The sequence below is a fragment of the Oreochromis niloticus genome, linkage group LG9 (genome assembly GCF_001858045.2).
Source record: "Oreochromis niloticus isolate F11D_XX linkage group LG9, O_niloticus_UMD_NMBU, whole genome shotgun sequence".
Lineage (NCBI taxonomy): Eukaryota > Metazoa > Chordata > Actinopteri > Cichliformes > Cichlidae > Oreochromis > Oreochromis niloticus.
This window is the reverse complement of record NC_031974.2, coordinates 29,400,258-29,472,346: the sequence shown is the minus strand read 5'-3', so window position 1 is coordinate 29,472,346 and position 72,089 is coordinate 29,400,258. Positions and strand designations below refer to the sequence as shown.

The 72,089-nt window shown below is 40.7% G+C and overlaps 1 long non-coding RNA gene across 1 annotated transcript; it reads right to left on the bottom strand.

The window, feature by feature from the left end:
- Positions 1-31,766: 31,766 nt before the first annotated feature.
- Positions 31,767-58,584, bottom strand: LOC112847763 (uncharacterized). The gene is made up of 4 exons (XR_003221525.1): positions 58,524-58,584; positions 58,257-58,322; positions 40,635-40,704; positions 31,767-32,096 (listed from the first exon to the last, which is right to left on the bottom strand). It is a non-coding gene; the product is annotated as an uncharacterized LOC112847763 (long non-coding RNA).
- Between the last annotated feature and the right edge of the window lie 13,505 nt (positions 58,585-72,089).

The following is a 72,089-nucleotide window of genomic DNA, read 5'->3' as shown; positions in this document are numbered from 1 at the left end:
ATAACAGCAGTCGCCTCAAGGCGCTTTATATTGAAAGGCAAAAGCCTACAGAAATTCAAAGAAAACCCGAACACGCAAACAAACCCATCTGAGCAAGCACTTGGTGAAAGTGGGAATGAAAAACTCCCTTTTAACAGGAAGAAACCTCCAGCAGAAGGGTGGAGCAGGGTCAGGGTCAGCATCTGCTGTGAAAGGTTGGGGCTGAGGGGAGGGAGACAGGACAAAAGATAGACAGAGAAAAGTCTAAAGAACAGGTGAGGGGGTGCAGGACATTTTTGAATGGGTCCAGAATCCAAAAGAGAAACCATAGAGTAGGGTGGTATGAGAAGCTAACTAATGCACGAAAACTTTTTTTTATTTTGTTTTTTGTCTTTTATTCCCAATTATTTTCTGTGTGAGCTGGTGTTACACGATATTTTAGCCTGTATTATGTTTTATTTTGATATCACTGATTGTAGATAAACTTGCTGCTTGCTGTACAAGTTCTCAAATCAGGCTGTCTTTAAGCTAGTGGTTCTTAAACATTTTCTGGATAATGCACTAAAAAAAGCTCCAACCCTTCAGACAGCAATTTATTATTTTTATTTTAATATTAACATGAACAAATAGACTGAATTTTAGTAAAAAACAAACAAACAAAAACCCATCTTCACAATAACATTAGAAGACTGTTTATTTTCACTAAAATAAAAAATCAAATCCTTATCCCATCTGATTTTTACTGTTCAGATTTTGATGTAAATCCCACTTGTCAGTACGTGCTTAAAGCCTAAGTGAGAAAAAATGCCAATAAGCCAGTGGTTTCACATTAAAAACATATTTTTGACTGAATGTATTAAATGTTGCCAATACATTTTTTACATTCTGTTGTACTTTCCCCGATCTGATCATAGTTAGCATGTGCAACTCTGTCCAATTCAAACTCTCTCAGAGGGTTTGTTTTTGTCATTGGTATGCCTGTTAAACACATCCTGGGCACTAGAGTCAACACAGTATTCACTACACTTTACATATACAATGCTGACAGCTGACCTAGGAGTGGGGATCCGATCAGAGACAGACACAGTTGTCCTCATTGTGATGATAAAAATCAGCTGGGGACGAGAGGAAAACATGGCTACAGGTGGAAACTGCTGCCTTGTGTACACCATAATTCAACTGCTGTGAATTCAAAAAGCACAGCGGAGGTTTTGTTCATAAAGGCCAGCTTATACAACTCACAGAGGAAGTAGCAAGCGTGGCAGGGGACAAAAAAAGCCATGAGGATTCATGAGGCAGATTCTTGGGGATACACAGCAACAAGTCAAGGTACCCCTTGTGAGGAAACAGAGGGAGGGGGTGGAGGGATACTAAAAACATGGCAGGAACGAACTCAACTACCTCTCTCATATCCCAAACCTGAACCATAGTGTTGTATTTTTGTATTTCTTAAATCTGATGAAAATATAAAATCAGGTCTTGAGAAAAGCGAGTGCAGGTTATTTTAAGGCCAAACAGGAATCCAACCAAAACATCCAGAGACAGGGGAGCCATCCCTTCCCATCCCAGAGTCTCCATACTTCCTGTTTTCTTTCAAACAAAGGGGCACTAAAAGCTCAAGACTGTGTGCGATTTGGGCGTGTGTCTGCGATTTGAGGAGGACGTTTGGCCCAGTAATGGACTTTATTAACACTGAGGAGGAAACGAGTCGGGACTTTTGGGAAACATGTCTAAAACCCAAAGAGTGGGTTGCTATTTGGAGATAAAGCCTCTTTGTTTGTGAGACATCACAGATGCTGCTGATTCAGCAAGGTGGAGGCAAGGTTATTTAAAGCTGTGAGGTTAGGCTGTTGCACAAGAACTGACCCCACAACGGTTTGGATAAGTATAGTGTGGAACTACAGGTCAAGTCAGTTAGCATGGTGGTGGGCTTGTTACTGTAAAACACACACGCATGCACACACATAAGCATTTTATAACGTCAAGAGACAAAGAAGGTCTACTGCTATTACAGTAAAAGCCATGGGAGGTGTGTCTATATGCACATACACATGACTATTCAGACCCTTCACTCAATACCTTCTGGAAGCACCTTTGGCAGAAACTACAGCCTCAAGTCTTTTTGAGTATGATGCTACGAGGTTGGCACAACTATTTTGGGGCAGATTCTCCCACTTTTCATAGAACCCTTCAAGCTCCATTAAATTGGGTGGAGAGTGTTGGTGCAGAACCATTTTCAGATCTCTCCAGAGATGTTCAATCAGGTTCAAGTCTAAGTCAAAGCCACTCCTGTGATATCTATCTCCACCTCCACATGAGCTCCTCCTCTCATGTTGCATCCATCCAAATGAATCCTATGCACACCTTAATACACCAAGTTACTTTTTGCACAATGCTCAGTCTTTTGCACGTTTCTATTGCACTGTTGTGTCTGCACTGTCTTGTGTCTCTTTGTTTTGTTTTGTTTTTGTTGCAATTTTTGCACATTGCACTTCATGTAGTGCTGTGCTGATTGTCTATGTAGCACCATGGTCTTGGAGGAACGTTGTCTCACTTCACTGTGTACTGTATCACTGCACATGGTTGGAATGACAATAAAGCCACTTGACTTGACTTGATAAATTGACATGGGTATAAAATGGAATTAAAAATACAGGAAAATATATTTCTTAAATTAAAAAAGTAAACCAAAACACAAAAGTAGAAGGCTGTAATGCATCAGTTGTTAATGCATTTGTTAATATGCAAGCAAATTGAGGAACTGTTGTTGTAATTTGGTGCTACATAAATAAAACTGAATAAAAATAATGGGCATCCAGATTTCGTGGCACACCACCGTCCACAGGTCAGTAAAGAGTATTTCTGGTGATTTCCAGCAATAGTTCAATATTTGAGGCCATAACTGAAATCAGCAGCTAATGTGATATTTAAGAAGGTTTTTTAAAAAAAATAAAGGGCTAGTTTGCGAGAACATTGGACCCCCAGCTCCTCGACTCTTGGGTCTGTTTGTCTCTTGACGACAGATAAAGCATAGTGTTAATTCCCTTCAGTTGCTGTGCACTGACAGCTGATAGATTCATGCTTTCATAATTGGTCGACCTGTTTGCACATAAAACAGTTGAAACGATTTACACGGGAAGAAACACCAAGAGTGCCGTTTGGTTTTGGGTGAGAAGTGCAGCATATGTGTCTGTGTCTGAAAGTGTTCAAAACTGGTAACGCAGGATTTTATGCCTGTCGAGGAAAAACACATGTGTGACTGTGTGCTGATCCATCCTCAGCTCTCAGCCACTCCACGCTGTACAGATATCGTCAATCTCATCTGACAATGTCAACTGAAAAGAGTGGAGTTGTATTACACAGCACTGTAAGTTTAGAGTTAGAGATTCAGTAAGGAACCAAAGGGGATGCTATATTTAGAAGGTCCAGAGAGCGTGTTTGGCTCAACATTACAAATGAGTCTTTAGAGAAGATTTTTCTTGAGTTCCAGAGGAGGGGGAAATTGAGCTATTTTAAGCCAGCATAAAGAGAGTTATTTGCCAGTTTATCAGCAAAAAACAGGAACTGAGGCATTAATCACAAAACAATGACTTCCTTTTTGGCTTATATGGGAAAAATGGTGGCTGTTGTGTTCAGATATGTAAGAGAACAAAAACTGACCAGTTTCTTTTGAAGATTTTATCTTTATTTATTAAAAAATAACAAACCAGTTATAAGTGTTTTAAACTGGTTTGTTACTTATGAGTCATGATATGCTTTGTGAATATATAGTAAGTTGATGTGACAAAACTATTGGCCACTGACCACCTACTGTTTTTGTGATTTATCAGTTAACAGCGATGTGATCTGTCCGTCCCTACTGAAAAGATGTGATTTTAATGAATCGGCATAAATTTGTTGAAATTCAGTGTAAACCATTACATGATATGGTGACAAAATAAAGCATTAATCAAATTGTCTGGAAAGTAGTGCAACAGTCTCATCAAATATATATGTGCTAAACATTCAAACATTTTTAATTTGTTTTTTAAAGCTATTTTCAAGATCCTTGGGTACGTTGAGAAAAGGGTTCTTGTTTTTGTTCAATATTGAAGATTTCTGCTGATAACTGCCACTGTAAAAAAAAGACAAAAGAAAAAAAGTGAGTAGATAGGCTGTTTTGGTCATTTTTGATTAATGTTTTATTTTTCTTTGTTTAGATTTTTGCTCTTGTTGCAGAAGTAATTACATTTTGTATTTCTTTCTAAGAAATTAAGAGACATTTTGTAGGACAATGTAACAGAAAATACGTGCTCATTAAAATGCAATTAATCTATTAAAACATGTAAATGTTTATTTTAGCATAAATATCATTATATTGTTTAAAGACTTCTTTAAAACTCTGTCGACCCCCAGTATGCAGAGATATTTTGCAGGGCCCCTCTGTTCCCTTAAACTCGGGGTCCTGATGACCTTTGACCCACGTACTTGTCCCTCCACCACCTCCCCAGCTCCACCACCTTCAGTCTGCTTTGAGACTTGGGGCGTCAGTGATCATCCTGCTGAGCGTGTCTGTGCAGCCCCTCCATAGGGAGTTCCCACTTTCAATATGGGCTCGTACAGCTGACACTCCATCTCCCTCTTTATCCACTTATCGCACACATACACCTCCCTGTGAAACACTTGCTCCTGAGTGATAGAGTCAGCTGGGTTTGTTTCATAGGGGAAAAATACCTTCCCAGGCTAACAAGCAGGGGGTCTCCCCCCAGCTCTCTCCCTGCCCTTCCCAATCTTTTAATAAGACTTTTCTCTAGCTGTCAAAGGTGTCAGAATGAAATGGGAGAGGGCCCCCTAACGTGAGGTCAGGGTGCCAAACAAAAGAAAATGCCTGAACATTTGGACTTTTAAACTCATTTGGATGTGAAATCTTCCTATGATTTTTAATGTTTAATAGAAACAGACTAAAAGTGTTTTTATATTAAAGCTTTGCTGTCCATCTTTACACACACACACACACCATTCCCTCAGGCCTAAACCCACCAGGGGTTGTTGAATGGGCACTGTTTTATTAGTAGCAAGAGATCCATCATATATGGGGAGCAGTGACCTTTGCAAATACCTGCCTGTGATTAAATAGCAAAAAGAGTCTTCCAGGTTGGGAGGACCTGGAAAAAGGATAAGAGAACCTCTGAGTGTACATTTGAAGCATGATGGGACTTGCTGAGATGGTGCTGTGATGTGGTTAATGGGAGTCATTTCTTTTGCTGGCATTAAAAGTGATATGTGCTAATTCCCCCCAGACTCAGAGCCAGTTTAATTAAGAATACTGTTGCGGGAGGAAATCACACTGAGGTGGAAAATAGGATTATAATACTAAAGAAGGCAAAAAAATTTTGCAGTGTAGGAAAAGTTAAGGATTAGAGCAAAAAAACCAGAGTGAGCGTTTTGGGGACATAACTTTCCCACACAAGTATGCACACACACCCAAAATGCTCTCACACATTTCTGTTCTCAGCCTGTCGCAGGAGTTATTATTAAACATTTTTCACAACCGCGCCATTTCCACACAAAGGCTGGTTTGTCCCACTCCTGTTTGCTCAGTTTATTAAAATAGCCGCTCCACTAAAAGTGATCAAACCCCTTCGTTCGACCTCTAAATCTAAGTAGTTGCTCTGAAAATATTTAATATGCACCATCGATGCAAAACCAACAAGCAGTCTCTCTCGGTCTCCTCCGCTGCCTGCGCGTTAAAATAACACACACACAAACGTCGTGGAATGTGACCGTATCTCCCCCAATAAATCCCAGCTTTTGATTTTCTTTCGGCGGTGCTTCTAGTGGAAAAATGCCTTCTCTGCTTGGAATGTGTCTCAGGGCTCGCCTTGCTCATATGTGACCGATATTGCTTTAAAAAAAGAAGGAAAAATGAATGCAGACATTGTTTAGCCAAAGGAAAGAGAGAGAGGAAGAAAAGGGCCAATAATGTTGGTGTTGTGTTGGCCCAGGCTTTACTTTTGCCATGTGAGGCTTTATCTTCCTCCCTCATCAAGCAAAGTCTGCTTTGGGTTATTATTACTGACCTGTGATCAACAGGTCAGCTGAGAAAAAGCTTTTAACCCTTCTGTAATTCCCAGATTGTGTACATTGCACTGTAACTGTGCACATGTAGCACTTTATCCTGCTTTTAAGTTCCTATCATAAGTGTTTTTCACACCGAAACCTTTCTTCTAAACGCTCTCCGCTAGTGTAAACACTTCTACTGCAGGAGGCTTTACACTACAGAGTGATTAATCCTATGGTTTCCATATGAGAAAAATAAAAGCCCACCCATCAGGCTCTGTGTGGAGAAACAAGCGAAAACTTCCTCGTTCGGTTTGACTCAAACACAAACCCGACATTCATAACATCCACAAAATAAATGACCCGCTCCCTCTGAACTCAGGGGGAGCCGTGTACAGTGTAACATAATCTGCATTCAAAGTGTCGGACGCACAGGCCTCTGCTCTGTCTCCCAGCGGTGCCTCCCCGCCAACCCCCCATCACTCCAACTTGCCTCCGAACCCTGCTTAACTCCCAAAACTGACACACACTCGGTGCAGCACTGTCATCCCCTTGTCCTGCCTTCACCCCCAATCCCTAAACACACCCTTCCCCTCACAACCCCGCCTGTCCTTTCATCCAAAGAAGGTTCCCATTGTGTATGTAGTTTGTTGTAAAAAACGGGGGTGTAGCTGTGCCCGGTTGGCGGGTGCTGAGTTTCCGCCTCGGAAGAGAAGACATCGCTGTCTCGTTGTGATTTCAGACGCTTTGGTTCAGTGCTCAAAGGATGCCCTGTTGGTTATCTCTGAAAAAATTCGAGTGGAGCAGAGAGATTGTTGATGTTTTGTTTTTTTAATAAGCAAAAAGATTGTTTCCATACTTTAATTCCAGGTACATACCGGTTCCTTCACAGCCTGTGTGTTCTTTTTCCTGAGGCGTCAAGATCATCTTGTCAGAGCTGCTGGAAGGGCTTACTGATGCACAAATTGTCCTTTGGCAACAGAGTGTAATGCGCCAGGATGTGACATTTGTGAAATGAGTCTGTCACTTCCAACTCCTCATTTATCGACATGCACGGCGACAGTTAAAAAAGTCTGTATTTGAACACAAACCATTATATTTTCCTGAACCTAGTGAAATAGCTTTTGATGTCTAAACCAGGAAGTAAAAATAGAAACAAATAAGAAAAAAAAAAGAAAAGCCATCTAAAATGTTGTAGACCACATTCTTTTTGCTGTCAACTTCACCCACTCCAAACTCCTGATGCAGGCTCTGAGGCTCTCTGAAACAGGTTCATTGGCTTTAGACAGCCAATAATGCTGTAGCTGGTGTGTCAGGGCACAGACACCAAAGCAAACCATTTGTGTAACAGAGAGATGGCATGTAACAAAACAGCATTATATTACACTGTGACATGATAACACACGGAGACAGTTTGAGCCTCCTTTCCTTTCTCTTGGTTCATGGCATGATGGATTTTAGGAGCATGAATTTGAGATTCTGCTCCGTTTTGACAGGATTCAGCTCATCATGTCTTCAGTTTGAAATCATGTTGCTGATCTCTCATATAAAACAGCTCAGAGGTGTTCTGGATTTGGACCTTGTGTTTGGGGAGGGACTTAAATCTGCCAAACAAATTGCGTTGGGACATGACACATTATTATGCTAGAAAGTTACCGGAAGATGGTAAGTGGGTGCACATTAAGAAATAAGCAAAGGTGGCAACTGCTTTTTCACACTACTGTAAATCATTTCCTTTCACCTCAGTGTAGACATCCATCTCAGAGCTCAGGAGGCTTGAATGGAATGTAGTGACCACTATTTAAATGCAAATGCAAACTCAAAGGTTAGACATCTGACCAAGTCAATGCAACACTTTAACTTTCTTGAAACAATTCTAAGATTTAAAAAAAAACTAAATTAGAGCAGTTTTACACACTGGGGTGAACTCTTACAGGATTTACTTTTATTTTTTCCTCTTTCTGTTTGCCTCTGGAAAATCCTCTTCAGCAGGACACACAAAGTCTGTCTTCAGTGTAAAAGGGAAGGAAGCGCGGGAGACTGGTATACTGAGACCGTCCACGTCAGTGTACGTCAGAGATTAAAAATGGAAAGTCATTATTATATAGCCACTAAGATGCTGGTATAATATTTACAGTGTGTGAACACACTGATGCCCAGAGACTTAATATAGGAAACACTGCGTGTAGTATTATGGTCCACAAGAGGATGGATCAGGTCCCGTCAGGGTCTAAACTGTGCTACATGCTGTCATGTGATCTTATTAAGGTTTTGACTTGCAAGGTTTCACGATCCCAACACCATCCCTGCTTCAAGTGGTCCTCTGTGTTATAGTTTCTATTCATGGCATGGTAAGTATAGTGCTATCCTTGTTTCATGCCATCCAATCTGGGACCCCATCTTTTCTTCTTTCCTCACTCTGCATTTTCTACCTGGTGGTCTGAGCTTGGAGAAGACCACTGCAAGAGACAGACTGGATCCCCTCTTTGAAGTTGACTGCCTCTGAAAGGAGGCCTGAATTGGCCTGAGTGACAGAGCCTGAATGCCTGGCAGACATCAAATAGACTGGTCACCCAGTTCCGACAGCAAGCCCTTCCTTGCCCTGCCTCCTTCTCTTCTTCTGTACTTCTTAACCACCCATCCACATCAAACATGAACTTTTTCTCAGCCTGTAATTAAAACCAGAAAAGGTGCAACAGAGGCGAGTTGTTTGGGCTACAGACGTGCTGCTGGGGTCAAAGGTGATATAGGTTTGAAACTCCTTTTTGGGAAGACATTTGCCCCAGATCAACACTGCACAAGCTCTATTCAGGATGAAGAAAATGTTATGGAGGACATGATGAGTTAAATTTACTCTGTGAAAAGAATACTGGATAAAGGATGAGCAAACTCCAGCATCTTCCTCCACTGTTTAACATCTTAACAAGATAGAATAGATCAGATTAAAACATACCATTTAGCTGCCGTTGTTTAATATCCAGCGTCATATTTATGAATTTGTTATGTTTCATATGTTTGTTGTGGCTGTCCTAAGAGGACCACATCTCTCTGAAACAAATAAGTTGTTCATGAGTTCAGAAACACGGGTCTACATCTTGAAAAGAAAACAGATATTAAAATATACTGATAACAAAAAGTCATCTGAATGAAAAGTCTTGAGCAGTATGTAATATGGTTAGCAGCCAATGTAGTTTAGTTTGCACTTGTGTTTAGAAGTGCTTGTATGAGTTACAGCGCTTTGAGTACTCCGGGAGAGTAGAAAAGCACTATATAAGAATCAGTCCATTTACCATTTACCATGTCTATGATATTTATAAGTTATACTAAAAAATACAATTAAAAATGAAGGTGGGGTGTTGGCAAAACAGCTGGTTAAATGCCTTACAACCAAGTGATTCCTCAGAGATGCTAATCTGCTTCTGAGCCCACATCTGGTCAACTGACATGTTTTCTTAGACCGGACATGGTCAGAGTTTCCATCTTCTCTCCATCATAGTCAGTTGTTTCCTCACTAACGTACTAAAGGAGTAACTTTTTCACACTCCATCTCCCCCACATCACATATGTTGGACAAAATGGTTTAGAACCCAACTCAAGTCATTGTTAATGGGTACAGCTACAGTTTCCTGTGAATATGTAACAAGTGGAGTTTTCAGCAACAATAGCCAAATATGGCCACAAGATGGCAGTAATGTAATGGACGGATGCAAACAGAGGAGGAGCTTTATGAGAACGCTTCCTTATAAGAATGGAGACAGATCACTTAACTTTGATATGTTTTTATTTATTTCTGTTTTTAAATTAGACCAGGCAAGCACTGCTTGCCTTGCTTGTCCCAATGGACTGGGTTTTATTTGACCTTTGTAGCTGACAGTATAACACAAAAAATCTGAAATGATGAGTCATACAAAAGCCTCAAGAAAACAGTGATGTATGCATGGGAAGTTGTAGGGTACAATCAGGTAAACAACACTCATGTTAATGACTTGGGAAAACTAACACTGGAGAAAAAAAAACACACTTATCCTCAGACTGAACCTTTGATGAAATTTTATGAGGAGTTTCTTAAGGGACTTCATGTTGCGCCATGGATCCTCATGTCCGTTAAGTACTAGTGAGTAAACACAACCAAACTGCCCTTGGGTCTTTGTTTGTTCAACTCGTTAAAACATGACATTTATTAGCTCGGTGTTCCTTTTCATTGGGGCTTTTAGCGCCATTAGTCTCTTAAGTTGCCCCTTTATATGTCTGTGAATGTTTATCTAACTATGTAGAAGAGGATGGTGGGAAGGGAAGATAGAGGGGACATATGCCAAAACTAGTCACTCAGCACTCTCATCAGCGACAGGCCATCCAGCCTTAAAATGTCCAAGTATGCCTTCTGGCTGTGACACATACCCCTCCATACCACTCATCAGCTCCAATCTCTGCAAACATTGACTGGTTACATTCAGTAGTCTTCTAATTACTAATTTGCCTAATGGATGTGAACTCAAGTGTTTGTAGCTATCTGAGTTGGGAGGGACAAAGAGGGTAGAGGGGTTTAGGTCAGACAGGAGACCGGCCTCGGGGGAATTTCTGCCTCGTCTGAACACTTTACAGGATTATTTGAGCTAACTTTCATCTTCATTGCCGGGTCTATAGCAGCTTGCCGAATGCTCTGACCTGCTGACCTCCACCTCTGCTCCACTCTCTCTTTGGAATGAAATTCCATCGTGAGAAGTGTCTCTCCTAACTGCAGTCTCATAAGTATTATTTTGGCTAAGCTCACCTTTAGGCTGCCCCACAGCCAAATGATGGGGTGTCATTACCAAAGTAAGAAGCTGCAAGGTCAAGTTAGCACAATGGTCTAATTCAGTGAGGTTAAGAGGAGCCTCTGCTGAGCTAAAGCGGTAGGTGTCTCTCTGTGGGCTATTATGATTGATGTTTGCAGCCTACCTGACTCAGTAATTTTAAGTTCATTCTTCTGACCTTCTTCAGTTGGTGTTAAATTGGTGCAAAGCTTCTAACTAATGTAGGCAAGATGCTAAGACACTGAAAATATAAAAAGAATGATGTCTGACATCAGTTAGAATTCAGTCTGAAAACACCCCAAAAAACCCGCCCAAGAAATAGAATCCAGGAAGAGCAGTCTGAGAAACAGATTAATGCATTTAAAGGCTTATTAGATGCCAAAACACAGCACAATAGACTCCTCACAAAGATGAAAAAGTTATCACAATAAAAAGTATTTACCAGCAGTGTACCTCTGCATGTACAGTAATATTGATAGTGTTGCAAAAGTAGGGCCAGGTTCAATTAAAAAAAACAAAAAACATTTGTTAGCCTTACCTGACAGCCATCACCGCATCGTCGCTCTACTCAAATCTAAGATAGCTGCAAAATTTTCTATTGAAGGCTCTGTTTTCATAAACTGATCACCCAGAAAAGACAGTCTCTATAAGCGATGACTTGTGATAACTGTCAGTATGACGGAGGTCCCACAATTCCCAAAGATACACAACCAGACAGAACTGAGAGACGAAGCAGAGTTCATTTCTTCTGCTAGAATGTGGAAATGTTGTTTTCCTGGCTTTCAAGGGATTTTAATGGAATTAGGCAGTATGTTTGATAGTTAAAGAATTAATCTTAAGCTTGTAGGCTAAACCAAACAGCCTCTATTACTATTTTTTTCCTTTTTTAATATTAAGTGAAATAGCATAATGAGAGTGAGAGGCTCTCTCGCCAGCACGCAATGGGAGCTGGAGTCAGGCTTGGCCCTGTTGCTGGGATACCAGGGTCACCCCCTGTGGGTGACAGTGTTCATTGGTTGCTCGGTGGTTTGGAGAGAAAAAAAAATGGGGGAGGCAAAGCACGAGTACTGATCAAAGTTTAGCCAGGGTCCTGCTGTTCTCCAAATAAATCCCCCCCACTGCTGGGCTCTCAGTGCCAGCCTTGTTTCAATAAGTCTCCCTTATTGTACACGTAGCCAGGGGTCTTTGAGCCGAGCCACTCACTGTGAGCTTCCCACAGGATTACATATCTAAATATATACTGTGAGAAGAGGCGCTGCTGCAGAAGTGTTTGTGTGTCTGTGTTTGAACGTGTGTGAGAAGTATTTAGTGATTCAGTTAAATTAACCAGAGCTAAAGAGGATCAGAGCATTGAAGGGCCCACCTTGCACTGGCTACTCCTGCATTACTGGGACTTTACCAGTGATCCTATTACCTACTGAGGCTATATTCAGCTGTAATATTTTTAAAAAAATACTGAATTTATATTTTAAGATACCCCCACCCCCACAAAAAAAGGAATATTCCCAGGGTTGTGCTTTTATTTGCTATCTCACCAAGAGGGAGATGAGACGAGGCTGATATCAGTTTCATCGGTGCATTCTGCAGACAGAAGGGTGCAGGAAGTATTTATCAAAAAACACACCTCCAGCAGCTCTGAAACGGTCTTGTTTGCATTTTATCTCGTGCTTTATCATGAGAGGCCATCTTCCTATTTATGAAAAAGCTGTGGGACTTTCATAGTTTTGACCAAACTGAAATTCATGATGCAATTGTGGATATACTAGTCCACTAAATGTCAAACTGCTCAGGTGTTGTCACATGGTCAGACCTTGATTTTTCCTCATGCTTATCACTTAAGCTAGCAGAATGAAAAATTAAAAAGTATGACAGTTTAGATTTTTTAAAAATGATTTTAGTATTATTGTTATAGTATTAATCTTTAGTTTTCCAAAAATTATGACAGCTATTTTAGGGAGGAGCGAGTATTCCACAGAATGACCTTTGTGATTTTTTTTTGTCTGTTCTTTTGTTGTGCTGTCAGTCTCCCATATCTTTGTTTTTTTCATATCTTGATGTCGTTGGCTCATGTCTGAGTCACATCAGCATCATTATCACAAGCCAGAAGTAGTTTTATTTACCTAATGTGCACTAAAAATCTGCTCTGCTCCATCTGCCTGCTGTCTCAGAAAATTAATTACCATACAACGCCTTGTCAGTGACGCCATACCCGCTAAGGTGTGTACTTGTACATGCCATTGTGGATTGTACCCTCTGGAGATTATTTTGCACTTTAGTGATATGTAAAAAATTCAACTTCTTAAAATTTCTCTTTTAAAAGTTGGCATTGATACTGCCCATTAATTTATTACTGTTTCATGCATTTGTAAGCAGTCTGGCGTTTGATAGTGTTTTTCAGATCTTACTCACCACTTTATCCATCTCATATCAGCATCTCCATCTATCAAGGAATCCCCTGTTAACGGATGATGCGTGTCTTTGGGCTGTGGGAGAAAACCAGAGAATGTGCTGCAGGGAGAGCAAGTGAGAACCTTCTTTCTTTAAGTCATCAGTGCAAACCTCTGTACCCATGTGCCACAGACACACAAGACTTATAGGAAATTAAACTTGTCGGTTTAACTTTGACATCTGGTGGTAAAATCTCCCGGCATAAGTTCAAGCTGAGGATCAGAATGGGAAGGAAAGGTGATTTTAGTGACTTTGATTGTGGCACAGTTGTTGGTTTTTTCATTGTTTTCCTAAACTGCTGATCTGCTGGGATTTTCCCCACACAACCATCTCTGGATTTTATAAAGAAAAAGAGAAAATATGCAGTGAGCATTCTCTAAAATGCCTTGTTAATACCAGAGGGCAGAGGACAATAGCCAGACTGCTTTGAGCTGACAGTAAAGCAACAGTAACAATTAACCACCTGTTACAACCAAGGTATGCAGAAGAGCATCTCTGAACACGCAACACATCCAACCACGAAGCAGATGGGCTACATCAGCAGCAGACAGTGTTGGTCAAGTTACTTGAAAAAAGTGATTAGTTACTAATTACTGATTACTTCTCCAAGAAAGTAATCTTGTTATTTTACTGGCTACTGTTTTTCAAAAGTAATTAGTTATTTGATTACTTAGTTACGTTTTAAAAACATGATACACAATCTGAATACATAATAAAGCAATAGCCCTTTCAGCCCAGTTCTATTTTTTTTCTCCATAATCCATCGAATCAAATAAAAAAGTCTCTTTTTAAAACTTGTTTTATTAGTTTTAATCTTTTAACTTTATGCACATTACATCAAGCAAAAAAAAAAAAAAAATATATGCAACTGTGATTGACTTGAAAAAATTTGTTTAACATTTAAACCTATTTTCTGCATACTCCAGCATATAAAATAAATTTTTGTGTGTGTTTACACTCACTTTTTCAAATAGATGCAAGTAAAACACAGCAGAAAACAAATAAAATCAAAGATTCAGCAGCACTAAGTCCTGTTGGTCTCACATCTATTTTCACCGGTTTAGCAGGCGTGGGGCCGGTGGAGATTTGCCCAATGCTGCAGCCGTCATGTCATTTGGGGGGGAGCCAGGGGTTTCTCTGTGAATTTCACATTCCCGTGACAGCGTGCTAGGTGTTTGCTCAGATTTGAAGTTTAATTTTTCGCTGTAGAAAGAAGTTTTCTTCCCATGCAGAGTGTACAGCGGACGCTAAAGTTTTTGTCACTTTTTACGGAATCAAACCTAAAGTAATGTAAGTACGTCCACGCTTTAAACGCTGCATGGTTGTACTCTCTCCCACACTCAATATTATACATTGTTGATCTGCACACGTCTGTTGCTGACACAGACGTCGCACGCTCGTATGTCATTGTCATGAGACACTCCCAAACAAAATCCCAGTTTAGTAACGCAGTAATGCAGCGTGCTTACGGGAAAGTAACAGTAATCTAATTACTTTTTTTGGCAATCATAATCCCTTACTTTACTCGTTACTTGAAAAAGTAATCACATTATTGCGTTACTGCCCATCTCTGGCAGCAGACTACATGGGGTGCCATTTCTGTCAGCTAAGAACAGTAAACTAAAGTTACAATTGACATATAGGCTCCCCAAAACTGGAAGATCAAAAAAATGTTGTGGTAAAGTTGGTGTGGTATGAATATCAAAAAATATCTATCGTTAGGAAAAGCTGCAAAACTGATGAAAATACAGTTAAAAGTTCAAAATTTTTGTCCTCCTTCACACTTTTCGAAGCTCCAATGGAAGTTCCATTAGTACCTGCTCAGGTTGCCTCGGCATGGCTCTGCACGCTTTTCAGGGTTTTTCTCTATTTCTGATATTGTTACATCAAAGAGCCAAACTAGCTCATGAACATATGCTATTCAGAGATGTTACTTATGTTTTCCCTCAAATGAATTGAAAAAATATTGCTAGCTTAAATGCACAGATACAGCTTTTTTAAAACAAGCAAACCTTAAACACATAGCAGTGCATTTCTTTCAGCATTCTCAAGTGTCTTGGAAATCCTGCAGGTCAACACTGAAAAGTCAGTCACCCCTGTTAGTGAGTGAGTCAGTGTACTTGGATGGGTGCAAAGTCGACTGGGGGAAGGGTTGGACTTCTTGGATTTCTAAACCTCCGGCAACACTGTAGATATGGGTCCAAGCTAATAGGCGGCTGTGGTTCCCACTGTCAAGCCTGATGGAAGCCAAACCCTGCAATGAGTAATTTCACAAATATAGCGGCAGGTGGGACTTGTTGGACATGCCTACTCTCTACTTTACAAATGGTGGGTAATGTTCCTGACCTCCTCACCCCATTGGGGGGCCCCCGGCAGCTGGGGCACCTCAACCAGAGCAACCCACACTGTTGACTCCCTTGCGGGTGTAAACGCATGTATGTGCATGAATGTGCATGAATGTGCGTTTGTGGCTGTCTTTGTATATAAATTGCCATGCGGCCACCTGAGTTTTCCTTTATCCTGTTACATTTTTCATCTGCGCCACACACGGTTTCCACAAAGTCTCCAGTGAGGCAGCTTAAGTCCCCTGTGTGAACTCCATTCCCTATCCACTTCTATACACAAACCCACCTTATCCAGACTGTGCAGCTCCCGTTTCTGCAAAGTCTTCACAGTGACCTCTGTCATTCTTGTGGCTCTGCAGTAGAGGAGATAAATCATACTACCACTTGATATAAACATGTCAGCATGCAGGCTTGGGGTGGGGTGAGAAGATCCAGGGCTACTACAGAGATTTGTCAGGATAATGGACTTTGTAAGATAGACAGACACAAATTAAACCATAAGCCCTTTTTCACGCATGAACCGCAGTTCATCTCTTCAGTTGCCAATTTTTAAGCTCCAGTCCATGTGTTTGAAGGCTTTGTGTTGTCTAAATGTACCAACTGAGCCAATATTCCAGTACATACAATAATTTTCAGATAACCCTAACCCACGCTGAGTTATTCCAGTAGCGTAAATACTTCTGAAGTCGGCTATTTCCTGCCGTGTGCACCATGTGGTAAAGGACAACTGAAGGAAATAATACTGACATGATTCTCCCCGCCAGGAAGACAACATAGTTCTCCAAGCTGGTGGTCTAAAGTTCCCATAATAGTCCCATAAAGGTGATGTAGGCCGGGAGACTCTGGATGGCGTTGTCCTTGACAATCAGGAAGCAAGATATGAGTCTAAGTGCTTCTGCTGCTATAGTAACGTCATGTCTTAGAGGCCGAGAGGCAGGAGGTCAGGCGTCATGGTGATACGGTGGGGTATACCGTCATGTCTGCAGCTGCTGTGTGGTAAGAAGGATGAAGAAAGATGAAAAGAAAGAGTGGTACTGGAACAAAAGAGCCACACATAAAAAAAACAGAGCAAACCAAACGAGACAGCAAGCTGCGAGAAGTGCTGAGTGGTTGAGTGCTGTGTCTTCTCAACACTCTATGAACCAAGCTAGATGTGTTTAATAAAATGGTACAGTAAATGGCTAATGCATGCCTCATGTTGAAAGGAACAAAAGGACAGAGAGTCTCCATATCCTCAGGCCACAAGGGTCAGCTCATTAAAGCAACTGTCCACCGCTGAAGACAACATGGGAGCTCTTTGATGAAGCCGTGGCTCCTCGTCAGACATGGAGATGCAGATATAAACGCTCAGTCTGCCTGCTAAAAGCCTCTCTTGTCTGGGTCAGGGGGCAAAGCCACAGTGGAGGTGGAGGACTGCAGGGGCCCCCTGTGAGAGGAGAAAAAGCTTCAGAGTTAAACTAAGCTGATAGGAGACCCTGTTCATCTTGCCACCCCTCAAGGATGATCCAAAGCTGGATGCACAGCGTGGTGCTCCATTCAAGATGTTCATACTGGTGCTAGAAAAGTGAAAAAAAAAAAACTAATAGGAAACTCAGCAAATGCCAGTATTTACTTCTTTGGCTGACAGATGTGACAGCTGTGGTGGTAAAGATGTTGAAAAGCTCAGAAAAAAAGTGATGTGTGTACATATGTTTGGGCTTCCTGCTTTTCTTCCCAACCAAAATGTGGACAGACGGGGGCTTTTCCTCTTCTCACAGAGCAGTTAGGGGTCTAGAGGGACTTCTCTGGGAGAAAAGTATGTAAAGCCAACTTTTTGGTTTGGCTGAGTAAGCCTGGCTGCCCTTTCTTTTTCTTTCTTTTTTTTTGTTTTCCACTGGGGATAGTTTTAATGACTTTGCAAAATACAACAGACATCCTGAAATTAAATTAAACACTAGAAATGGAGGCAAACCTCACTCTGCCATGGAGTGAGATGATAATGGTTATTTTAAGTTATCGAACGTATGGGCAATTTCTGCATCTCCTCACCCACCACTCAAGCTCACATGCTGACATGTTTATACAAAGCAGCAATGTTTCTTAGTCTGTTCTCAGCCACTCACAACCAAACAGTAGAAAAATGTAATGGGGCAACAGTGGATGGCTTCTTTGTTCATCTACCCAGATAAATGCCTTTTGGTTAAATCTGATCAAACCATACTGAAACCAGCCCGATGAGTCAGCTCAGGTCCAGCTGAAAGTTTATAATAGGACTTCTTTTGTTTGTTAGCTGTAAAGCTTCAGTCATTGTTGAGTGGCTGTTGTTTTGTCTAGGTGACTTGTCAACTGACATTACTGCTATTATATCATTTGAAGATGACACTCCCCTTAGCCAAACGACACAAGAGAAGATTAGCTTTCGTTCGGAGTTGTGTTTCGGACAAGTGTCACTCTAATATTTCCTTTTTTTGTAGCTCTGATTTAGACTCCACCAACAGAGAACTGCATTCACTGGTCTGCACTGCACAGGTCTATTTTTACTCTAAACATATCAGTTAGTGTGCAAACAGACATCTTATCTAGTTTAGAATTTCTATTCTTAATGATTATTACACTTAAATAAAATAAGTGGACTATTTTTGCACAGAATTTACTCTACATGCACAGCATATTATATGTTTCTTGTTGTCTTCTTTCCTGTGTTTAATGACTTTGTGTTCTCAGGTTATTGACTTTGCATAGTCAAATGCTCCTCGGCTCTCGCACTGTTTGTTTGTCCGTAAGCCAGTCTCTACCCTCTAAGCTGTGTCTCGGGAACATATAAACAGGCCCCTGTAGTCAGCATCACTGATGTCACTGTCGTCACGCTCTAGCTTTGTTTCTTCCAGCTCGGGAAGTGGACACAGGTCAAGGGAGGTCGGTTCACTCTGGTCATTCGGGACATGAAAGACTCAGCCGTCCTTGACCTTAGAAAGGTGAGGCAGCCAAAGGCTGAAGTCATGGTTTGGGGAAGAACATTTTCACAAACACATGGAGTTTAGTTTTGATTTCTAATGAAACAACAAAAGAATGTGATGACAAAACTCAGCCAGTTCTGATAGAAATCTGTTCAGCAAAACATGTTTAATTCATGCTCTGCTGCCTTCAACTAAAAGCACTTGTAACATGTCTGTCATCATTCGACAGTGCATAGGCTGGCCAAATAAACCTGCTCACCCTAAAATCATAAGGATGCAAACTTTTCTTACTGGTGAAAAGATAATTACAACCAGACTGAAGGTTTCCTACAGGCGCACGGAAGATCTGTCTCAGTCAAACCTGTGGTTCACCTCATTATCCTGATGGTGGCAGTCACGAGTGTATCACTTTTTCCTGGGAGAAAGGAATGCCTTTTTTTCAGCCTCTGTATCAGTTCTGAAATAAAATGCCAGCAGCTTTAAGGTTTGATTTGACAGGCCAGACATCTCTCCAGCAGACTGCTGCAGTTCATATCAGATCTTTTCTGGACAGCCTGACAGCTTCCATCAAAATCCCTTCTTGCTCTGTGCTCATTTATCCGCCTTGTAATTACTTCATTTTTACACATTCCTGTCCTAACCGTCAATCACACACGCACCAAGACTGATAAATGCTCCTTTATCTTTGGAGATTCTGGGAATGTAAACACAAAATGAAAAACAAGTTGCAGCACATTTCACCCAATCAGCATCAGGTCTGCAAAAAAAACGCTTCCTGCCTTGGCGGAGAGGAGGGGGTGCAGGGTCTAATCGATCAAAGGCAGGCTAATCTTCTGTGTCCAGTCTCTGGCAGTGTGAAACACCGAACACTCAGGGGCTTTATCAGGGAAGAGATGCCCTCTGACCCCATGCTGACTGCAGGTCCTGAGACAGGAAAAGGTCAGTGGGGTCACAACAGAGACTCATTCACACCTCACAGAACTGCACCACAGGAGGGGGAGGTGGGTTCCTGCTGGGGGTCGGTGAGCCTCCGGTGGCTAAACAGCCACTGTATGAAAAGCCTGAGTCCAAGCAACGATATCATAGATGATATCACGTGTGTCAGGAGTCTAGACACTCAAGTATGTGGCTTGGAGAACTTGATCTTCATTAATGTGTTATCTAGCAGCGCTAATGTTTATAGTGAGCACAACTTTTAAAAAATGAATGTCAACTAATTCCTGGAGGGAGACTGATGAAACTATCAGAATGTACAAAAAAGTGGAAAAACTTGAGAGATGAATATATGATATGAAAAAAGAGTGAGTAGGGACCCAGGAGAGAAAAAAAAATCAAGCATTTTATTTCATTTAGTCACAGCTGGCACCATTTGTGAAAGACTGGGACACACCACAAATTAATTAACACATATCACATGTCAGGCACTCACACATGTCATGTCGTAGGCTCTAGAAAGATTCACTGCAGAAGTCCAAATCAGCTGTGAGGCAACCATGACATTTTCCTCACACCTACAGGAGCTGGAATTAGGAATTATATGTCCTTTGTAAACAGGCCTGCATATCTGTTACATAATATTTCAAGACAGGTAATCTAAATATGCGTGAGTTTCCTGTTTTGTTCAAAGGACCAGAATGAGAAAGAAGGTCCTATAGAGCAGAGATGTCAAGCTCATTTTAGTGAATGGACAACATGAAGATGAAATTGACCTTAACTGGGCTTAACTGTTTCATTACTCAGACATGTTGTTGTAGTAAATACGAGTTGTGATTAAAAATTTTAAACTTTCTTTTAATTCAAAGAAAATCTTTCCTGTTTAATAAAAAGGGAAATTATCCATTAATTAATTGTGTGAAAAACCACAGAAAATTCTATTTTTTTATGTCTCACACTTATTTTGGTGCTGAATGACTGGCCAAGGGTGATGTCTTGGCAACATCTGTAAGAAGGCTGTAAAACTGATGGTGATTCAAACCTCTGGTTGGACCCTGGTGACGCGATCTGTGAACTGAAGAGCTTTAGTCACAGAGGCCTCTGGAGGTGAGCCTGTGTAGAACTGAAAGCTTTGTATACCTACCAAACACCCTGATCACCTCCTTTGATGCTGGTGCAGATCATAAATGCGTTGCTTTTGAATAAACCTCTGAACGCAAAAGAGCCTTTTGTTATTTGAACAATCCCACCAAACAAACAAAGACTAGCTACTGGTTTCTGCTTAATATTGTACACGTCCCACGCCTTTCAAAAACAACTGAAGTTTGCAGTAATCCCTGGGTAATTATAGCACTGACTTCAAACGCCACGAACACAGAGAGCTTTACAGTTCAGCTCTTTCAGAGCTGTGTGCTCTCTCTCATGACAACAAGGTGAGTGAGGCACATTGACCTGTCCACGCACCACAAAACATCCACTCATAAAGGCACGCATTATCAAGGCAGCCTTCTGCGTGACTTTGAAAGGAGAGGGTAAAGGTATCGGTTGAAAAATACGATCAAACTTTGTCATCCAGCCAAAGCCTGCGCTTCTTTGTGTGCTACAGTATCAAAGCAACATGGTGTAGGATCATCAGAGAGCATCGGCTTTGATCTGTTGACGGCTCAGTGTCTGCGGAGCTCGGCGGCTGACCTTTCATCTGGCCCAGAACCTGGGATTCGCTCTGGCTTCAGTAATAAGATGATTAACAATAATAACCCCCCGAGAGAATAGGAGGGAGGGTGGGGCTTTGGGAGGGAATGAGGGTGAGTGAAGAGTATTCTGAGCCTTGGCTTCTCCTCTGCTCCACTTACTCTCCCCATCATCCCACTTAAAATTCTCTCTCTGCGTTTCATCCGAATGTGACAGTTTGTGTGACACGATGGGCAGACATCTTTCCTCCCTAACGCGAGAGGACCTCACGGGATGGTACGTGTCCTCCGCAGGTCAGGAGTGCACACTACGCCACTACCTCACCGCAGTGCATTATCATATCTTGTATGTATACACAAGACGTCACTAAGCAAAGAAGAGTGATAGTGCTGACAGTCAGGAAAAAGAAAACATGCTGTTGTTTGATGCAGTGAAGGTTGTTTTGTTCTAAGATTCTAAGATAGAATCAAAGATCTTTCCTTCACAAATATTTCCCTGAGAACAAATAAATAAAACAAAATGTAACACTAAAACAAAAAAATATTTGAAATAATTAAAATTAAAATATAAGCTGGAAACGAAGAGAAGCTAAAATGACTAGAGGGAAAAATCAGGACGATTTCCCCTCTGCTCACAGTATGATTGTGTTCTCGTCTAGACGATGGTGTTGATTCCCTGCTGTGCATGAATGTCAGGTTGTCACAGCACCATATTTGAAGTGCTGAAGACTCTTCAAAGTGATTTCATGGATTCAACCTATTGCTCTTCCTCAAACAAAGTGAGATTCTCATTTGCAAAAGGTTCCTAAACTGCGACAACACTGGGCAAGTTTCTGTAATTTGTTTTGCTTATCTCTCCTAGATGGTTGCTAGGGTGACCTAATAATTTGATGCTCTGTGTTGTCTTTCAGAAAGACTACAACTACACTGTCAAAAAAATGGGGGGGGGGGGGGGGGGGGGGGTTGACAAAGCAACACAACTAAAGTGCTTTCTGAGTTTTCTCAGCTTGTGACTCTTGTGATTGATTTGGAACATTTACATGTTTAGACAAGAGTTCTGGCAACTTGAATTTTTTGCTCACAGTTTATCTGAGAGCTTAGCAATAAAATCCTAGTTTTCGTGTATTCCTGCCCTACACAAAAAGGCAGGGGTGGTACGCTGGCTTGTTCATTCAGCATTTCTTAGATCCAACATGAATCCAAACCAAAGATATTACTGTTGTCCTCACAAGAATCTTGTAATTAGATGAAAAAGAAAATCTGCCAAAACTAAACTTCAGCAAAGTCAAAATTCAAAAAGCTACTGAATCAAGTTACCATGACATTTTTGAATTTTCTTCACTTTTTCTTTTTATAGTGTATTTCATTATCAATTCATTTGGAGATGAGCTGGTTGAATATCTTGATGCATGCTCCATCATCCAGGTATTCTGTTCATCTGGACGTAGCGTTTCCAGTGGGAGAAACCTTTCATCACTCATCCAAGTGACTTCTTCAGTCAGGGCTGACTGCAGGTTTCCCAACCTTATAAACAGTATGTTTGCTTGATGACTGAAACTAGCACCACTGAAGGAACAATGGGCTGGGAGGTCAGTTTCATCAAGGAACTGAATCAACTTTTTGGGATCTGGTTGAATAATTGTGTGAAAACGTAATCCTGATTTCTGAGACTTTGTGGTGATTAACCACCGTAACCAGTATGCACGTTACTACAAACCAAGCATAGAAAAACATTAAAGTCTAACATTAAATATGAGGTCATCAGATGTTTGGCATCTTTACTTTTAAATGATTTGACCAAATAAATATTACAATTAAATACCGAATAGAGTTGTAGACACTAAAGGAAGCATTCTGAAAAAAGCCAAACAAAACAAAGATCCTCATGTGAAAGTCCCCTGCTCAGAGAGACACATGGACATAGAGAAAATGCATTTCTGGATATGTAACTGCTTTTTTTTCATGACACAAAAAGATAGAAAGTTTAAAAAAAAATAATTAAAAAACACTTTATTTGGAAAAAACCATGTGACTGCAGTCTGGTAAAACATGGACTGATAAAGTTTAGATATTCATAGAAAAACATCTACAAATAGATCTTAGAAGTACACATGTGAGGGACATCCTGTTTATTTTCACTGTCTGCCCGACAGTGTGAGGCCACTATTTGGATCTCGATCAACTCAAAACAGAAGTCACGATGGGGGGTAGTGTTTGCTTTTTTTGGGGGGTGCTGTACAAATACTTTAGGACATCATTAAAAGCAGAAGTAAAGATGTGCGAAGCAATTCTTTGATGTCAGGGATTTTGTTCATTAATAACAAGTCAGCTGAAGCCGCCACAGCTCGGGGGGGGGGCAAAACTGGGCGACCTACTCTTTCCTTCCACTGTGTCACCTCGGCATTCAGACACACAGCGGCACATAGCTTGCCGCGGCTGGCTTATTACAGTGTGCGAGCCCGTGCTTGTGTTACATACTTATTTACTGCTGGGCTGCGAGGAATGAAAAGAGGCCTTCATTTTGGACCTAACCTCACTTGACCACACGCCACAAGAAATGTCAGTAAATATATATCCATAAGAGCTCCTTTAGTGCGCTGGTCCCCGGGGACTTAATGAAATAGATGCTGGAGGCCCCCCTCCACAATCAGCAGACTGAGGCCCTGGGCTCAAATTATAATCAGCCTCAGTTTACACTTTGTTTGTTGTGGGGCAATTAGGCCGTCCGAGCTCAGACAATGCGGTTATACTTTCCTGCAGCAAATGGCCTGCATCCTGTGCCTGAGCACTGCCAAGAAAACCCTCAAATAACAACGGAGAGAGAGGCAGAGAGATGTGGCTTCTGTGGGTCTTGCCTAAGAACAGGCCTCAACCTGGCAGCATGTTTGTCAGCAGAGAGAATCAGATATGGCCTCATTTCCCTGGAAACCACCTCCTCAAGCCACCTTCACACACAGTGTCTGACTTTTTTTTTTTTAAACTTTCCCTCTGTTTTTCGTTTTTGTTTTTTACTTTGTCCTTCTTCTCTTTCACTAGAGGTATTACTTGACTTATGCAAAAGGTTAAGCTGAACCTCCCCATTTCCGATTTGGAGACTACAAGTAAAGGGAAAAGAGAGCTCGGCGAAAGAAGCTGATTGATGTTAAATTGAAAGTTGGTTGCAGCATGAGCATCCATGTGCTTTCTGTGCTCACTCACGGTGTCACCCTGGACTGGAATTTATGGGATGTTTTCTCCCTTTGCTCTTCTAATCTTGTGAGTCTCATACGGCACTGATTTACTATCTATGCGATACAGCAACTTGGCAGACGCTCAGGTCGCCTGATTGTATCTGGCACGACACACACCAGCACAGTATTTGTCAAAACATTTGGCTTTTACACATTCTTTTTTGGTTCCTTTGTGTCTTCCTCCCTCTATGATTCCTTCCTCTTTCCCTGCAGCCTCTCGTCCTCCCATCCTTTTCTCTTTTTTGCATCCCCCCCCACCCCAAGAATCAAAGGCCTCTAAAGACCAACACAAACACACGGTGAGAGACAGAAACAATGTTAGCAATGAGATGAGATGACAGACTGATGTCTGTGAACAAAGATGAAAATAAAAAGTGGAACAAATGTCTCTAATCTGACCGTGCAACACAAAAGAATGTTAAAAGAAAAAAAAACAAAGAAGGAAAAAAACACCAAACAAACCAGCATATCGTGGGAAAAAACGGACAATGTACAGATATGCGTCTATCTCCAGAGGTGCTTTTCATGCGACAGCACAGCCCCACAAACACAAAAGAATCCGTTTAAGTACTCTGAATTCTTACAGGATTAGGCTGTCCCGGTATTTCAGTTGTGCTGGCTGCTTGGCAGGCTATATAAGCTTGCTGATTAGGTAATGTGAACACAGTGGGAGACCTTGTTGGACATGAATTGTTTGTGAGTCACTGTAGGAAGCACAGAGGTTACAGCACTGACTTCTGACACATCCTAAATCCTGAACTGGAGTCCTGTTTCTGATCTGCACCTTGACTTTGATACAAGTGACTTATGATTCTGTTTTTGTTCACACGAAAACCTTCAGAACCCCAAATGTTAGAAATGCTATTCAAAAAAAAGTTGCAGCAATGTTGATATTTTTTTTCAGTCGTTGAAGTGTAAAGCTGTTTTTTGCGCATGAAGAATCGAGTCAAGATATTTTTCCAGTTGTCATTTATGACACATACCACACAGCAGCTTCAGACAAGTTCATACCACTGATAATAGTCAATGTTGTTTTGGCAAGTGAGCTGCCTGGACAGAGGGCACGAGAGGCTACACACAAATGAACCCCACCGGCCAGCAATTCATCAGGGAATTACCTGTGCTATTTGCACACTCACACAAACTAACAGCACATGGCTTTGTAGAAGGAGCTGCCAAGTTAAAGATCAACTGATGTCGTTGAGATTCAGTTGCATTCTCACATATAACTGTCAGTTAACGTCTGTAAAGGCTCAGGGCTTCAGAGAATGTATGACAGAATGTAAGGCAGACTAACGGAAAAACACACACACTGGATTCATGAGTTTAGACCCGGAGCTACACTTTGGACTTGATTAGATTTTGGGAGCTTTTCGATGTTGAACTTGTTGGTCTTGAATTGTGACCTGACGGACTTGATTTCCTCTGATTAGGATCTCCCCACATGGACTTATGCAACTGACTAAAAAACAATGACGCTGCTTAAAAATTTCCAGCCTCCACCCCATGTAAGGTGCCATCTTGGGTGTTCCCTGGTCTCTGATGCCTGCGGTGGCTGGGTGGGGACCTGCTGTGGGACACTTTCCACAGGGTCTTTGCTTCTCCCCTCTTTACTGGTGTTACGGAGCCACATGGAGACAATTTAACACCACAGTTTCTCATTTCTGTACATACTATATACAAACACAGTCAAGCAGCTCAAGGTCACCTTGTATATACCACTTTAATTGTTAACCTTAGTTTTTATGATGACCTTTGATAAATTCTTCTGTATGCTTGTTTTCATGAAATAAATTAATGAAAACAATCAAAACAAAATCTGTTGCAGCATAATAAACAGTGAAACTGGATATAACACTGCTGGGCCATTGGTCCCAAGTAAGAAGGTGGTGGGTTTATTAAAGTGGGAAAAACGAGCTTTGCCAGCTTTGTTTGCTTGAGAAAGGAACAGTGTGTTTTTGCTGTGAGCTCAGAGAAAAGCAGCTCTAATAAAGCTCTCATCACAAACGGCCATTTATTTAATTACATGAAAAATCCATTTCACAGCTGTCGAATTGTCCATTCATAAAAATAATTGTGTGCATTGCTGGCCTTAGTCATTTTATTCATGAAGATAAATAGCCCTGTCTGGAAACAGTTCCATAGCAGTATGTGTGTGTCTGTGTGTGTGTGTGTGTGTTCTGCATCTATAGAGGGAGTTCCTCATGTCCTCAAACACATAATAATCATTCTTACTAAAGGTCAAACTTACACGATGGGTTCAGATAAGGATGGTTTTTCCCTCCAGTCCTCCTCTCACTCTTCATTGCCAACACCAAAAAGGTTTATTTATCACTGTTTACATCATTGTTCTGTTCTCCAATCATACACAGCACAGCAATTTTCAGCAAATGTTTCATTTTTGCCATTCATGTAACAATAACAAGCTAACACTAGCAATCAACACTTCCCAATATCTTCACAAGTCTGTTTTTTTCCCAACATTTGGCAAACCTGTCTTTCTCCCCTCCAGTCCCACAGTCTCCTTACAGAGGCATGGGCCAGAACTTCCCATTATCCGAGTCCCTTCTTATTACCCAACCCATTATTTCCTCTGCAAAGACAAAGTGAGACAGGAAATGAAATAAATGTAGTGCAGCGGTTGAAAATGCATGGCTTCTGATTGAGGCCACCGCTGCTCGTTGTTTATGGCGCCCGTCCACTAGTCTTTTCCATCACTCGGATGCTGTGTCAGCCTAGAGTGAACACAGTCACACAGTGTGTTCACAGCAGTTGAGAGTGCATTTATAGTTGTTTCATTCTGCAGGAGCTGAGATGGCGTTAGTGCACCCAAGAGAAAAAAAAACTCAATTTATTCTACTCTGAATAAACCTCCACTGGTTTGGATCTAGTGAAGAAGCTAATTTTACTGTTTCCTTTAATAAATGTTAAGAACGACAACATGTACGGATGTAGATGGGGAAAAAAACTGAATTAACAAATTGATGACAAACAAAAAAATATCTTCAGTATTTTCAGTTTACTTGCTAAGTTTACCACAGCCTTTGCTGATGCGTGTATCAAGGGAATATTTGGTGGTCTGGAAGAACATCGAGATATCAGACTTGTCACGACTACATCCAGCACCATTACTAACTGCCAAGTCAGTTGGGCGGCCAAGTAGATCAAACAGATTATCTTTGGTCTCTGAAAAAATGAAGAAAAACATGAACCTGCATGCAATCTTTATTTCATAATATTTTACAGTGTGAGCTTTTACATAGCGAGATTACTGGCTGTGCGCCTTACATGACCATATTAGATAGCTCCACTCTCATGGACATCATACAGATCCAAGAATAGGAGAAATAGTTGGAAACAGGGCATTAATAGCAGTCTGAAGCCCAAGCTTTTGGCTAACGAGGACTATTTGTAAATTTGACCCAATTTGGTATGAACCATAGAATATATATGTTGGAGAGTAAAAAGAAATGCATAGTCAGAACATTTGATCCAATTTTATTAGTATGCAAAATTAGGCAGTGCTATGAAACTCTGATAAGAAAATGCCCTTACATAACAGCTAATTTCTTTAATCAAATATCTACATGTAAACAAGTAAAATTTAAGCAAGGACTGTTTTCTTTCCGTATCCCTCCCAAATGGTTTGTATGTAAAAAGTATGTAATCAGTTTCATTTGTTTGTTTGTCTGTTTGTTAGCAGTCTAGTGTCCACAGTTTTTAAGATATTACGTTCAAATTTTCTGTGATGGTAGATGCCAATAACAGCTTGGTTTAATTATGGTATACTTTATAATACCATTAACTTTTTATGGCTCACCGTGAATCTTCACAGCACTTTGGCTTGTATTTGGCCTTGACCTTCAATGTTAGCGCTGATGATTTTCAAGAAACTATATCAGGTAATATATCATACAAAGGGTGTGGAGTACAACACCCCATGACATCACAGTGACACCATAAAGTTTTGCAGAAAAACACATTGCTTAAATAAATCTTAAAATCTCGAGTTTTCACAGGATAGAGAAGATGAACAAATTTCAGCCAATTCTGCTCCAATCATATGGTTAAAAGCAATGAAATACTGCATTTATTATGTAATGCTAAAGGTCAGACATCAGCATGTTGTAATAAAAACATAAAACATCAGATTTTTGGTATAGCCCTTGCCCTTTGGGGGGAGTTGCGCTCTTGAGTGCTCTTGTTTTTGGTTATTGAAACTTTCTTCTTTCTTCTTTTTGTTTGCAGTCTGAGTTTATTAGACCAACTGTAAATAGCCAGTGTGGCGAGTAAACGAGTAATAGCATTTTCCAAAATTTGTCTGGTGATTTTGTAAGCAACTAACAAAGGATCACTTCAGTTCAATTCAATTCATTTTCATTTCTATAGCATAAAATCACAACAACGGTTCAATGTGCTTTAAAAATTGATATACTGTTGTAAACTATGACCATTGGAAAGAAGATATTTACTCGGATATCGATGAAATTAATCATTTATTCCAACAGTACTATTTATTTTCAGTGTACCATCATGAAGTTATCCTCTAACAACAAACCAGTTTGTAAGAATCAAACTAGGAAGTTGTATTTATATATAAAACCTAAATGCAAAGCACCAAAGAACAGAAATCATTCCTATGTTTTATGCAGAGGAATCACTTGCTTATTTTTACAGCAAACTGTGGCCAACTTGGCGATGTTTTCTCAGGATGCCAGTAGTGTTGCGTTGCCCGTAATCAAATATTCGTTAGCATATGGCATAAAATGAATACTCTTGAGGTCTGAATATCCTGAACCCTATGCTGTGCTAAAATTACCTTCTGACACACATCAAAATCTACTTGCGTTTCCCCCCAGCCAAAAAGTTCTTTGTTTTTGTCCTAAATGAAGAATGGCTTTTTTCATGTGAGGCATCAATATGGTTCCCATCACTGGACACTTGGCAACTCAAAAGCCTTTGCTTACAGAAACCACTCTGGCTGTAAACTTTGTCCTATATTAAGAAAAACAGTTCAACGAATTGTATTTCTGCCAACATTTGAGGGAAAAGATTACACGTGTTTTCTGAAGCCTTCCTTCTTAAGCTTCACATTGATTTAAAGTAACTCACCATCTAGTCTTGATGCAGCCTGTATTCTTTGTTGTTTACATAGACAATGAATTAAAAAGCATGTCCTGGGCACATGTACCATTAGGGTTAATTCAATTCAATTGAATCCAGTTCAGTTTAATTTTAAAGTTGTTGTGATTTGGCAACATTTCACTTTCACCTTAGGTGCTCAGTCACCCTAAGGCACTTTATATTGTAAGGTAAAGACCCTACAATAAAACCCTAAGCAACCACTTGGCGACAGTGGGAAGGAGAAGCTTCCGGCAGAACCAGACTAAGGGAGGGCTGTCTGCCACTACGGTTTGGGGTTGAGAGGAGGAAACAGGACAAAAGTCATACTTTGGAGGACAGCCAGAGATTAATGATAATTAATGATTAAATGGAGAGTGGTGTATAAACACATAAAGAGGTGAAAGTAGCTGGTCATCCATGTGTCATTTGTCTTCAGGGATAGATAAAGTAAGATATCATCTGTACAGCAGTTAAAATGCATGCCATACCTTCTAATAATACTGTGTAAGAGAAACATTTATAATGTAAATATATTTGGTCCAAGTACAGAACCGTGTGGACCTCAATAATTAACCTTTGTGTGGGAACAAGACTCCCCATTTAGATGAATCACATCTATCCATTAGATAGATGTGATTAGCAAGGGTACTGACAGGGACTAGAAAGAGAGAGCATATTTCTCCTGTTTTGGCTTCCCTTCATTGACTTCCTGTTAAATCCAGAATTGAATTCAAATTTCCTGTTCCTCACATACAAGGTCTTAAATAATCAGGCTCCATCTTATCTTAATGACCTTGTAGTACCATATCACCCTATTAGAGCACTTCGCTCTCACACTGCAGGCTTACTTGTTGTTCCTAGAGTATTTAAAAGTAGAACGGGAGGCAGAGCCTTCAGTTTTCAGGCCCCTCTTCTGTGGAACCAGCTTCCAGTTTGGATTCGGGAGACAGACACTATCTCTACTTTCAAGATTAGGCTTAAAACTTTCCTTTTTGCTAAAGCATATAGTTAGGGCTGGACCAGGTGACCCTGAATCCTCCCTTAGTTATGCTGCAATAGACGTAGGCTGCCGGGGATTCCCATGATGCATTGAGTTTTTCCCTTCCAGTCACCTTTCTCACTCACTATGTGTTAATAGACCTCTCTGCATCGAATCATATCTGTTATTAATCTCTGTCTCTCTTCCACAGCATGTCTTTCATCCTGTTTTCCTTCTCTCAGCCCAACCGGTCGCAGCAGATGGCCCCGCCCCTCCCTGAGCCTGGTTCTGCCAGAGGTTTCTTCCTGTTAAAAGGGAGTTTTTCCTTCCCACTGTCGCCAAAGTGCTTGCTCATAGGGGGTCATATGATTGTTGGGTTTTTCTCTATATTTATTATTGTGCTATCTACTGTACAATATAAAGCGCCTTGAGGCGACTTTTGTTGTGATTTGGCGCTATATAAATAAAATTGAATTGAATTGAATTGAATAGATATGATTCAAACCACTGCAGTACACGAGCACAGATATCTAATATCAAAGGATGATCATTCGTAACTTGGACAGTTACATAATATGAGGTGTCCAGAAAAAATTAACATTGTAGATCCACAACATTAAAACCAGCTATTATGCAAGTTGCCTGTTGTGCCACCAAACGGCTCTGACCTGTTGAGGCCTGGAGTCCTCTGAAGGTGTCTTTCAGCCACTAAGACATTAACAGGAGATTCTATAGGTCCTTTAGCTATGGGTCAGGGCCTCGAACCAGTCCTGAACAATGTTTTCTGTGAGCCAGTTTCTTTATTTTTGCTGAAAGTGGTAACAATGTTTAGGTGGGTGAATGTGTCAAAATCAAATTCACATGAATGTCAGACGGGCTTTTGAAGAGAACATTGCCCGGAGCATCAAGTTGGCCTACACCAACTTGACTTTTCCCCATAGTGTATCCTGTTAGCAACTTTAAGAACTGCCTGTTCACTCGTTGCTTAATATATACTACCTCATGACAGGTACCAATTTAAAGAGAAGATCAGTCTCATTCTCTTTGCCTGTCAGTGGTTTTAATGTTGTGGCTGATTGGTGTGACTTAAATATTTGCCTTCCATTAGTGGGGTAAAATGAACACAACTGGCTCTGATTTCAACTTTAGAATTAGAGCACATTTAATCCAAAAGTAAATTGTTCATGCTGCTTTTCTTGGATTGGCCAGCACAACTTAAATAAGTGCTTCTGATTACCGGTAATGAGGTTGGGATACAGTTTCCAAAAGGCTTCACACATCACGGGCTAATGCAGCAGATGGATGATTATACAAGAGAAATGGTTGGATAAACAAGTGAACCTTGTAAACCAAGAACCATTTTCTCCAGGTCCCTCACTTCCTTTAACCTCCATCGCTAATGAAAATATCCCCAACCATCACCACCCTCTCTGCTCACTGGAAACTCAGTGACAGCATTAAGCTCTACATTCCTGCCTCGTGAAGTTCTTGGCTCCTGTTTGCTGTTTGGTAGAATGCTTCAAATGAGTCAGTGGGCACAGCCGCTGGAGTCTTGTTTAAGCCTCAAGCCTGCGACAGCCAAATGTTGTTCTTTGAAACCTGTTAAGATAAAAGGGGGATTTTCAGCATTACTGTACAAGCTTGGGTTGATGTCCGTTACTTTCTCTGCCTTGACACCACCTTCCTCCACTGTGCAAACAATAACAGCCTGAGCTTCTCCCCATAACTCTGTTTACCTATGCGTCAAATTGACTTTCAAGCTCCACTGGTGGCCTCTTTTCGTTGACCAATTTGCAAGGAAGTGCACCTTTTTTACCTTCCACCGAGATCCAGTGTATCCTTGACAATATATCCAGTTGCCAGGGAAATGTGATATCCAAACAAACGGAGCAGGGGGGCTGTTGACTCAGGATATTGCTAATGTTTTACATTATCCAACACAAGACCCAGTTTGTCCTGGCTGAGGAATACGCAGCCTATCAGCAGGAGAGCGATCCACAGCCTGACAACTGCATGAGCTTTTAATAGTGCACAGCATCACCTACACATCCTGGAACCACAAAGCAATGAAATGAAATATTGTGGTAGCTGGATGATTTATTTAGGAATTAGGTACATGGTTCATCAAAAGGCACTCTGTTTTTCATGATAATGTCCACTATCAGCCTTCCGCCTCTCCTCCGGTCTCCTCTGTCTCTCCCCTACCATTGTGTTGATGAATACTGTGCTGTAACAATGAAGAAGGGGCAGAACATCAGGGGCCAGATGCATGAAACTGTCTGGATTCATGACTAAAAGTGTGTGTACAGACCAAAGGGAAAAAGTATATACTGTGCACTTTATTTTTATATAGCTGAAGCTGCACGTCTTTATAGACTTATAGCAAGTTTTCATAAAATGCAATTAAGACATTTTATAAATGCTGTAGAAGGCTCTCTTCCACAGCATGTCTTTTGTCCTGCCTTCCTTCTCTCTCCCTGACCGGTCACGGCAGATGGCCCCGCCCCTCCCTGAGCCTGGTTCTGCCGGCGGTTTCTTCCTGTTAAAAGGGAGTTTTTCCTTCCCACTGTCACCAAAGTGCTTGCTCAAAGGGGGTCATATGATACTTGGGTTTTTTTCTGTATGTACTATTGTAGGGTCTCCCTTACAATATAAAGCGCCTTGAAGCAACTGTTTTTGTGATTTGGCGCTGTATAAATAAAATTGAATCAATTGAATTGAATCAAGAAAAAAGACCAAAAATTGCTTCACCAAAGAAAAAAAGAAATGTGGGTTTGTTGGTCTCAGTTCTCAAATAAAAAGTAAAAGCAAAACTAGTGAAAGTAAACAGTAACAGTTATTCAGCTGTCAAGCCTCCAATACAAAAACCCAAATGAGAGGCAAAAGAGGAGAGGGTACACAAAGATTAAAAAAAATATTCATGAGTTATCAGCTCTTCAGGCTCAAACATGCCTCGGGTGCCAGTCTTTGCATCACTGCATTGGTCCCAAAATAGCACACACACAGCTGGCAGGTTTACACACCTTATTGTTTCAGAATGGCTGGTGCCATTAACCTGCCACAGTGATGTACTAGCAAGGACTTTTGGACTATGTTAGCGTCAAACATTCAAGCTTGTCTGAATGTGCTGCATATGTGTTATGAAAATGATTCCAAAATTACTTCCTCCTGTGTCATGTGGCAACACAATGCATTACACAAAGCAGCTACATAAACTCCACTCCCACCATGACGACACTTGATGCTATGCCAGATTAACAAAAAGTCAGAGCTCCAATCCATTAGCTCTGAGTAGTTGACTTCATGAACTTCCTTACAAATAAAATTTTAAGTACTGGAGAAAAAGTAAAATCACCAATGACAGCTTTAATAAATGCAAACATTTATCTGCACAGCTTTTCTCCAGTAGCTCTAATGTCTAATGAACTAATGTCAGCAATTATTTTTTTCAAACCATCAGTGTGTATATTAGACACACTCCCTATAAGACTGTTCAAAAAGGGTTATCATTAATTACTGCTTCAATATGAAAAATTATCCATTTATCTTTATTTAGTACGCTACGCAGCTCTGTCTTTTCAAGTGATTTTACTTAAACTGTTACTTAAAACTCCTATACTTGATTCAGGTGTTTCTGCCAATTGTAGGTCAATTTCCAATTTTCTTTATTTCAAAAAATCTTTAACGAGAGGAAGAGTGGAGTGGGTATGGCATAAATTCCACGACTCCCACACAGATCACAGGAGTCCATGTTGGGGTTGGTATTTCTGGACTTTGATTTGAACAGTTTTCCCTGTTTGATAAGGTTTAGGAACAAAACACCTTGGCTGGCTATAGAAAAGGATCATTGGATTATATGTTTTAAAATGCACCATTTTACAGCATTAGAAGGCAAACCTCTAATGCATACCTAGCAATAGAGTTCTCAGTAAAGAAGGTCTATCCAACACAAGAGCCTGACAGAGAAAGGGCACCTAAGTCATTATAGTGTCTAAAGGGGTCTTCACCAAATATCTCTATGTGGTGAGCTTTGGGAGCGATGTCATACTTGCCTTTTCCACCAGCTCTCTCCTATGATGGATTCTGTGGTGTCAGATTGACAGCCATGAATCTGCCTTGAGACCAAATATCTGCAAAAAAAAAAGTTATCTCTCCGGTGTACTTTCTGTTTAGTGCTAATTAACTGAGTAATATTGGACAGAGCTTGGGTTAAAATGAGTCCGTCCCAAGATGTTAAATGGATTTTTTTAAAACTATGTGTCCACCGTGTCTTGTTTGTTCAACCTTGAAAAATTATGCATGCTGTCTTTCTTTCCATTTCTTTCCATCAGAGAGAAACAAAGAGAAACAGAGGCGAGTGTGCGCTGGGACACATTCAATAACACAGGAAGGTTTTGGTTCAATGAACGGTCTTGTTAGCCACAAGCTCTGGACTCTTTATGCCGAGCAGTCTCAAAGACGCTATCAGAGAACTGTGTTTGCTTTGGCTCAAATGCAGGCAGCAAGCACACACTGTAGAAAGCACTGCAGCAAGTTGCACACAGATGGCGGGTCGTGTCTTTCAGTGGCACAATCGCTCAGCTAAATCTCCGAGCTCCTGTTCTCCCACCCACCTGGCAGAACATCCAATTAAAGGATGCGCAGATGTCAGCCAGCTCAGCATTTCTGTTTGGATGAACATCTATCGGTATACTAGGAGATGTCCGGTATTTTAAAGGCAAATTTGCCCCTTTAAGTGTTTGTGAGGGAAAATAGGATGTGCTTTTATAAACCTCATTTACGAGATCGGGAAATAGGCAATGGAAAGTCAAACATAAAACAGAAGCCCTTTAATACGACGTCTTTACACATTCACACAGTTAAATACACACACACGAGTGAGACATCACTTCACCGCATACAGCAAACACACATGGGATGAAATGCATGCAACAGCGAAGACACACATAGAAATAATTCATATGAAATGAACTCGGTCCCTTCTTCACAAATACACACAAACTAACAAATGCCAATAAAAAATAGTGAAGCAGACACAAATCTGCGAGTCTTCGGCCGGGTCGAATGACTGACACAAAGGGCTATAATTCCACACATTTTGGAGAGGCTTTCCAAGCCATACTGACGTCTCTGAGACTGGAGCGAGACGGGTAATGGCCAGTGTTTACCACCACAAACTTCCTCATCACTATAGGACTGATTCTATAAGTAGCACAAAGCAACTGAGCAGAGGAGGCAGTTTCAATTCCCTCCAATTCCACAGGGACAAAAGGGGAGAACTGGGAGAACAAGCTGAAGGCAGACGGAAACAGAAAGAGAGATAGTGAGTGGGTACTATGTTAGAACAACTCCACTGAAGTTGAGCCACCCCCCCTTGCTCCCATTTTTCTTCCCTACCCACCTCCCTCCCCCCCAGTGGATACTGGTGCCAAACTGCCGGGTCGCGGTGGCGAGGGCCCATGTGGTGTATGTCTGCGTGCCTTTGTGTGTGTGTGTGTGTAACTGTGTGGGGGTGTAACTGTGTGTTGGGAATGGGGATGTAGAGCCAGGGCATACCTTAGGCCCATTAGTTCAGCCCTCGTTGGCCTCAGCAGCAGAGCACAGCATTAATTGGACACAGTAGCTACAAGATCACAGCAGCACCAACCAATTTGTAAAATGAGTAAATTGCCTGTCTTGTCATTCCTGGGCTCGCCTTTGCTGTGGATGCTGTGTTTATAAGGGTAAAGGCAGTGGATAATATCTAACATATGAGCCACAATAGCCCATCATAATGGTGGTAAAACACACACACACACAAAAACATGCATAAACACTTACCTAAGCATAGTATACTCAGATTTTTGCGAGTCTTTGTTTTATATTGAATTAAGTGTGTATCACACGTGGAAGTTGTAGCTGCTGGCTTCAGCTCCACTAGCACGCAAACTAGGCTTTGTGGGTTTCTGATTTTGAACCTGACCCAGGAACAGACAATCTCACTAAATTACAGTATACCAAATGTTTTTTGTAATTTTTTAATATAACACCACCATCAAGGTAAAAATTTAATGGGTTCAATAATTTGGTTTATGGCATAACTAAGTGCCAATTATTGTAGTTTCCCCTAATGGCCACTCAGTGCTGGCTCCAAAACAGAGTTAATCCCAAATATGAAGCTAAACAGCATAACAAAAATGTTTTACAGTCTGGTGGAAATAATATTTTTGCTCACTATGGTTTCTTTTACTCATCATAACAAGTGTACTGAGGATGATTTTTTTAAGAGCTTTATTTTGTAGACTTAAGCTTAAAGTTAGGGGCTTAGCTGCACTGATTGGTGTCCTGACACAAGCAGCTGGAGCTGACTGCTGTCTGTAACAACTCCAGTTCTAATTCAAGTCACTGAAATGGACCTCTGCACAAGGTTTGTCCCATTGGTACCTTTGGGAATTATTCAGTGGAATTAGCTGATACAAACACAGCAAAGTCTTGTCGCTTGGCACAAAGTGACAAAGAAATTTTGCTCTCATTTTTCACTGACATGGAAAACACACAGCTTTAACAACACTTTGTGTTAGCATGCTGTCTGCGCAGATGTTTGCTGAAAGTCAGAGTTGTGTTAGCAGTATTATGTAGTTGTTCCTCTCTTGCAAACAGTTTGCATTTCACCATCATCATTTTGTCCTTTTGTGCAATATAAATAAAAGTAATGTCCATATCCCCCCTCCTCAAAACCTGTAGATCACTCCACCCTTTTTTCGTTTCCTTTTTTTTTTTTTACACTGGGTTTCAAATAACTTAAACAGCTTTTTGATGACATAATTATAACTGTAATGCATTTCTCTGTTTCAGTCTGGAACTTTAAGAATCTCATGACACTTCTTAGACAAATAAATGTTATGCTGTTCAGTCAACACTGTCTGTTAACATTAAAGACGTGGGACTGGTAATGTTTTCTGCCTAGCTCCCAGAGTATCATTTTCATTTTATTATTAACAATCACTGCTAAACTCTCCTTTAATAGTAACTTAACAGACAGCTAAAGTGGCTATTGAATAATCGCTAATAGTTAAACATCAGTGTACTGATATTAAATAGCTAAAATTAATGTGTGGGGGTTAACAGAAGTTTAATACGTCGCTGTTGTTCAAACGGAAGGATACTGTGTTGTTGTTTCTACACTTTACATGTTCAGCTGAAAATTTAAGATGCTTCCAAATATGGTCTCTTTAACTCAAAAACACAAATACTGATGTGACAACATCGCTGACATGAAATAGTTCAAAACCAATGTCAGTCTATGCCAGTCTTGTATATGTAGTGTACAGATTGCAGATAACAGACCACAGACAGAATAAAATATGTACTTAATTCTGGCTCTGAAAGGCAACTCTAATGTGCAAATGTCTTAGACTTGCAATCTTTTCAATGGCATACCTGTGGTCGCAAGAGACTTAGAGTCCTATAGAAGTCTATAAGGAATCCGAACTTGGAGTTGACCTCAGTAAACACTTTGGGTCATACTGAAACGCATTTTGTAACTTGTAACTATTCTAAGTTTTGGAAAAGAGGATTATCCTGTGTATGGTTTTACAGTCAGCTTCTCCACTCGTTTGTCACATCCACTTTACCAACGTCAAGATGGTGATAGGAAAGGAAAACACTGCTCTCCAGGCTTTAAAACTGGACTTCACAAACAATTGGGTGACATAATGGTAGTTACCTTCATCTTTAACATTGCATGTAACAAACAGACACACACAGAATTATGAAGTGTTTTAAAAACATCTATTTTTACCTTTTGCATATGGGAATATGTTAGTTTTTTGTGCGGGGAGTCATAGATATCATAGAATTAGCAATGAGCAATTCTGTAATAGCAATTAAGACAGTGACTAAAGCATTAAAAATGCAGCACTACTCAAAGTAACATAATTTAACCCCAAACTAATGTTGACTTGTGGAAACCCAGTAAATCCCAAGAGATTGCTTGATCTTAAGAGCATACATATATACATATAAGCACGCTGGTGATGTAACCCATTTTCCTGCCAACAATTTTATGCCTTCCCCTGATGGGCATTTGGAGACAATAATGCATGAAGAAATATCACCATGCATCAGCAAAAGCAAGGAACAAGAGCACTTAAGGTTTCTGTAGGTTCAGAAAAGCTAAATTGGGTTTAAGAAATTTATGAATGCATTTTAAGCCCCACAGATGTGTTCTGACAGCAAAAATGTGTGACAGACATGGAAAAAAAATCAGGCGGACACATTTCACCTATTTTGTGTGTTGGAATAGTGCTCCTTCATCTGTTTGTGGTGCTCGAGAACATGTCACAGATGCAATGGCTCACAAAGGAGTGAAATTGGTGGACATCTCTCATGATAATCAAGTGGTAGACTTGTAAAATAGACAGATGCAGAAAGAACTTTCAACTAGTAGGAACAGTAATCAGTTTCATCTTTTTCTGTGTCTTGTTCCTGATGTTTGATGTGTGGGTGCTGTCTTTGTTCTTGACAATACTGTGTTTTTGATATCGACGTGTGAATTTCTCTGAGCTATGTATAATATAGATGATAGGATATTGCTAAGATGGTTAGCTAACTTTTGGTCGTGTTGGCCTAATCAAAGATTTCTGTCGGTGATGTGTCAGTAAGGTTTGTGTAACTTTTAAGTGGGCAGCATGAATCAGTCTCTCCCTTTTCACTCCCCAGGAGGGTATGTGCGTGCTGTGACAGTAAGTCCTGCTGGCACCGCTGATTCAGACTTTTCCATGTGTTTTTTTCTGCTCTCCTCTTTGTGGAGCTGAATAGGAAACAAGGTTTGAAAAAGGCCACGTAAAATAGGCCACGCTTTTACAAGACTGATGTTTGGCTACTGCATTTTGCACTTCCACTTTAATGTTGCCAGTGATCTAATGATCAATGATCTTATAACTCAAACTTTTTCATACCTAAATTTCATAATTTGAATATTTTCTTGCATAAGTTGTTATAGACTTTAAGTCCATCTATCTGTTTTCTTCATCTGCAAGCTACTTTTTAAAATGTGCTGCTCCTGAGTCTCATCGAGTTGAACTGAGTTGAATCAATTTGCAATTTCAGAACACATTTAATGATATTTTTTTCCTGGTCCACCATTATCAGTTAAACAAAATATCGGTCCTATCGCTCTAGTATCATTTCGATACTTTGGTTTTGATAGTATCAGTATTTGGATTGGTAAGCCCACCTCTAACAGGAACCCACCATTACTGGATCTGTTCCAGTTAGTTCTGACAGAGTGCAGTTTGTATTTGTGGTTATGAGTTTCATGTTCCATGTAATAGTGTGATCACTGCAGATTACATTTAACAGCACCATCTCAGGTAACGCATCTTTAGAAAAGTGACATGCTAACTCCATAAATCAATCAAATTTTAAGGTTGGTTTTGACATGTGACTTCATTCTTCCATTATCTCACAAATACTACATTCTTTTCCATCTCTAAAGTAGTTGCAACACTGGTTGGTGAAATTTGATGTTTCCTGTGGTCAAAAACCTGCAAAGTGTTGAAAGTGTACCCATGTGGGGATTGTCTATGTTTATATAAACTATGTATAGTTTCAAAATGTCTGACTGCAATGCTGAAAGCATCTACTTTTCTCTCTAAACAGTGGCTGAAAATCGAAGTGTTATCCACATGAAGCTGAAATTTCCACTGTAAAAAGGCCTCTCTTTGTTTTCCATGGTTCCTGCGGTGAGCACCGAGGCCTGGGCCCATGAAGATGAATGAGTCAGTGCATTGATCGCAACTGGCATAAAAACACTGTAGCTCTCTGGAGTTCTTATATCCGTCCATGCTTCCTCCCTGTCCATCCCACACACGCTCATGGGGCATGTGGACAAGCACTGGAGCCTCCCACAAATCCTCTTGTCTCTATACTCTCTACTCTCTGCAGTGGTAGTCTGTAGTGTGTGTGTGTATATGTCTGTGGCCAGGAAGCTTTCTTGGAGCTCTGCCGGGACATTTGTGATTCATCAGTGAGTTTGGTTGTTGCCTTTGTTCTTAACGCACTAGTGGAGTGGGTCCAGTAAAACGCTGATGACGCACTTCTCTGCTCCAAGCATTCAACCCAAACAGAGCTACTAACCACCACCACAGTCCTCACCTCCTTCCCCCAAAACCCTCCTCTGGACCTCTGCTTCCTCACGTCCTCCTCACATGCCACACCCTCCCACCTGCACAAACAAACAAAGCTTTAATCCCACATTTCCACTAACAAGAAAAAAACATCCTGAATGACACACCAGCAAAAGGAGGCATGATTTTAACTCCCATTTCTCAAAACTAATCAGCTGGATTAACAAATCTCACTTCATCCCTCAGCAGAACCTCTTCCATTCCTCTCCTCTGTCATCACCATCTCTGGTTTTGTATGATTCCTCCTCATTACCACTTCAGTTAGTAAATAAAGCCTGGAGTAGCTGGAGCCAGAAGGGACCAAGGAGTGTTTTTTTCCAGCCGATGGTTGTTTGGTCAGCATCACATCAACACTGGTGTGCATGTGCGGCATACTCCACCATGTCTGGTTGCAGCGGACCGCGTGTCAGCCGACAGAAGTTTAGCACGTGGGCCTTGCGGCACTTCAGTCATCATAGTGTAACGTCCAGCTCAAAGTGAAAGTATAGCTGATTATCATGTGACTGTGTGAGTCCCAGAAATATCAAGTCAACAGAAAACAAAACAACGAATGAAAAGCCACTCCTGCTGTCAGGAAAGAATGTAATTGTAGGTCCAACCTGTTGCATTGTATTGTCAGCTCAGGGTTTCTTCTCACCTCTGGATAAAATAAAAGAATCTCACAGACAGGATCTCTGGCACACAGACTTAACATGTTTCTGTGAGCTACTGTATTTGTTACAAGTTTGACTCTGTGTAAATCTATTAAAAAAAAAAAACTGACAGGTTACTTTAAACAATGGTTGGGATCATTTTACCCGGCAACAGCTGCTCTTTTATTTTTTAAAATATTTTACACAGATGGAATGAAATATAGTCTGTCTTCACAGGAGATGTTCTACTGACAAAAAAGGACACATATACTGTACATTTAATGTGCATAAGCTGACTTTAAATACTAGAGAGAGCATAAAACCAGTGGGAAAGTCCAGTTCACTAACTCCGTTTAGCAAAGAGGCCGAGCACACAGCTGTCTGTGTTGGCACACCTGTCAACCAAAGCACCCCTAACATTTAGCCTTACTAGTATCCAAATGGATGAGTTTTTAAGGTTGAATCAATAATTCATGAATACATTAAGCTCTAACCACTCAACCCCACCATCAGGTTTTCTTAGTAGTCATTTGTGCTAATGTAAACAAAAATTCCCCAGTCCAAAAAGACTCTCATCCATAATAAATATAAGCTGATGTCACATCACATTGCTATGTTGCCCAGGAACACTCGCTATGTGATCTGACCAGTTCAAATATAAAGTGAGATATCACTGAAAGGAGCGAGCAACAAGCATTAAAAGTACAAAGGTGAGTTTTTACAGCTTTTTACTGTAACAAATACGCTTAATTTCATCGAAAGAAGGTAATTTAACAATTAATAAAATTATATGTTTGTATGTAAATTAATGTTAAATTATTTAAATTATCTTCCTATTATAACTGTTATGAATGTTTTAATATGAAAACTTTCTAACTTTAACTGGGTTTCCCCGGTCATAAGTACAATTCTACCATTTCTATAGAAAAAAAATAATCAACTATTTGCTCATTCAATTTGATAGTGGTTGATTCAAAGTTCAGGGGTTTATGATGCTTTTTAATTGTGTGCAGAGATAATATTCATCATAGTTTTCATTTTTCAATTGGAAGTAATGTCTTTGGTTAGATGCACACATCTGATCTGCCCCGCAAACAGGAAAGCTTATTTTGGCAGGAAACAGCTCCCATGCTCCCTGGTTCTCATGAAACCTCTGAAGCACACGAGGCAATGACATTATGTCAATGAAAAGAAGAACAGACATGTGGACACATTTTACAACTCACCAGTAAAAACACAACAAACACAGTGACTTATACTTCAGTCAGCTGAATCAACTTTAGATTTAGCCTGCTCTAATCTTATTTAGTCAACTAAAACTAAATCAAAAAGCTGTCAAAATTCAAATTAACACTGGCAAAGACTATGTCCTTCATATACATACATATATGAGTCTATACAGGGAGTGCAGAATTATTAGGCAAATGAGTATTTTGTCCACATCATCCTCTTCATGCATGTTGTCTTACTCCAAGCTGTATAGGCTCGAAAGCCTACTACCAATTAAGCATATTAGGTGATGTGAATCTCTGTAATGAGAAGGGGTGTGGTCTAATGACATCAACACCCTATATCAGGTGTGCATAATTATTAGGCAACTTCCTTTCCTTTGGCAAAATGGGTCAAAAGAAGGACTTGACAGGCTCAGAAAAGTCAAAAATAGTGAGATATCTTGCAGAGGGATGCAGCAGCCTTAAAATTGCAAAGCTTCTGAAGCGTGATCATCGAACAATCAAGCGTTTCATTCAAAATAGTCAACAGGGTCGCAAGAAGCGTGTGGAAAAACCAAGGCGCAAAATAACTGCCCATGAACTGAGAAAAGTCAAGCGTGCAGCTGCCAAGATGCCACTTGCCACCAGTTTGGCCATATTTCAGAGCTGCAACATCACTGTAGTGCCCAAAAGCACAAGGTGTGCAATACTCAGAGACATGGCCGAGGTAAGAAAGGCTGAAAGACGACCACCACTGAACAAGACACACAAGCTGAAACGTCAAGACTGGGCCAAGAAATATCTCAAGACTGATTTTTCTAAGGTTTTATGGACTGATGAAATGAGAGTGAGTCTTGATGGGCCAGATGGATGGGCCCGTGGCTGGATTGGTAAAGGGCAGAGAGCTCCAGTCCGACTCAGACGCCAGCAAGGTGGAGGTGGAGTACTGGTTTGGGCTGGTATCATCAAAGATGAGCTTGTGGGGCCTTTTCGGGTTGAGGATGGAGTCAAGCTCAACTCCCAGTCCTACTGCCAGTTTCTGGAAGACACCTTTTTCAAGCAGTGGTACAGGAAGAAGTCTGCATCCTTCAAGAAAAACATGATTTTCATGCAGGACAATGCTCCATCACACGCGTCCAAGTACTCCACAGCGTGGCTGGCAAGAAAGGGTATAAAAGAAGAAAAACTAATGACATGGCCTCCTTGTTCACCTGATCTGAACCCCATTGAGAACCTGTGGTCCATCATCAAATGTGAGATTTACAAGGAGGGAAAACAGTACACCTCTCTGAACAGTGTCTGGGAGGCTGTGGTTGCTGCTGCACGCAATGTTGATGGTGAACAGATCAAAACACTGACAGAATCCATGGATGGCAGGCTTTTGAGTGTCCTTGCAAAGAAAGGTGGCTATATTGGTCGCTGATTTGTTTTTGTTTTGTTTTTGAATGTCAGAAATGTATATTTGTGAATGTGGAGATGTTATATTGGTTTCACTGGTAAAAATAAATAATTGAAATGGGTATATATTTGTTTTTTGTTAAGTTGCCTAATAATTATGCACAGTAATAGTCACCTGCACACACAGATATCCCCCTAAAATAGCTAAAACTAAAAACAAACTAAAAACTGCTTCCAAAAACATTCAGCTTTGATATTAATGTGTTTTTTGGGTTCATTGAGAACATGGTTGTTGTTCAATAATAAAATTATTCCTCAAAAATACAACTTGCCTAATAATTCTGCACTCCCTGTATATGGCAGGGACACAAAAGAGGCATAACAGTAATATGATATTTGTTGACTTGGACTCACAATGTTTCCAGAAACTACAAAAATCTAAATTGGTGCACCCCAGGACTTGTGTTTTTGAGCAATATTTGCCCATAAATACATGTCATCTGATACACCAGAAAGGCTCATTTGTGGTGGCTTTTTCTGTCATGGGAAATTAGGTTTTCAATTGACAAAACATTTCCTTTTCCTTAATGGCTTATTCAGACACAAAGAATTTACTTGACAGCAGCTCTTAATGGACTTTCTCTCTCTCTCTTTCGCTCTGTCTCTTCCTGCCACCACACGTAGGTTTAGAAAAGGAAACGTGAAGGCTTTGTGGATCAGGTGACTCACTTCAGACTGTTTTGGGTCAAGCAATATGACGTGAAAATTGATTTTTCCTTGTTTTTCTTGCAGAAGATGTCCTACAGAGAGCACTACCACGGGTGTGTGGAAGAATGGGTGACCTTTCATGATTATAAAACACGGGTCCAATAAAAAGAGAGAGTTACAGTCCATGAACTGCCGGTCTCATGTTTGGAAGTAGATCAACGTGGAACCATATCTGGAGTCTAAGTGAGCCTGACATGAGCCATTTGCATTTACTGTGGGAAAACATTTCTTGCTGGAAGGTTACCAGAGAAAGACGCTGCTTCAGAAGACCTGATGGAACTTCTCAGTAATTTATGAAGCTACTTGTTGACTAGCCTCCTCTGGTGCATTTGCTACACATGAGCCAGAAAATGTGAAAAATTCCAGATTTTGCGTTTATTATGGCTGATAGTAAATTTTAATTCGAAACCACGAATTGCCTTAGTGTTGTGTTACCACAACAAGTATTAGCTGGGCATGCTAACATAACAAACAGAGTTTAATGTGTTCCTTACACATTTGCATTTGTAAAACAAAAACCATGCTGAAGGACTGAATAAAGCAGCACAGACAAAGACTAAAAACTTCACTATAGTTTAGCGTTGCTCTCTTCTTGTGGTTTTAAATAGAATTTATAGAACCAATTCTCTTTTTTCCCTTGTAGCAACCCACAGAATTGAAATGAAAGGGAAGTAGAGTTTCGGTTAAAATCAATCATATACTCTAACGCCCTTTAAGAGTCTACTGCACGGTTAAATCCAGCACAGTTTCACACCAAACGCAACAGACTGATTTGCCCTGTCAGTTCATCCTGGGACTGGACCTGAGGGCCATACGCAGGGATCGGGCCTGTACTGAAGATCAAAGTTTGAAAGACTATATCTGGGGACGATTGCTAAGCTATGATTGGATGATCACCATTGAGGAAATGAGTGTAGTGAACAGCACAAAAGTCCAGCAAAAGGATTTAAGGTTTCGTGTAAACACTGGGGACCTTTCTGTGTGAACCTCTGAGAAGTTAAAGTTCAAACAGCCACAGGTAAGTAAATTACATGCCATCTAGCTCCGTGAGAAGCCTCAGGCTGCACCGCACTCATCCCCAACCCAGGCAAAGACACACCTTTGTCTCATAACTGAATGCGAGACAATAGACTGAGTTATTATCTCAATTTTCCCCCTCCCCTGCACTCCCAGACACACACACTTCTCACTGCAGACATCACAGAAGTCCCTCGGTCATAATTGTCCTCTGCCAATAGCGCTGGGAATTTTCTCCCCCTCTGTCTCACAAAGACATCCCGTCACTCAGATTTGCCACTTATCAAATCAAATATGGCACATGAAATAGGCGCCTTTGTCAGCCGACTCGGTGTGTGGGAGAGGAGGCAAGGGAAATAGAAGGTTATTCATATCGCTGTAGGGTGAGGAGGTGTGGGGAAACACGGCCTTTCTACAGCTACAGTAGACTAACTCAGCATAATAACAGGGTAAATTTACTGCACTTATACATTTGGTTCCTCTGTAGAAGAAAGTAAAGAGTGTTGCTGGTTGTCCACAAATACACAGCAACATTATTAACCAACCACGTGAGCTTTTACTCTGTTTAAAAAAACAAAGGTGATTGTCATAAATTAGAAAAAATAATTTCAAATTCAAATGAAAAAGTAATAAAAAAATATATATGTAAATACAATAAAATAAAGTATTTCCATTTGCTGACTAAAACTACAGGGCATTTAGTTTCAGCCAATTATCAAAAAATACAAATAGGAGAAGGTGAAAGGTTGACTGTTGACCTCTGTGAACTGAGCGATGTGGAAAAGCTCAGCTAGAGGGAAAAAGAAGCCCTCAACAAACTGTAAATCTAGTTTAAGAGGCCCCCTCTCTCTCGGTTACTATGACTCTGTCTCTTTCTTTCTCTTACATGCAGGCCCCTGACCTGGCAGCCTTGGAAAATGTCAAGCCGTGGACTGGCAGAGGATGAAGGGCTGTGGGCGCAGAAGTGGTGGGAGGAGGCTCGGGGTGGAGGGTGGCGGTAGAGGGGTCTTGAGGCAGAGGCGGAAGAACAGCGTTTCGGAGGTTTTCAGACACCGTATTTGTCTAACATTTCTACCCATTTTGAACAAGTTCAGTCACAGTTCATGAAACAGAGCACCTCCATTTACCCACCTTCTTTTTGACAAGTCCGTGCTTTATGCTTGGGTGTATACACAAAGCCTTGTTGCCAGGCAGAGAGTGTGTGAGTGAATACACAAAATACACTAACAACTTTAAATGCTGAAACTCAGATAAATCCTCTAAAACTCCATCCTTTCATAACTCTTACATTAACTAGACAATTACCATAAAGTAATGTTACACATTAGTGGACTACCTTTTTGGACCCAAATGTGTCAGTCTGATGATTTTTTTTAAATCAGATGTGACCATATTTGGATTTTTATAGCCAGATAATTATCACCTAGTGCAAGCTAGCTTTGTTAGCAAGTTGTTTTTCAATAATTTACACTCCTATTAAAGGGGATGCTAAGCTGGCAAGCAAACAAGTCAAATAAAATAAGGACTGATACCTCCTTTTAACTACCAAAAATTGGTGGTTGCCCGGTGATAGCATTCAATTTTTCTTTCTATTCGGTCAACCAGAGGCTGAGTGTGCCACATAATCAAACTCTGGGTGACCACATTCATTCACAAGGTGACTACACAGGTCACCGAGTGGGAGGTTGCACTCTGACTGACTGCAAACACACTCAGGCAAATTGGTGAAGGTTTGCATATAGTTGCTTTGATCACCGTCTTGACGCATCAAAGTCATTTTGACTACTGACAATAAGGAGTTGCCGCCCTGGTCCCCATCTTCAAAGCATGGTCGCAATAATTTTGGTTGTGCTACCGTCTCCAACCACTGATCACAAGTTTTACATCTAAACTCTGCAACCTTGAGTGGTCAGTTGAAGAACTGTAGTGTTTGACGCTACATTGAGCTATGGCTTAACATCTTTGATGCTTCAGGTTTTGTCAGGTTTTCTCTGTAAAATCAACTGTACTGCAAGAAAATATTACTCTGGTCCCTAACTGTAGAGCTTAATAACACATTTAACATCTCAAGAAACAGATATATCCCTGAGGAATCGGAGGAAACCAAAATAGAGTTTAAATGACTCCTAGAGATGCAAAATGTATTCTGGATGTGTAAATAGCTGTAATATGTAAAACATGTTAGCGTTATTTACAGGTTTATTTTTCCTCACAGTGACCAAAACATCAAAAACAGAATCATTTTCTTGGGTTTCCGTATCCTGTTAACTGTACATAAATATCATGGGAGTGCAAAAAGATATCCCAGCCTTAAAAAGGGTCTCTCTTATTGATTGACAAAAACTGCTGATTTATGCATTTAATTAAAGACTACTGATGACCACTGATACCGAGGTCAGTGCAGTGTGTGCCAATGTGAGGCCACAGCTCATGATCCATCAAAGGCGATTCCGTCATTGGTGGAGAAGATGAGAGAAGTAGAGAGACCTATAGACAAAGAGAAGAATGAGAGGTGGGTACTCCCTGGGTTTATGACCAGGGCGGGCAAAGGGGCACAGAGGTGGGCGGGTGGAGAGACATGGATCAGAGGCACTGACGCCTCCAGACAACAATGCACTGTTTCCCCAGTAATCCTGTGATTCATCAGGCTCAATGGAAGACACTTGATAGCAGATGATAATGAAACTTCAACCCCAGACAGCCTGACTGCCAGGGGCTTTTCCTCACCAGGCAAACAGCTACTTAACGCATGCTATCTGACTGGACTTTTCACCTTTTATTCACATATTCACCCTAACACAGTGCGGCTCTGCCCAGTGATGAGCTCATTTGGTCCTTAGGGGAGTCATTTTATAAGATCTACTGGAAAAACCTTGTCTTCGAAGTGAAGGTGTTTTTGACTCAGTGTGTCTTTTTTTTCAGTTTTTCAAAGTGAGCCTCAAAAGGGTCCTTTGAGGGATTTTTGATCTCATTTTGCTTGGTCAAAGCACCAGAAAACAGAACTTTTAGTCAGTTGTGTGAAGTAGAGACGACACCTGTTTGAATGCACGTACCTAAAGAAGAAAACTAGACAGATCAGGCATTACTGAAAGAGAAATTTGAAATGCTGTGAAGGGTTTGGTTTTCAAATTTGGCACTGTCACCTGGGCAAGTTCAGGGCTGCTACTTTTCATATGAAATACAAACTAACCTTTCAAACGTGGGAAAATGTAATATTACATTTCTAATCATGCTTTAAGTCAATATTGTGAGTGTGCAGGCACCCATGCTAAGAACTGACAGGGCCCGAGCCACAAAGGCCAACATCAACAACAGACACAGAAACCAAATAATATGTGAAAGATACATATATATATATAGACTAATTTGCATTTTCTCTATAAAACGTAACATTTACGCTGTTGGCTTATTAGTTTTTTTCCATCAACACAGGGAGCGAGTCACTTGTTACATGTTGCTTTGAAGATGGTTGTTTGTGAAGATTCCAGGCTCCCATTGCTTAGGTAATCTTCTAATGTATTTAATACCCTGTCATTTGTCAATCACATGTATCCTGTGCTCTTATTGGTAGTTACTTTAAATGCTTGCCATCTCATGATCTGCCCACTTTGCATTGTGAGCAGTTTTTTTGCCCATACGCTCTTGAAGTTGGTGAATGTCATTGAGTTCCTAAGGTGACTGGATGCCACGTTGCTGGAAAACATTTCCTGTGTGGACACAGCTACACTTTTAGAGGCACTTTTCTAATAATGTGACTCTTTTGAATGAGCCCTCACAGGTTCTCAAACTCGTGGTAACAGAATTTAGTGCCATTCCCATCCAAGCTTCTGACATGAATTAATGTAGGTGCTTTTGCAGACATTTACATGCTCACAGTGTTGTTAGCTTCAAATTTAGTACCGGCTGTAATATTTAGTGAAACCCTGTGATTTCCAACACATATATAGCAAACTGATTTATGCCTTTTTTCCCCCCGCTGTAACTTTTATGCTCGGCCTTGCATAAGCTCATAAAGCTGCTTTTACACAGAATAAATGTCAGCCAAATTATGAAAACAACAGCAGTCATAGGTAGTTAATACAATGAGAAGGCCTACTGCTGTATAGTCATCAGTTCTTTAACATCTGCAGAGGGAAAAGGGAGGAGCGCAGCGAGGGGTCGGCTCACTTTTGCTATGTGTGTGGCGGCGCTAGTGCTGAGGGAAGCATCCAAGTCTCGCTGCTTTCTGCATGAGAGGGATGTGAGGGTTTTGCCAGAGCTTTTCCACGGTGAGAGAGCATTCCAGTACAATATGTAAGTAATATGTTGTAGGCGGTGACGGGATGGAGTGGGGGGAGTAAGAAGGGAAATATAAATCCTCTGTTTTGCCTCCTTCAGGGAAAGCCCATTGTTTTCCTCTGGTGCCTGGCTCATGGTGAAACTGACACACAAGCACACTCATATTCAAAAATCCACGTGCAATCACACACACACACACACACTCACATATATATACACACACACATATACCCACATATATATAGATATATCTATATATCTATATCTATATCTATGTATATATATATATATATACACATAGATATCTATATATCTATATCTATATCTATGTATATATATATATATATACACATACTCTAGAGTGTCATCACACTCCTTATGCTGATCACAATGCTGTAAGTCCTGCAGGGGCCCTCCTTTTCCATCCAGTATGCCTTCCACCACTCCCTGTTCAGCACACTTTCACGGCGTGCTGGTGAAGTTTGTCAAATTTGCTTGACACCTCCGCATCAGCCTTCCACACCCTGGCCCAGTTTCTGTGTTGCCTGTTGCCTAACCGGCAATTATGTTTACTTCTTCACTTTTTTTTTTGAGCCATGAATGGAAAGTAAGGAGTTGGCAGAATGAACAATGATAGATATAGTTTTTTCTAAATAGCTCATAAATCAACAGGAGACTCCATTTTGAAAGAGTTATAGAATTTAAGTGTTTCCACTTTGCAAAAACAGAAAATAAGAGCGTCTTTTTCCATCTTTTGTGCAGTTGACTTGCTCTACTTTTTGTTATTGTTCCTTACAAATGTTTCTGAAATAGTGACTTTACTGCTCTCATTGTGCTTCATAAATCCAGCCAGTTATTACCAAATGCTTTGTATTTTTTCCTTAGTCAACATATTCTTTGGTTAAACAACTGACACACCCAGGGATATTAAGGATTTGTTTTCATTTGTGAAGGGACACACACACACACACACACACACACACACACACACACACACACACATGCTGTTTATGCATTTATTGTATCAATGAATTTTCTAATAAGTGGTCTTAGTGGTCTATATATATATCTATCTATATGTATGTATAGATAGATAGATAGATAGATAGAGAGAGAGAGAGAGAGAGAGAGAGAGAGAGAGAGAGGGAGACGGCCGTAGTGACAAACGTAGCGATGCCGAATGACGGCAACATCAGGAAGAAGGAACGTGAGAAGCTAGAGAAGCTCTAGAAGATGTGTAGGGTGAAGGTAACAGTCGTCCCAGTGGTAATCAGAGCACTTGGTGCAGTGACTCCAAAGCTAGGCGAGTGCCTCCAGCAGATCCCAAGAACAACATCTGAGATCTCTGTTCAGGTAGAGGACCCAAGCTTGAAGAATAGACCGCCCGCAGGGGTGAGAGGGGGAATTTTTTTCTTATACACCCTACACATTTTTTGTCTTATATATATATATATATATATATATATAAAATTGTAAACACACAGGATTACAGTATGTTTTGGGAGCTTGTTTAACTCTCTGGGATGAGCAACACAATATGCCGTATGGCTGAGAGCGGCCCGCCCAGGTTCAAGTCTCACTTTTGGGGAAGACATACGGACCCTTTTTGCATGTCTGTCTTCAATGTCCCTATCTAATAAAGCCAGAAAAAGGCCAAAAAAAAGAATTCCAATATATTTAACGTAAACTTCTAAAGCATTGCTTCAATTAAAGCATATATTATATTAACTATTATAACCAATTGTTGTAGCCATTCAGGGTTCAGCCATTCAGTAACCATCTCATCTCTTGGACTAAGACTATAAGTGTAACAGATTACATGACTCAGTTTTAAAAGAGTAGATTGTGACTTACTGTTGGGTCCTGGCCTGTCCTCTGTCTGTGTCAGGACTAATTGATTAAATAACTGATGAAGTTCTTTGTGTCCAAAGTACATAAATGAGCACGACTCTCTCACACGGGAGATGCACGTCATGTTTGTCAAATGATTCAACTGCTTTCATTCATGAGTCCCAAGCCTCTTCACAGACAGGTCTGTGTACATAAACTGCATTCCTTATCATTATGAATCATGCCAAAAGCTTGAAAGTTGGCATTATAGCTGTTTTTACAACCTGTTAAGAGGGTCATTGAAATTTTGGGATTAGGCTGGGGACTTCTCATTTTACCAATGGTTTGTACAGGGAGTGCAGAATTATTAGGCAAATGAGTATTTTGTCCACATCATCCTCTTCATGCATGTTGTCTTACTCCAAGCTGTATAGGCTCGAAAGCCTACTACCAATTAAGCATATTAGGTGATGTGCATCTCTGTAATGAGAAGGGGTGTGGTCTAATGACATCAACACCTTATATCAGGTGTGCATAATTATTAGGCAACTTCCTTTCCTTTGGCAAAATGGGTCAAAAGAAGGACTTGACAGGCTCAGAAAAGTCAAAAATAGTGAGATATCTTGCAGAGGGATGCAGCAGTCTTAAAATTGCAAAGCTTCTGAAGTGTGATCATCGAACAATCAAGCGTTTCATTCAAAATAGTCAACAGGGTCGCAAGAAGCGTGTGGAAAAACCAAGGCGCAAAATAACTGCCCATGAACTGAGAAAAGTCAAGCGTGCAACTGCCAAGATGCCACTTGCCACCAGTTTGGCCATATTTCAGAGCTGCAACATCACTGGAGTGCCCAAAAGCACAAGGTGTGCAATACTCAGAGACATGGCCGAGGTAAGAAAGGCTGAAAGACGACCACCACTGAACAAGACACACAAGCTGAAACGTCAAGACTGGGCCAAGAAATATCTCAAGACTGATTTTTCTAAGGTTTTATGGACTGATGAAATGAGAGTGAGTCTTGATGGGCCAGATGGATGGGCCCGTGGCTGGATTGGTAAAGGGCAGAGAGCTCCAGTCCGACTCAGACGCCAGCAAGGTGGAGGTGGAGTACTGGTTTGGGCTGGTATCATCAAAGATGAGCTTGTGGGGCCTTTTCGGGTTGAGGATGGAGTCAAGCTCAACTCCCAGTCCTACTGCCAGTTTCTGGAAGACACCTTCTTCAAGCAGTGGTACAGGAAGAAGTCTGCATCCTTCAAGAAAAACATGATTTTCATGCAGGACAATGCTCCATCACACGTGTCCAAGTACTCCACAGCGTGGCTGGCAAGAAAGGGTATAAAAGAAGAAAAACTAATGACATGGCCTCCTTGTTCACCTGATCTGAACCCCATTGAGAACCTGTGGTCCATCATCAAATGTGAGATTTACAAGGAGGGAAAACAGTACACCTCTCTGAACAGTGTCTGGGAGGCTGTGGTTGCTGCTGCACGCAATGTTGATGGTGAACAGATCAAAACACTGACAGAATCCATGGATGGCAGGCTTTTGAGTGTCCTTGCAAAGAAAGGTGGCTATATTGGTCGCTGATTTGTTTTTGTTTTGTTTTTGAATGTCAGAAATGTATATTTGTGAATGTGGAGATGTTATATTGGTTTCACTGGTAAAAATAAATAATTGAAATGGGTATATATTTGTTTTTTGTTAAGCTGCCTAATAATTATGCACAGTAATAGTCACCTGCACACACAGATATCCCCCTAAAATAGCTATAACTAAAAACAAACTAAAAACTACTTCCAAAAACATTCAGCTTTGATATTAATGTGTTTTTTGGGTTCATTGAGAACATGGTTGTTGTTCAATAATAAAATTATTCCTCAAAAATACAACTTGCCTAATAATTCTGCACTCCCTGTATAATTAAACCATGCGGTCACTGTTTTAATTATAAAATACCCATGTACCTTTAATTATATAAAAAGTAACTGAGCTTCTCTACTGCTGGTCTCACAAAACTGCCGGTTAGCCTCTTTACGATGATAAAAAAAAATTAGTGGTCGTCCAGCAATTGCACGGAATTTTTCGACATTTGGCTTCTGGAAGCAACCTTGTCAAACAACGTCCAAACAATTGCAATCCGCCTCAGAGTATGTCACGCTCCAACATACTATTGAAAGTTTGCATGACTTTTAATTTCCAAGCATAGACACATTTTGAACACATCCCATTTCATCTGAGTCAATCTGCAGCAATAAGTGCAACTCATCTGAAATGTGCTTCTTTACAGTTGGGTTCTTGACTAAAACTGGTTACCAACTTATTCCTGTTGTATTCCTATATAAAAACAATGTCCTGCATCAATCACGTTTTGCACAATTAATCAGAGTTAATCACTATATTATGACAGATTGACCCTATCCAATGTTTTATGTCTGTATGGATGCTTCACAATTGCTCTGAAGACATCTGCAAGTGGTTGCAGACCTGGCTCTTGGAAGCAACCATTTCAAAGACAACAAGATCAGTTTAATCGCTCATGTTTATAACAGTTTTGGCCTTGCACCGTTGCACTAGTGTGACTGTAGTATCAATGGTAGGGCAGCATCACTAATGTCTAAGAAACAAAACTCAGTGGAAAATAAAAAAATTCCAGGGACACACCAATAATTTCAATGATTTGAGGGGTGGTGTTTCATAATCTTAAACAAGATTTTATTTGTAACTGAGGCTGACAAGCATACAGTTTAAGGTTTTAGCTATAAATCTCAGAAGTATTCTCAACCATGAAATTTGTGTAATGTATCCAGAACTCCTCTAAATGCTCAGATTTCTGTTTAAAATGAACCCTCACACCTGCACTGATAGTGGAAGAGGAAAAAGCTTGCTACAGACATCAGCAATGAACAAACATTCTGGATGAGTTTAACGATAAGGCCTGAATTGAGTGGGCATCCTGACATGGGAAAGCTATTCCTGAGTGCTTGACGATCACGTGTATTTGTCTGGTTACATACAGTCAAATGTATCAAACACTGGACGCCATTTTAGGTCAAAGACGAAGCATCATTTCCCTGTGCTCACGGACCTGCCCTGTGGCTTTTAATGCAACTGCTTGTTGTGCTGTGATAGATCCACGTTAGGGATCTATCACAGCAGGGATGTCAGAGATGTTGGGTGATAGAGGTTAAAACTGTGGCATGTTTACCCGCTCTGAGGCCAAATCTCCTCTTCCTCGGGATAAAACTTGAGGGGAGAAGACTGCCAAAATCTGAGCCTCTTCCATCCAGACTTCATTCCAGTCAGAACTGGAGACGAGACCACCAATTATTTTTATTCTGGGTGATTTTGGTTCCTTGGGGTTAGAATAGAGGAGGGGGAGGAGCTGGTTAGATTGGCTAAATATAAATCCATGAAAGTATGCATTATGCATCACATTTTCTTTTTCTCTTGACGTCTCCTTTTTTTCCTAGTCTCCAACAGAAGCAGTTAAGTCGCTCAATTAAATGCATCTTCATTTTTAGCAGAAAAACTAACTGCACATGCTCTTCTTTATCCCTGAACACTGAGATCTTTGTCTGAGCATTTTGCTGACTACAGTCCTGTGCAGGGACAAACCAGCATGTCCCTGGGAGAGGCCAGAACAGCCTCAAGGCAAGGAGGGATAGTCATAAGAAGGAAGGGAGGGCTGAAAGAGAGGTGTGTTCGCCCGCTGTCGGGCCGTCAGTAAACAGGAAAAGGGCCTTTCTGTGTTCATTAAAACCACGGTTCAGTCCCACCCGGGACGGTCCGGGGGATTTCCTGCACCCAGAGGGAGACGAAGATGGCAGAAGGGATTGAAAGAATGAGCATGGCATTGCCAGCTGTCCTGCCTGGGTCTCCATTCCTGGACCCCACCTGGGTATCACAGCCAAGTTTGCTCTTCGGACAAAGAGAATTATGGCCTCAAAGGGGGGCTCAGACAGCCATTTAATTCCCCATGGTAGGGATGAGGGTGCCAGTGCTGACATATAAATGAATGAATTTCAACAATCTGAACTGCTTACTATAAATGCTTACTCTCTAGACATGAGGTAAATGACCTCAGGCTAATGAATTCTGACACTTGACACATGATGCAATGGTTAAAATGGTGCCTTCATTTCACAGTACGTGCTGGAGGGTGACAAAGTGGGCGTCTGTGAAGGAGAATATGGACCTGGTTTAACACCACTGTGTAGGTCCTGTGATGTCGTCAGTATTATGATTGTCGGTCTATGTTAGAGCAGACATCTGGGGAGGGAGAAAAATTCAACTATGGGTCAATCCCTCTCAAAGCAGCCAACTTTGAGAACTTTTAGTCCGGCTCGACCATCTCTGACTTGCATGATAATTTGAACATATGAATTTACAAGAGTTTACAAGAGATATATTTTTTGAAAATACATTCTCAAAATACAAATCTGCAGTGATGTTTAAATATGAAAACATCAAAGACTATTAAAGATAAAAGATTGAAATTTTCACTGGTCAAAATGAATCAGGATCTGTAATATGGGACAGAAACATCAAAAAAGGTTTAAATATTAGCTAGTTAAAATACGAAAAATTCCCATATTTGAGCAAAAAAAAAAATCCTATTTCATTAAACTTTCATGCTAGATTGACAAAATGTAGCACAGAAACAACAATATCAGTGGACAGTCTAATCCTAATAGCGCAAAATACTGGCGTTTCCCGGTGGTACTCTATTTGTAACTCAGTAATAAATATGTGTATATGTTTTATTTTGACTTTCAACTTTCAGTTAAAAATGTGTTTTTTTAATTATCTTGAAAAATATTTGGTAAATTATACTGAAATTTAACAGGTACCAGTGTATATGTTCAAGCAGGAGGCCCATGTTGATTTAACAATAATAATAATAATAATGCATTGGATTTTTATAGCGCTTTTCAAGGCACCCAAAGCGCTTTACAATGACATTATTCATTCACGCTCACATTCACACACTGGTGGAGGCAAGCTACAGTTGTAGCCACAGCTGCCCTGGGGCAGGCTGACAGAAGCGAGGCTGCCATATCGCGCCATCGGCCCCTCTGGCCAATTTGAGACGGTTAGCTACTTCATGTGTTATGTGTCATGTTATGTGTCCAGTCCAGCGGATGGTCTGCGCCAACTAAACTTTAAAAGAGTGTAAATGCATCTGTCTTTTCAGGACACACCTTTTCCTCTACCTAAATGAGGACAGTCTGCCTTTTTTTACCCCTGTGAGCGTCCTCCTCTCATTGTCACAACAGGGAAGACAATCTTACAGAAGCTGTATCAGGTTTGTAAACATCACTGATCAACTTTGATTTGTTAGCCCTATTACCAAGCAATAATTTCCACAGTTTCAGTCATGTATCAAAGTGGAAAGTAAGGTTAGATAAATGTTTGGAAAGAAGTTAAGTAGGCTACTATACTTACTTATTCGTACTGAGCACTCAGTGTGCTACACTAGAAGTTACATTCACATATTCAAACACACGCATACACATATTCATAGACGCACTTTTAAAAATACCTAACATGCCCAAGTATCTATCCCAAGAAAACTTTGACTTGCACACTGGAGGAGCAGGTGATAGGTTGTTCATGCACTGGTGATTTCTTTTGTAATTCGCTTATACAGTATATTAGACTGACAAGTTTGTGTGTATTTTTTAATCCACACAGAGCATTAGCATTAGCATCAGTCCTCCCTACAGAAAAGTAGCAACTAATGAATAATATGATTCTGACCGAACTGGTCACCAAAGGACTTTACGGTATTTTGGTGTAGCATGAAAAGAAACACCTAATGGTTTGAAAAGATTACTACAGCGATATTTGTTTAATGAACAGAGCTATTGTTAATTGTAGAAATAACTTGTGTCTTCTGACAGAAATATGAATGATATCCAAATAAAATGTTATTTAACTAATGTTAGCTTTACAACCACATGTGTTACACTGCCTTATTTGGCATATTTATAGTTTTTCACCACTTTTAATCCTTTTCTCTTTTAGTTCAGTTAATAAAACTTAGTTAATAAACTAACTGCCGTAACAGCAGTTAGCGTCTTCTAATACAGAGCTATATTTGGGCAGTAAAGAAAATGTGCAGGAGCTGCAGTGTAATTCCACAGATTCTGAGGTTACTGAACTTTGGATTAAAACAGGTTCTAGCTTGTCTGTCTTCACTGCTACTGTTTAGCTTTTATTTGCTGAGAAAAACATGTGAAATACTTCTATTTTTATTTATTTTTATTTTTGTCATTTAGTTCTTTATAGGAAATTGGTCATAAGGTATGTTTCGTCAAAGTTTTTGGTGAAAATGTAGTTGCACATGTAAAACAGAACTTTAATGAAGAGCAACAAACTAGACTGAATAAATCAAAAGCTGTGACGTCGTCTTATGTAGACTTTTGTGAGGATAAAGCAAATATTATAAACAATACCTGATCTATTAGACATCTGCCAGGACCCTTTGATGGCATTCACACAAGCCTTTTGTTGTCGCTTGACTGCAGAAGGCAAAAAAACAAATGTATTAGGTCACCTGTCATAAAAACAAGAAAACACAAATATTTTAGAAATCTTACAAATACTTGTTTTAAGTTTCATTACTGCTCTGTGATCAGTCAGTGAGTATTTGCACATAAGTCAGTGTCTTGCATGAAAATCAACGGCAACTGTGGCGATCTCCTAGAGACCAAAGTACTCACAATGAGGTTTTTGCTGCAGGAACGTCATTGCAGCTGATTTCACCTGGCAGCAGCAGCAACCTCAGGCAACCATTTGCAAACCAGTCGTGGAATTCATATTTTCCCTTTGCAATTGGTGGTTGCTACGGGGTTGACAACCAATCTGTAGACCTGCATGATTCGTCCAGAGATCATAAATTACATAAATTTTGTCTGTAGAGTCCTTCTGTTATAAGATTTACCTTTGGGTTTTGTTAAATAGATGCCACGCTAATGCTAAGCTTAAACTTTTTACTGCCATCCTGGTGATTGTTAAGAGAATGAGAATGGGTATATACTGTATGGTGAACATGTATGTGGTGATTCCTGTGTGTGTTTCATGAATATGGATTTGCACACGTCTGAAAGTGGCTACTGTCTTATCAGGTATGGAGATAAAGGCTCTCTGCAGTTCGGTGTTGCTGAGCTTCCACAGACTGACAGTAGCAGCTAACATCCTGCTTCCCTTGTCATCCTTCTTGTGCTCTGTCCACAGCTCAGCACTCCACTTTCTCTTGATATCTGCTCCACCTCTCCCTCCTTTATCTTGTTCCCTCTTTAGCTCTGTGCTCCAGTCTCTTATTTCTATCTTGCATTCTGCTCTTTATGTCTGTCTGCTCTGCCAGCTCAGCTCTCTCTCATCAGGCATCCCACAATCCACTGTGCTCTGACCTCAACCATGCAGCATAGGCACAGAGATTTATGCACATGTCTAAAGTGTTGTTTTGTGATTGTTGTTGTTTGTAACAACTTATAATCACAGCCCTTTGCCAGTTCTATGGAAGTTTCTTCCTTTCCGTTCTGTTGTCCAGATCATCATTCACTGCCATCTCAAAATGAACACTTAAGACCGAGAACTGACAGATGAGGTATTATGAGTCGGAGCAATACCAAAGGAAGGGTTTGCATAGACGTGTCTCACGAAGAAAAAAGATCACTTGGTGGGAAGACCATATCCTGGAAGTCCATTTCGGGCTCAGGACTGAAACAGCTGCTGTGGCTTCTCAACCAAAGGAATGATGAATTTTAAAGAGAGAGAAAGAGACTTCTCCAAAAGCATCGCCTCATCCTGGCCAAACAGGGGCTACAGGGCCTGACGTCTGCAACAATGCCAAGAGGAGATGATAGGCCGCAGTAAAACCAGTCCGAAGCATCTAATTTAGGAGCCCTGCATGGCTCACAAAATACCGAGAGGGAAAAGAGAATAGCTCCCCGGCCCGACATGGAAACTGTCTGGGGGGAGTCGGAGCCAGTTAAAACAAACATGAAAATAATTGACACTGCCTGGCTGGAAGACAGCTATGACTGGTGTTTGCGCTGTAACTGTGAAAGTGCTTTAGTGGCACTGCAGCTGGCTGCCATATCTTCCTGTCAGGGATGACGCTGCAGTGTCTGCTGACTGCGCTATCAGGAAGCCAGCAGTCTCTCTCCATGTGCTAAAAGCCTTGAAGCCACCAAGCCAATTAGCGAACACCGTTTGAGGAATGGGAGGATGTTACCTCTGCCCTGTGTGTTATGTCTCTTCCTGTTTGCTTTGCTTCATTCTCCTCACTCAGGGATATCTGCAGAAGCCATTAAGTGTAGCCTTGCTACCACCGAGTATGACAAATACACACCGGAGGTAGCAAAAGAAGTTCAGGTTTTTCTCTCTCTCTCTTTTATAAAAGCATCTTCTCATGCTTTGCCCACTACAGCTCACTGTCACTGCTCACCTGCGGTCCAAGCTGGCAGAGAGGTTTGGGAGGAGAGTGATAGGAAGAAAGATGAGACAAAAAAAGTGGTAGGCTAGGCCAAACCACGAGGACCAGAGCTCCCCTGGGAATGGTAGGAAGTGAGAGCTCTTAACAAGTCAGCCAAAGGGGTTATAGTGGGATTTCCAGTAAGACTTTCTGGAGGAAAGGGTCAGCTCCCAGAGGTCAGCACTGTAAATATGACTCGGGCACATTTTTGGTAGGCTGCGAAAATCCCTGAAACTGCTAAAACTCTGCATTTTGGACAGAAAGCTTCCCTTTGTGTTGACTAATCAACGCTCTGAAGTTCAAAAGCTGGCAAACTCGAGGAATGCTTGCAGTCATAACTGTTTTCCACATACAAATAACTAATCTCGAAAGCACATTTCTAAACCCCAAATCAAGCAAACATGAAGTCTCAACCTCAACAAACAAAATTGCTGGGAATTACTTTATGTCCCTTAGCTTACTGCCCTCCAGCAACTCCTGAACCCAAAGCTCTGATCGCTCCAAATAAGCTTGTGCTAAAAATTGAGGCTCGGTTTGCATCTGACAGTAATGAATTCACCGTTGCAATGCCGTAATAAACCTCAGTTATTATAAACAAAACTACACATGCACCGTCCTGTCACTATAAATCCATTAGTTTCAGTCTATTGGATTACCTTAAAAGTAACTTTACAGCTCATCAGTCTATGAGAAGCAAGTAATGACTGCTCAGCCTGTTAGCATCCAGCAGATAGGCCCGGTTTGAGACAGATGAAAATAGAAATGGGAGTCACATTCCTTCCTTGTGTTTTTAATATGATAATTGAGAGTCTAATTGCAGCTCGGTGCCAGAGAGCACTGGCCTGCTTCTTATTTACTCTTAGTGTATCTAATCAGCTTCCTGCAAGCCTGCTCTATCTGAGAGCTATCGCTGAACAGCGGGCTGGTTAACCGTTGGCTCCGTGCACCACATCCAGACAGATTAGATTTATGCTCGCTCCCTGTACAGCTGCCAAGACATAGTCTGGCTGCGGTATCACACTTGCTGTCTCAGGGTAAACCTCCTGAGTCACAGTCTGAATATGACGACTATTTTCTGTCCATATTTCTCTCTTGATACGACACAACTCTGGCACGAACTCAACACCATTTTCTCCAGCGTGTTACGAGAGCCAGCAGAGAGTGGTCAGTGTTGATTTTTAATTGTAAAGCAGTGGATCATTTAGGAGCTGGAGTGGATTGTGTGCTGATGTTAACAAGCTGCTGTAAATGTTATCAGAGTAAAGGCTGTTATATAAAGTGGAATGCGGGTCAATAGTATGATGGCCTTTATGTCACCATCTCTGACTTCTTAAGCAGTCAAGCAGAGCGAGGATCATTAGATCACTGATTTTTGGTCATGAGTTTTGGTTTATGGGTCACCGCACCAACCAGCGTGTGCTGACTGCAGGAGGAAGACAGTTTTATGCTTTTCAGTCAGTGACCCATTTCTAATTATTGTATAGTAAAAGAAGCTGATAACCAACTTTAATTTTTCCATGTAGTTGCAGTAAGGCTGGTTTTAAGCTAAGGATAAATGCAGTATGTATTTTCACTGGACTTTACAGTTCATCAGTCTTTAAGAATCGAGTCTGGAAGAAAAAAAAAGGAAAAATCTTTACAAGTGGGTAATGCGATGAAAAAATAAAATCACAATCATTGCTGTACCAAATGAAATGGTTTAAAGCCTCTTATTAAGTACATGTGCACTTTGCTTTATGTGTTTCTGTATAAATATGACCTGAAATGTCATCAGACAATGATTTATTTTCATTTATATGCTGCAAAATCACAACAACTGTCACCTTCACAGCAAGAGTTTCCAACTGCAGGATGTTTTAGACAGAAGCCCGGTGCATTACTGCAAACTTAACAAGTTAAAATAAGAAGTTGCCGACCTGAGATTTGTAGAAAATTCTCACATAGATGATCAGGCTGACAATCAGAATTATTTCTATGATGATTTTGTTTTTTGGGTTATTTTGAGGGACCTGTAAAATCTGATTCTATGAATTCATTAATTAGTTAATGATACTTTTTATACTCTGAAACGGTGGCAATTTTTGGCTCAAAACACAACCGGGGGTTTAAGTTTTATATTTTACATCCCCCCGGGGAAAAAATCATTTCGCAAACCCTCTTTCTTCTTTGCTCCAGGAAACTGTCACTGAGGAAAAAAATAAACGCATTCTCTAAAAGATCTAAAGTACTTTGACAGATTTATGTATAGAAAATAAACTGAGACTTGAAAAGCAGGTGGGGAAAAGTGCATACTATGCTTGTCATTTTCATCAGACTTATATAACTTTGCTGTCATATATACTGTTATAATTGTTATAATTCAAAGAAAAAGAAGATGGGGACACAGGGTTCAAAACATTCTTTCAGCTTTTGTTGCTACTTTTTGTTTTCACACCAACATTGCCTGGATACAAAGTTGCTGCTATTTTTTTATACACATTCTGGCCTTAGGATGGCACTGCAGCAAACAATCAGACAATATTACAGCAATATAGTAGTTTAACTTGTTGGGAGCACAAAACACTCACAGATATTTTGAAGACATTTTTGAGGTATAGTATTTTGGCTCCCGATCAACAAGTGTAAAGTTCATTCCTTTGTTCATCAGTCATAAAACAGAATCTTGTCCATTTTTGAAAGCTTCACTTATACAAAATATTCCCAGAGGACGTTGGCTTTAGAATCTGGGGTGTGACGTCTATCAAAGACACTCCTCGGTGTTTCCAGCTTATTAGTGTGGTGTTATACTTATTCCTCTGTGTACCCAGCTTTACTGAAAGCAACAAGTTTATGCAGGTCAGGAGAGCTAACTAAAACATGAAGACTAACTTTGTACACTGGGAAGAGGAAGGTGTGGGGGGTCAACTAAGACTGAAAAACTTTAATAAATAAATAATTTATTTTATTTTTTATTAAATAAAATTAATAAAAAGACAATGGAACCAATGGATGAAGATGACTTCTTCCATTTAAAACTAGTCCTACAGAAACGGTTTGCCCCTGTCTTTGTGTGTGAGGCTATGTCAGACTCCTGGCTCTTACACACATCATGCACACAGTACTCCTTCCAGCAAATAGCAGCTACCTTTCAGGAGTGGGTACGATAGGAGAGGAGATCAGACGTTGCTCTCAGGATAAAGACGATGCCGCTGACTTCTGCCCAAACAGACAGGCCCCGACATGCACTGTCTGAGCCTGTGCTGCAAAAAAAAAGCATCCTAACAAACCATTTGATCTAACACTCACTCATAAATCACGCTTAGATGTTCACATATATTGATTTTAGTTTAAATTAAATTACCAGTAGGGTGTGATTTGCGCCTTCTCTCGAATCCATGCGTATTTACTTGAAAACCTTTGAAAAATAACTACATCGTGGCGATCGTGGCTCAAGAGTTGGCAGTTCGTCTTGTAATCGGAAGGTTGCCGGTTCGAGCCCCGGCTTGGACAGTCTCAGTCGTTGTGTCCTTGGGCAAGACACTTCACCCGTTGCCTACTGGTGGTGGTCAGAGGGCCCGGTGGCGCCAGTATCCGGCAGCCTCGCCTCTGTCAGTGCGCCCCAGGGTGGCTGTGGCTACAACGTAGCTTGCCATCACCAGTGTGTGAATGTGTGTGTGAATGGGTGAATGACTGGATATGTAAAGCGCTTTGGGGTCCTTAGGGACTAGTAAAGCGCTATATAAATACAGGCCATTTACCATTTACATGCTGAACCCCTTTCCCAGTTCATTCGGGCTGATAACCCTAACATGAAAGAACAGTAACACTTTTACAGCATAATATTTGTCTGTCCAAGTCCAGTATTCACTCAACAAAGAAACAAAGAAAATGTGCTGAAAGATGCTAAAATGTAAACCTGAGGGAAAATACAGTCATACAGGAAATCTTTTTGGATTTGCAAATATAAACCACACATTTTACAGTTCATCCACTCATGCAATCCTTGCTTGGGTAAAAAATGAGTGTTTAAATATTTACTTTTTACCTCATCAGTACTTGTTTTAGGCACAGTTCTTAAACTAGTAACAGCTATCACACATTAGCATTTTGGGACTTGTAATGATGAAAAATTACTTGAAGTTTGAACACAAGATGAACTTATTTATAGTCCTTTTACCTTTAAAACATTACCCGATCCTCTTTAAATCATGTTTCTGTGTTTGAGCCGAGCAGAATGGATGTCTGGGTCGGAGGCAGCAGTTGGCGTACATTCCTCATTCCCCTGAAGCAGACTGTGTGGCGGGATGTTAAGCTGTGAGGTGGGATTGGAGGAGATGGAGGGCAAGCAGAAGCAAGGGACCCTTGGAGAAAACGTGGCTCCAACTGAGAACAAACAAGGCGGCAAAGTCCCCGAGCCCACCACCCGACAACGGCCCCAACTGCTCGCTGTAATTCTACCCCAGAGATAACCATCACACCCTGGGCCCTCAGCGTGCCCCTCTTAGCCCACTTCCCCTTTGCTCCAGGGTCACTGAGGAGGGGGGCAACACTTTCACATCAATGCAGGTTGTGCGGAGGCCTTGCATAGCTCAGCTGGAGCTGTTAACTGACTCACACATTTACACCATCTTTGTTTTAAAGCCCTTCTGCCGTGGTCACGTCCGCTAGTAGAAAATTCCACTTGTGCCACGTTTCGATTAAGAACTGAGAGGTTTGCTGGGGGACTGTTATGAAACTATAAAGCATGATTTCTTCATGTTTTTTAAAAAAGGGGGTAGGTCAGTTTTGAGGGAAAACTTCCTGTGGGTGTTTATCAGACTCTCACAGAGTTAGGACAGTGATGTTTGCAGTAATTAGGTATCGTGTGGGTCCATATCTAAATATTTAGCTGACCAGGCTTTTGTTATGTTTTGTACATCAGAACAGAGCTTTCCTAAAAGGCCTAAAAATATATAGGGCGCATTAGTGTCGTCAGGATAGCATTTTTGGGCCTGAGTGGCCCCTCGCCTCACGCTGAGTTGAGCTAAGTGCAATGTTGCCACTCCTGCTGTTCCTCGCAAACACATACACTACCAAATGAAACACAGGCAGACTCCCCAAGCAGCAGAGTGCATGGTTTGAGCCCAAAGACGAACCTATAACTGCCTCCGGGTCTGGAACTTTTTCCATGCGGGAGCGGCCTTCATGTCAGTGTAAAGTGCACCAAACTGGTTACTGGTTAATAACTCTTTGTATGGTTCAGATGAGCTCATACCTCCAACTGGAGCTGGTTCACTCCATTAACAAAAATCAGCCAGTTGACAAAACTGTATAGCCTTAAGTTCCTCTTTAAAAGTTACATGATAAGGTAATCCCCCTGTGTGGATTTTATATTCTTGGGGCTGTGTGATCTGTAGGAAACTGATCAAGAAATAGGTTCAGATTCTGATGTGTAAGAAAATAATCTAAAGTTAAGAATCTTTTTGTAGATTATTATTGATGCATAATTTAAGAACTAGCTGGTGGTGGTTGAGCTCAGGACAGATGGAGGTTGGAAAGTGGAAATTGGGACGATGCGTGAATGATCTGGTCTGGAAAGCCATGAGGAATGACTGAACAACAGCAAGTTTTAAAAAATGCAAGAAGAGAAACAGAAAGCCCCAAAAAACAGACGTGCAGACCATTATATGAGAATGAGGAGAGCATGAGAGTGTGGAAGAAAGGACGTGATTAAAAGTAGATGAAACAAAGCACTCAGTTAACATAGCACTGTTTACTGACCACACCGGCGCTGCAGAGGACAGAACGCAAGAAGTGGTTTTCAGTACTTCCACTGTGATGATGCAGGATATTTTCTTTTCCTCTTTTCCTCATTTTCAAACTTCAAACTGTAGAGCAATTGGAAGAACCATGAATCTAAGCTATGTTTACATACACTTTTTAACTACTAAAAGCTGCATTGCTTTTAACAGACACACCCGATGCATGTACTCAGATGGAAACCTTTTTCCATGAAAAGATTTTCCTCCCATGATCTAACAGCTAACATTTTTCCTGCTTGATGCGTCATTTCTAGTGGCCACGCGGGCATCATCACAGCCTACTGAGGTCAAAGTTCAATTTTGTTGAAAGGAGTGACAGGAGAGTTTTGCAGAAAGTAAAAGCTTTAATGATTCTTGAAAGGTGCAGACTTTTTTCTGCAACACAGCTTGAAGAAAGTGTTTTCTCAAAACTGGCGGTAGGTTTGGGAGCTGATTTTGAGTTTATGTTCAACCCCAATCTTTAACATAACCAGCCCCATACCACTACCCCCCCTCGACATTGCTGGCGTCTGATTTAAATCGAGCTCTGTGCCCATTACTAATCCAGCCACAGGCTCATTCATCGAGTCCATCTAGAGTCATTCTCGTCTCATGAGTCCATAAAACTTTTGAAAAATCTGTCTTCAGATATTTCTTAGCCCAGTCTTGGTGTTTCAGCTTATGTGTCTTGTTCAGCAGTCTTCCTTACCTTGGCCATATCTCTGAGCACTGAACAAAACATTTGATGGTTCTATGATCACACACCAATCTTTACAATTTCAAGAGTGCTGCATTCCTCTAAAAGTCCATTTTTGCCTACACAGAGTTCTTTTTTTTGGCCCATTTTGCCTGAGAAAAGAAGCAACCTAATAATTACTGACACCGTGGAAAAGGGTGTTGTTCTCTTTAGGCCACACCCTCCCTCATTACATAAGTACACATCACGTAATATCCAGTAAGTGTTCAATTTTTACAGCAAGGAGCTGGAAAACATGCATGAAAATGATGATATGATCAAAATACTCACTAGCCTAATCATTGTGCACACAGTATACTGCTACCGATGCAGGTGGTTGCTTCCCACTTCTTGCATGAACTGACGGAATCACATGTGAGACTGCACTGCACGACGATTAGCCTTGTTCATATACAGCAATGAATAGTTAAGGACATTAGCTGTACAGCTGAGAAATGCCGTAAAAAAGTATCAAGTCAAAGAATTTGCCTGTTTTTTTTGTGTTGTTTTGTGGGGTTTTTTTTACTTTTTCAGCTTCAAACTTGCTCATAGTTCAGCTGTCCTTTGCAATCTGTTGCTATCTGGGTAACGTTGGTTAATGAGACCAGTGAGCTAATGGAAAACATGACCTAACATAAAGTTTCCTTGTCTAAAAACTCATTTTAACAATATGAACATGTCAGTGCTCAGTTCAGAGGGTCTTGTTGCAATACTCTGGTGGAAACCCTGACTTTAGCAGTTAAATGAGGAGTAAAGGCGAAACAGTTGAGCCACCATGGCATTCGTGTACATGCAGACTAGTATCCTGGTTGTGATATGCTGGATAGAAATCAGGATACTGATAGTAATGCATGAAAGCTTACTCATGGAGAAAAAAAGTCTTTGACTGTTCTGTCAGCTTCTCCTTTTGAGCACAAGAACGGACTTTGGAGTTCAGAGTCTGCCTGATCGTAAACTCAGCCAAGACATCCATAAAATCGGACTTCTATCAGCCTTTAAGCAGCATGGCAGTCTTAAACATGCGACAAGACAGATGGCATTTGGCAGGTGAGCTGATGTCTGTGGCCACTTTGACACACACACACACACACACACACACACACACACACACACACACACACACACACACACACACACACAGGGAAAGCAGGCTGTTTGTCCTAGCACTGGTAATTGCTTTACTTGCTTGCCATAAAAGCAATAAAGCCTTATCTCTAGGCAAATACAACTGACCCATTAGTGCAAAGGAGCACTGTAAATATCGCCCAATTATCAATAATCCAGCAGGGTGGCGTCTCACCTGCACTTATTTCCTTCTATGTCATCATAAAACTAAGCTATGGCAACTAATAGCTGCTGGATAAGATAGTTGTGCATTCCTTTCCTCTTGGAGTTCCTCTTTAAGGGAAGAAAAACTGGGAATCACATGTGGTATGAAATATGATGTTTAGTTATAAATGCTCCTTCTGCTCTTGCACACCCTCCTCACCCCTCTCTCCCCGCCTTTCTCTCCATCAGGCTGACTGGACGGTGCACGGCTCAAAGGGATATCGGGTTTCTGTTTGTGTCGCTTCCATTGTGTCGGACACAGGATGGTCGTGCAATTGCTCAGGAACAATACACAGCAGACCTGTATGTTTAGAGCACACAGCCGAGTTGCAGTTGACTGAGGTCGTGAGCGAGCCTGTTCACAAAGAAAAAACAACAACAACAAAAACCCTACAGTGAAGTGCTGACTCTGGAGTGCCAGCTCATCTAATGCAATCATAATGTTTTCTCTCCAAAGAACCCTGCTGTTGCTACACTTGTAAAACTCCCCTCATTATTGTTAGACTTGGTCTGGGCTTTGAGGTTTTCTAACTGGAAATAGATACGTTGCTGTCCTTTTGAAAACAGCTCCGCTGGATTTAGGTTCAAAATTCCCCGTCTGGTTCAGCAGAATACACACAATTGGTGGATTCAGGTATTGTTTTATTATGAATTCAATGAAAATTTAAATATCAAGTGAAAAGAAGCTTTCTGGAAATATTAGCAAGCTGTGTGCCATGTCAAGAGTGGAGTGTTTATATTGTTGCTGTCTGGCATGTCAATGCCAGACAGCAACAGCTTGATATGTATTAAGGAAGTAAAAAAAGGGAAACTCACACAATCCAGGTACTTGCACAAATATTATCATGCTCTAATAAGCGTCCACAAACTAAAAGTGATGGAGAATAATTTGTGCTGGAATGGAAGTGGGAACTTTTCTCCACTGTATGGAAAAGTTCAAGGAATGAGTTATGAAAGACTTGGGTGGGTGCTTTGGTTCTGCAAAGGCTTTGACTGCTCATTTGTAATTATTAGAATGACACATGTCAAATACTGAGAATATATATGAGCTGCCATTGTTTTTAATAAATGACAGAAAAAAAAAAGGTTTAAAGTCCAGGATTATTAAGTTTGGACAAATCCAGTGGCTGAGACAGCATCCTATACGTCTATGCTCGGATGATTGAAAGGTCGTTCCAAGGTGCCTGATTACATTTGAATTCCTTTAGTATATGGTTATGTTTTTTATTCTGCATCATACTCAGTGTGATTCAGTGCTCTAGAAGAAGAATTGCAATAATTGTGTTGCAGTTGTGTTTGTTGCTAAATTCTAAACTATTAAGAGAACTGCAGGTTCAGATTCGACTGATCAGTTGGAGGATCAATATGCTTTAATCCAGCCATTTTCTCATTGGTCGGACCATCTTCAGTGTAACTTTGATTTTTTTTTTTTTTTTTAAGTAAGATAACCTCATATTTTTCCTTTGGTGAAGGAAGTGAATCAATAATTAAGATCCAACAATCATCTATATGACTCCATGATTCTGAATAGTGGCTACTTAAAGACTTTAATGCTAAAATGTTTTGACTACATATAACTTAAGCTGGTTATTATTTTTACTTACCTTAAAGGTTAAAGTTTAAACTTTATTTTTCTACACTCTATTTATTTCATGTCACATATTCTTAATTCTTAATTAAGTCCCTTGAGATATTATAAAGTGTTTAGTCTATTATTAACAGTTTGATATTGTCTGCTGTAAATTAACTATTGAGTAACCAGGTTAGAATTATTTCAAATGATGAAAACGCCACTGTTTTATGTTTGTCTTTATAATTCTTGTAAGCTATGAAATCTAGCAAGTAGACAGCACTGGCTGATTTGGTTAATCTACAAGCATGCAAGTTATTGTGATCATTTAGGCCACATCATGTTAAGTAGCTTGGTGGTGTGGTTGTTAGTACCGTGACCTCACAGTAATGCGGTCCAGAGTTCAAATTAAGGCTTGGACCTCTCTGTGTGAAGCTTGCGAGTACTTCCTGTGTGAATGGTTGTCTCTGTGCAAGCCTTGAATTGTATCTTTAGCAGTGGATGCACTGAGCAATGCTTTATGGAAGGGAACACGTCAAATTTTATTCCACAGTTCAAAGCTGGAGATCGTTCACAAAAAGAAAAAATAAACATTAATCATGAGTGATGTAAATGTTAAAAAGGAATGAATTCCATTTCTTGTCCTTGCTGTCGTTGTTTTTATATCCTGCATAAAATAACTTAGAAGTATTAGGATCTCAGATTTTATTTAGTCAGTCAAGACTCATGTGAACAACACATAATATCTCATTATTAGGTAGTCAGATTGCATAGGGTGTAAGAATAGGCTGAGAAAGTAAAATAGTCTTTGAATTTTTTATAACTTGTTCAACCACTGAATGACACACTAGGCTTTTCTACTTACTAACAGTAAGTATATTAATTGGCTTTTGAATCTTTTTCATATGATTCTCTAAAGTTCTGGCTCTCAGTTTTTTCCTTGCTGCGGCAACTCCCATCCAACAGGCAGAAACTAACTTGCTGCAATTATTATTGAGCCATTTCTGCACTCCACCTCCTCATAAACGCACTGTAAACAGAAATACCCACAACATGCACATCAGCTCTTTTACCATCAGATCCTTTACACGCATGGTTTTTCCTTGACACATCGCTCCTGTGTATTTCTAAGGCCCGTCTCGAGCTCACAGCAGCACCGTGGATTTTTTTCTCTTTTTTTTCCAGTAGATGTTGGAGCATGGTTTAATTGCTGCATGATTCATGCTTGTTCTGCATTCCCAGGGCTGTGTATTAAATGCTTCATTAGATGGGCCAAGTGAACATTAGTTTCCAAAATCCCTCCTTGCCCTCTCACCCCCCCACAGGCACTGGAGTTAAGGGCGTGATGCCTGCATCTGGCTACATGCCCACCTGCGTCACACGGGCAGTCAAAGTGCAAGCAGAAAAACCCGTTTAAATATTTATTCCTTTGTTTAATTTTAGGAAAGCTAAGCTGCGATATCCTCGGGAAGTACCATCCCCGGATTCTCCTCCGGCGCTTCCAACCACAGCCGTATTCATGCTCCACTTATTTTACGCAGAGCGGTGTTGAGCAACCGTCAGGAGTAATTTTGATTAATTATGCTTCCCTCGTGTTAGAGCTAATCACTGTTTGTAACATCTCTTTGCCAGCTGTGACATGCACAGATACAATTCATGGTTCACACGTAATGAAGAAAAGCAACTGTTACGTGAGATATCACAGTGCTACAAAGCAAATGATTCTTCTCTACTGCAGCATCCTCCTTTAAGCCAGCTGATTTGGGATATAAAGTACATGTTGGGAAACTTTCTGGAATTATTTCTGGGTATAAATTAAGAAAGCGTAAGCAAAGCTGAAAATGAAATTACATATTTACTGCGCCTGGGCAGCACTGTTGGTGGCCTTGACGCTGTGATGCCTAATTACACTTTATTTGCTCTCTGTAATATACAATAAAGGGGATAACTCGACCCACCCTGAAATAGTGCTGAGGAAACAGTGAGACTAAACACACTTTTCCCCTTACATGTTAATAGCTGAAGATGCATTTTCAAGGTCGCCATTACAAAAGCCTGACATAGCCACACAGTCCTTTTGTGAGAGCCATGTAAGCTTGTAATGAGTTGTTTTATTGGCCTACAGTGGAGCAGAGTGTAAACTCAACACCTTATGTAATTCAGCTTTCATTCAACCACAGAGTTGAGCAAGATGCTCCTAGTTTAGCTGTAAGTTGGAGGGTTGGGGAAAGAAAAAATACATTATTCTTTGTGTGCTGCTTTGCTGGTCACAGACATTTTGCTGGTCAGCATACCACTTTGGTTCAGACTGAAAAAGCTCAAAAACTATTAGATGGCTTTATCACACACAGAGATTGAAAGATATATAAACATTTTGTTGATCTTGTAGACTTTCTAAAGTCCCATTAAAGTTTA